We start from the raw sequence: 72,089 nt of genomic DNA, 5'->3' as shown, positions 1-72,089 counted from the left end.
TGTCTTATTCGTTGTGAAACTGTGTTTTCTTAATGGCATGAATCGCACTGAAGGCCTAGACTTAAAATGCATGGGCCGCAGCTGACATGGACACTAGGGGATATTTACACGTGGGGCCCTATAAGAGCGCTAAGTGCAACGCTATGCCATAAGTCATAAGCGCAAAGTCAATGGCATGGCTATGAAGTTTTGGTATTTTCGTGCAAGCAAGAGTCAAGTCTAGGCGCAAGTGGGCTGGGTCAAGTGACATCTTTTTTTGGAGGTTCTTTTCTGGTTATTGCACTGTCTGCGGCCTTTTATATAGTCCATTCACTCAAACACCGGCGATATAAAAAAAGACAGCACATTCATAAGAAATTGGTAGTGTAAATGGACTGTATGCAATGATTTATAGTAATAGAAATATGGTCACACTTCTTTCATATGCTTAGACAATGTTATTCTTGTCAGGATTTGGATATATGCTCCGTTAAATTATCGTAAATATAAGTATTATTAATCATTTTTATCTACTGACACACAAATTATGGCTAGTATTAATAATATTCGATTGTAATGGCACGCACTTCACTTCTATTGGTCGATTTTGATTTATAACAATTAAATTCATTTATTGAAACATGAAAAAAATTAAACCAAAAATATTTCTAAATTCAAATTACACTTTGAACAAAACAAAAATATAATCCAAATAACGAAGTGGTCAAAAAAATCTTAACGAATGCAAACATTTTACTCTCTCCAACTTCTTTTACTGACCCCTTTTGCAGTGACTTAAAAATCAATCTATGACAACAGGTGGAAAAATCCTAATACAAATTAGATCATAAATACAACTGTAAATATTAAAATAATAATTAAAAAATAAACCATGACCAATAGATAGTTTAATACAAATCTCATACATTGTAGTTTCATAAGACAGCTACAACTCTGATCATCAGGGAGATAATTTGATGTTCCACTATATTTTCAGAGTTTGGACATAAACATAATTACCACCTGCTGGTGGAATCTCCAAACTGCAAATGTAGAAACTAAATTGAGACTTTGAGCTGAAAACAGACCTGCTTTTGAAAAATCTTAGCACAATGACCTATTTCTCAGGAACATAGCAAATTGTGATTTGCGCCAGTTCATTAACATACAATACACCCACAGTTTGCACGCATACAGCCACAGATAGCGCTTTGCGCTGGCATGAAAATTGCACTTAGAATTAGCGCTCTCACGAAAATTGGATAAGATGTAGCGCATGGTCGTTGCGTGTAGTGCTTCACTTTGCACACCCACAAAAATAGAGCCCTTAGTCACTTCATGCATTTTTACTGATTGGATTGCTATCCGATTGAATAAGCACATTCCATTTACACTTGGCCACATCAATTTGTCTCTGCCAAACGGATATAAATCCAGTCTTCGATTCCCCCAAATCCGTCTCAAATTAGTCTTGGAGGGCATTTATATGCATGAAGTGACCAAGTGTATATAATCCCAAAGATTACATTTCTATGAATTTGACATGTTTTTTAAACTACATTTTTAAAGATTTATCATTTTTAACACCTCGGACAACATTCTTTGTCAATGACCCCTGAACCTACACTGTATTACACTCTCATTAAAAATTACACACACCATCACCCAGCCACATCTGTCTTTCTGTTCCCTGTTGCCCAGATAAAAAGAAACTAGAGAAAACACTCATCTTCAACCTGCCTCTACCTGCTGCCATAACTTGACTAGTTAGATGGGTGGTATTCATAGATAAAAACCGAACGTGTAGAAGCCATTTGACTGCATGTCTGTTGCAGTTGCCATATGTGAATCCACAGCTGAACTCTTCATTGAGATCTTAAAGAGGCCTGTCAATCTTGGTATTGGTTTTTTGCATTACCATGTTAATCTTAGTGACGATAACCTCAGTTGTTGCCTCACTATTCTGCTCTGCACAATGGGACAATCGCAGGCAAATGATACCCCCTTTAAGACAAATATCCCACCCTTTAAGACAGGTTGTGTAGAGAAAGGAGAATCCCATCAATACACTTCACAATATCGACCCCGTTTCAGGTTGATTTGGGCCAATCCAGGTTGGACGAGCCACTTCTTGCCCCTCATTAGTCATTTGTCCAAATGGCACCACCAGCATGCAACCAACTTGTTGATGGAAAATAGTTGTTGCTCCTCAGTGGGAACATTATGGACAGTGAGGTTATTTACACAGTCAAAGCCCTCATAGAGTTCATACAACTCATCACATCTGAGTTGTAAAATATTGGATTGCCAATGTTGAGTGAACAGCACAACAAAACTGTGTAATCCTGGACTGCCAGACAATCCTATATCATTTCAAAGGGAGAACTGTTGTACAGTATTGTAAACCATCTTGATTGTGTAAATTCAAACATGCTGCCTCAAGATGCATCACACCAGTTTTGCTGTCAATGACGTCAAACATAATTGGTTCTTGTGTGTCTCATAACCAAATGTTGACGTCAAACATAATTGGTTCTTGTGGGTTTCGTGACAAATCGTGGCATCAATCATATATTGTTGTTTAGTGTCTTGTAACCATTTGTTGATGTCAATCATAATTGGTTCTTCAGCGTCTCGTAACCAATCGTTGATGTCAATCATATTTGGTATAATCTTGCACGTTTCATAACCTATCATTGACATCAATCATAATTGGTTCTTGCACTTCTTGTAACCTATTGCTGACATCAGTCATAATTGGTTCAGGCGCATCTTGTAACCCGCCGCTGACGTCAATCATAATTGGTTCTTGTGTGTCTCATAACTGACCGTTGACATTAATCATAATTGGTTCTTGCATGTCTTATAACCGATCGATGATGTCAATCATAATTGGTTCAAGCATCTCTTGAACTGAATTGAATTAAATCAACAATTGTGAATTATCATTGAAGCAGCAGATCCTTGACATAAAACATCAATAAAAAAACGGTTCTTGCCATCCCACAACCGATTGTTGATGTCTATCATAATTGGTTCTTGCACGTCTTGTGAACAACCGTTGATGTCAATCATAATTGGTTCTTGCACATCTTGTGAACAACCGTTGATGTCAATCATAATTGGTTCTTGCATATCCCATGAACAACCATTGACATAAATCATAATTGGTTCTTGTGCGTGTTGTGACTGATTGTTGACATCAAACATCAATCAAAAATGGTTCTTGCCATCCCGTAACATCGTTGACATCAAGGTCAATGACGTGATGGAAGTTTTTTTGTGTCCATATGGTTTAGTTAATTTAAAAGGGTTAAAATGTGAAAATAAATGTACAAATTACTTTCATACATTCTTTTATTGAGAACCAAGTCTTAAAGTTCTGGTTTTAATACATTTTGAGAGAATATTTGGGGGATGATGTAAAAAATGTCAATATGGTGTAACCGTAAAAACGTTGTACCAAATATTTAAACTTGCTTAAAAAAGGTGAAATTCTCAATAAAACACCCTATCAACTACTTTGGCGTAATCTTTCATTAGAACTATTTAATAGTAAATAAAAGTAATGGAAAACCATTGTTCTGAAAATTACAATTAATTTGGGGGATCCTGTCAGTCAAGTCAATTTCCTGAAGCGTCAAGTTGGTGTAACCACCATTCAAGGAGCCATTTTGTTATGTGCAAGAAGACCATGTGACAGGAAATTATATCACAGAGAAAGACCCCTGATGACCCTAACTGCTGCATAAAAAGATTAATAACTCTATCAAAATATTCTAGATAATTTGATATGTTTAAGGTATGGTCAGGTATGCTTGTGTCAAATGTCAAATGGTATGACCCCAGTAAAACATTCATCATAATTTTAAAAATGAGTAGGCTATTTACTTTAAAAATTATGTTTGAAATATTCACATCAAGGCCATGTGCTTGTGTCCATGATAATGCCTGTCAAATTAGATTTTAAATTGAAATGTCAACTGGTGTAACCGATTAAAATATGGCAATTTCACAATTAATACAATATAATAGAGAGCAATTTCATGCAAAAGTCACCCTTACCATGGAAAAAATAAGTTTTGGGTACACCTGGCTTCATCAGCCTGACCTCCTATTCTATTATGAGTCTGATGTGCTGCACATTATCTCTGAGCCAGAACCTTTGAACTCATGTCATTCAAAACTAATGATGGAGGAAACATTTCAAAGCACGCACGGCCCTAATCACACATGATTCTCCCTCTCTCACCCCCTCCCCCCTCTCTCTCTCTCACACACACACAATTTTGCAAAACATGTTTTTACTCTGATTTGTTGTTGTCAGATGTTTTTCCTTCATTGAAATAAAATAAAACACCAAGTTTACTTCACCTTGTTGACTGCCATGCTTGATTTTCAGTGTCAATTTCTTCAACAAACAATGGCCTTTGACTGTAGAAGCAATATGGTCAGGTGGTGTAACTGGTTTGTGTCAATTGGCGTTACCAGTATTTTTCATAAAAATATATATATTTAGAAAACAGAGGTGCTTTCAGCATATGTCCTGCTCAATATTGCAAAAACGCATACAATTACATTTTTGAGAATCCTAATAAAATCTATTTTCATATGATATTTTAAAATGATGTAATTATTTTGAGTACACTTACATACAATCTAGGTGGATAAACTGTGCAATATTTCTCATTCTTTCGTGGTTACACCACTTCAGGCGCATTCAGTGTTACCTTTTGTAAAAAATGGTGCAAATGTCATTTCAAATGACATGAAACCAACACAAATACAAAATGTACATTTGAAAAAACCTTATGCATGCTTTTAAAACAAGTTTTTAAAAGATTTTTGAATTGCTTATCTTGCCAACCCTTATTTGTCACTGACCCATCAACCGTAATTGGTTTTTGCATGTCTTGTGAACAACCATTGACATAAACCATAATTGGTTCTTGCGCATTTCATAACCGATCGTTGAGGTCAGCCATACTTGATTCTTGCGCTTCTCGTAACCAATCTTTGATGGCAATCATAATTTGTTCTTGCGCTTCTCATAACCAGTCTTTGATGGCAAACATATTGGGATCTTATGCATCTCAGAACTGAACATTGACGGCAAACATAATTAGTTCTTCCACGTCTTAAAACCAATCTCAATCTAAGTCAATAAAATTTGTGTTTTTGCGTGCCTTGTAACCGACAATGTCTTCAAAAGATTTGGAATACAGCGCAGGAGTGGGATGGACTGCTTTAAGTAACTTTAAAGCTTGGAAGCCCCAGTCCCCATTTACTTTTATTACATGGAAAAGGGCAGCCTGGACATTCTGCTAAACATCTCTTTTTGTGTTTCACAGAAGAAAAAAAATCATACATGTTCAGAATGACACAAAGTTGGGTAAATTAAATTAATTACTGTATTTTCATTTTCAATTCCTCCAGGAATTAGTGATTTCTTTTAAACTATCTTAAAAGTAATTGAGATACTCTGAGGGAGGTATGTTTGGGAAAATTGTACAATTGTTGCAATACTATTTAACAAACTGAAAACCTGGAGTTCTCCTCCAGACAAAACTTTGAACTGGATTCACAAATGTGTTCAGAAAAGCATGAGCTAAAGAAAAACATATTTAGCCACAGTGTTGAACTCTCTGTGATGAAATGAAAAGAATGGTTTCTCTTCTGTCTACCTTTGTCTTACATGAATCATACACCATAGCAACAAGGCTCTAAATTTAGAATATTGGACATTTCTGTTTCCTTGTAATTGTTTCTTGTTAATAAACCACTGGCCTTCATTTTGCATTCCCCAAGGGCTTGGCATATTGGCTGCAATTGCACTATAGAGTACAAGGTAATGGCTTCAGATTTATTTTTATCCCTCTGTCAGGCACCCATTCGAACTTGATTATCTTAAGATGCATGGTAGGTCATTGACATGACTTGCCAATGTTGTCCTAAGGCACTTTCTGAAACAAAGCCTCGACCCGTTGCCCTCTCACAGAGCACTCTCTCATGGGGCGGGCAACATTTGAAGCCTTTAGTGACCTTTACAGACATGGTCATGTTGCTCAGCATGAGTGATGAACGATGTGTCTGCGTGAAGGGTGAGATAGAGTCATTTAGGGAATGGATGTTCTTCTTGTCAAGAGATGAATGGTGGTTGTAGTGGAGCTGGATGGTGCAGCTCTTTCAAAGAATGCATCAGTAAATGGAAAACGGGACACATAAAGATTTTGGCCCTTTAGTAATGGATTGAAAATAAGTTTGATTCTTAAGAAGCATGTTTTATCTTCTAATTGATTAATAAAATAAGAGAAACAGTGGGGTTCAGAAGTCTGAGGCCACATCGAAAATCTAGGATTCAAAATCTGGCCTACAGTCCACAGCAATCAAATTTGTCAATCGGGTTGTCAGTCTGAGACTTCTGACACACTGAAACATGGGAAATAACTGAGGAATACAAACATATGCAGAAACATTCTCACATTTAAAATGCCCTACAAAGCAAAAGGGTTCGAAACACACAGGCGGGCTTCCTCACTCTTTGTCTCTCTCTCCCATTCTCTCAAACACACTCACGCACTAATGCTTGAAGCCACAAAAACCTACCCACATCTGTTTTGAGCTTCATAAATTTACCATTTAACTATTCGTTTGCATAAAGACCACAGTTAGTTTATAAAGCAGCACGGAAAGAGGCAGGCGGAGACCAGACAGGTTCAATATTATTTCAGATGCCGCTATAGTGATATGACTTAAAGAGAAAATAACAGCTCTGGAGAAAACTGCATGAGGTGTTAAGCACCAGGCAAAGCTCTCTGGATTAAGAAGGCTGTCAATTCATGGATGCCACTTAGATATAGGACGTACCATCAAGCACAAACACATATATGTTTTTGTAGACATTTATGCTTCAGAAATGTAAATATTTGTACATAGCATGCATTTTTATCAATGAGAAGAAAAATAAAGTGAAAAACAAAATAGTGGTGGTTAGACAATAAGAGGTAAAAACTGTAGCAGTAGTCTTGCATTGCCAGACATTTGATTATCGGCTGATTATATGCCGAGAAAATAAATAAATAAATAAATAAATAAATAATATATATATATATATATATATATATATATATATATATATATATATATATGTATATATACATATATATTAGTATAGTAACTTGTAGATGTGCAATTTGTGAATCTAGAGCGCTTTAAATAAAACACGCTCAGTGCAAGCCATCACACCAAACTGAACTCAGAGCACATCTGTCACTCTGGAGACCAGGTAGAAATGTATTCTCTTGAGTCCGATTGCTTCTATTAGTCTGAATCAACATCTGGAAATAGGCATCCATAACAGAAATCAGTATAGACATAAAGAGATTTATACTTTACAAATACAGCTCTGATGTTTGAAGACATTATTTGGACAGCATATGAGAGAGTTAGAACATAGTTAGCTGTTTGTTATGGGAGATTTGCAAATAAAGAATGTGAGATAATACTGCAGAGAAACATTGTCATTTGGGGAAAAGGGGTTTCCCTCCAAAATACAGCTTTAAACATGTGGACTCACAATTTCTCTTGTGCTCTAACTCTCTTTGTCACACGCACATACCATCACCACTATAATCAAGGACTCCAGCTCCATTTTAGGGTTATGGTCTCGTAATTTTCCCCTTTCAACATGCGCTTGGTGCCACAGGACAAGCTACTAAACAGAGTCTATCGCCCACTGAGCCATGAACAGGTGCTTTGTGCTCTGGAAAAACCTGTTTGCCTTCTTGCTCAAAGTGCAAATTGGGATTAATTGAGTCTAATTAAAGCTCGCTTCGACTGCAAGCACTAATGTGGTCAATATCAATCCAGTGAGAGGCTCTCATCAATTATCCTGGCCTCACAATTTTCATCATCATTATAGTGGTCATTTTTGTGCCAGTATTGCAATGTTATCTTTTAAATACTTGTTTCCTGTGAGAAAATAAGTGGAAGAATGTCATCCCTCTATTGGACAGCCCCCAATTCCATATCCTTTTTCTCATTTGTCATTTTCTTGCACTCTTTGTCCCCTCCAACTTTAAGAGAAGGCCTTGTCTTGAAGTGATGGATTGACATAGGCTCCCGGTTATCTCAGGAGTCACAGGTAATCTTTACGGGTACAGGGATACACCAGATGAAGTCCAGGTTTGCCAAAAGAGCCATTGGGAAGGCACACATGCAAACTCACATATGCATGCAAACCAGTGGCGGCCCGTGCATTTTAAATCTTGGCCTTCAGTGCGATTCATGCCATTAAGAAAACACTGTTTCATAATTAATAAGACACCCTATACATATATATGGACATCATACATTACATCGCAGCCAAATAATAATACTTTTCAAAACTTATACTGACACTGAATGCTCCAGCCAGCCTAATTTACAATTAGAAAACTCCTGATGTTGCTATAACAATGCAAAAAGCACTTACCAATCTTCTTGAAGTGAAAATCAGCCCTCCATTCCTGTATACATCTCAGGTTTTTAAATCCATAAGGATCTCTTTCTCAATGTCGATGGCGGCAGTGATGACAGCCGACTCGTCAGCTAGATCTCGTGCTCTTCACTTTCAAATTAAGTACATCACTTAAAGTGTGATAGCATCACTCAAGGCCAGCTAGAAGGCCTGGACTGGGACATATCCTAAAGACCACACCCACCAAGAACAAATAAATCAATCTGATTGGCTGATGAATCTGCCAATTTGACTTTAGATGCCTATTCACTTATACTGTTGAGGGATTCTGTAGAAATTCTGAAGGCTTAACAGGGTGGAGCTCAGACTCATGTGCTGTTTTGGCTAAAGCGTTCAGCTTTGGGCATGCGATTTGTGAACCAGTCATCACGCTTCGCTTGTAAGCATCAAGAAATACATTCTGATTGGATAAACTATGCATTGTTTGCTATTCATTTTTAGATAAATTAGGAGTGGAAAGCAATTGAAAATAAATAGGCAAAAATGTGAATGAGAATGAAAGGATGAAAAAATATTTATTTATTAGACATGTTAGGCCAGCAGAGAAGGCTTTTTGTGAACCAGTCATCGCGCTTCGCTTGTAAGCATCAAGAAATAAATTCTGATTGGATAAACTATTAATTGTTTGCTATTCGTTTTTAGATAAATTAGGAGTGGAAAGCGATTGAAAATAAATAGGCAAAAAGGTGAATGAGAATGAAAGGATGAAAAAATATTTATTTATTAGATATGTTAAGCCAGCAGAGAAGCCTGTTCTGGCCCTGATAATTCACCACTGATTCAAACACAAATATATCCACTGTTGTTTGAACAAAACAAATGCCCCATCACTCAACGTTTTAACTACGATCCTATCTCAAATACTACTCTCAGCCCTTGAGTCCACAATTTGGTCATGTAAACCTTTATGGACAGTAGGGTGGTATTCCACTGTGAAATCCACACCAAACACAATTTTTATTTTAAACACTGACCAAAAATTTAAGTCAAAATACTAGTTATTCTGCAGACTTGGTTTAGGGTTTTTCACAAATCCCTAAACCAAGATCAAAATGATCAATTGTAACTCCTCCTAGAGCTTTAAAACTACATCCACCAAACTCACGTAACCATCTTTGCGTGGCTTCACTAGGACAGATAGCCAAACATCTACTATTTTGTAGAATTCAGAAGAAAACAGTTTATTAAAATAATTAACAGTAGCTTATTTATATTTTGGCAATATTTGCTCTGTTAATAATCCTAACAAAAATTACTTGAGCAGCAACTATTGCTACTGTTGCTTGTTGCTTTTTTACAACTCTGATAAAAACAGCAACTGATAAAAAGATTTACATATAACAAAATTTTGTTTTCTTTTGACATCTTTAAGATAGTTATGCTAAATTCTCTAGTGGTGCCAAAAGACTATTTAGGTTGCGCAAGATTAACCTTTACATATTGTGCCTTGAGAATTACCTTCAGAAATTCCTCTGTACAATGTCTTCAAGCAGATGACCCCCTAAGATTACAGCGACAGTCCCCCTGGGGCAACCTGGGGTGCCTCGCTCAAGGGCGCAATGGCAGTACCTCATGAATCACCACTACTGGGATTTAAACTCACAACATTTGGGTTGCCAGCCCAGCATTTTCTCTGACATTATCTTACGCATCCTAAAACCCCTTAGGAATAATGAATCACCCACGTTCTTGAAGTTGCAAAGACCTTGCCCTCAGCACCACACCTCCTTTAAGACATAGCACTAATCCCCCACAATTGGGCTGAACATGGACCATCTGAGGGAAAATTACAACAAGTAAAGCAAAATACAACCAACAGTGGAGGTGCAGGTCAGCACGTACACCGGCTCCTGTAGAATGGACCATGACATTGGCTAAGAAGACGGATAGATTGAAACCAGAGAGCGAGAACCCCCCCAAGTCTAACTTGGTTTTCGCCACGTCATTGAAAAAGCTTAAGTTTGCTGCCGAAGTTTCCAGAAAAAATATGGCGTGGGCAGTTCTGAGAGTCCGAGCAAACAATTCTTTAATGTCAATGGTTATTTTTTTCTCCTCCAATATGGCCATGGTGGTATGGTTGAGTGATTCAAGGTGATGAGAGAGAATGAAGGAATGAGTCTTAAGTTTTAATGGCTCATTGTATTTTTTATTTTTGTGGCAGATGAAATATGTTTTAATTTGCCGAGCACTGGAGGGGCTGTCGATAACTCTCATTCGAGAGAAGGCAGAAAATGCGGGATCACTTTCTTGTTTGCTTGCTCTCTCTCTCTCTCTCTCTCTCTCTCTCTCTCTCTCTCTCTCTCTCTCTCTCTCTCTCTCAGTCATTCATTCTTCCATCACGTTGGTGCTCCTGCATGTTCCCATGGTAACGTAGCACAGCAGCGAGGCAAGGCGAGCCACATGCCAAAACTGAATGATAGAGTCACCTGGAAAGAGAGAAAAAATAATTCTGTCTCTCTCTCTCTGTCTGTCTATCCAACCAACCTGTATGATATTTGTAGATCACATGCAACACCATGGTCATAAAAAAATTTAGTGTGATAAACAGTCTGAAATGTAAATAACGATATAATGATGAAAAACTGATGAATAACTTTTCAATATAACTGCAAATATTTCTGTGCATGTTAATATGCTCAGGACATTGAATTCTGAAAATCCATCACTAATGATTTGTAATATGGATAGGTCAAGGTGGTCAACAAGGTGTTCAGCAACCGATTAAGGGTTTTACCCTGCTGTTAGCAGTTTGCACTGAAAAACTCTCTAGGAAAAGCTGCATCTTTAAATTTATCCCCCTTAAAACGCTGCCAGAAAAGCCATACACATTTAGACAGATGCCTTAGGGGCCCATTCACACCAAACGTGCCATTCACTTGTGCCATGAATAGAACAGAATGAAGGCATCTCATTCTTTTTAACTTGACACAGCATCTATAAAATGCTGTGCTTCAGTGCAAGATGCGTCGCAACATCCAAAGATCTCCATCTAGCGCATGTTTACATAGAAAAACAACTGAAAAATGCAAAGATATATTTGCTGGGATTGGTCCCCTGGGCCTCTATGTAACATGTTCCTCTGTTTTTTGACCATCCTGCAATAAAATTTGCATTTTAAAGATGGTCTTGCATTTTTAAGTTAAAAGGTGAAAAATGAATCTTGATGGAAAGGTTCATACATTTCTGTGATTTCTCCAGTTGTTTCTGATGGATAAGGATAAAAAAAATCATTTTGATTAAAACCAATTCACAAATTAATCATTCAAACAGATTTGTGAACTAGTTTGAGTGCATTTACATGTACGATCTTACACCGATTAAGCCGACAACGTGCAAGGTCATGTAAATGCCTTAAATGGTTTCCTCTGTCGGAGTAAGTTCATTAACGGTTTAAGCAAAAAACAATTGGCCCATTACCCTGATTTTATGTTGCATGTAAAACCCTTTTAGCAGTATTGTTACCCACTAATTTAACAGTTTTCTTGCATTGTCAGTGTTTTTGAATAAGATTCATTGAAAAGAAGTCACTCAAAAGAACAAATCGGACATCACTATGCCTAAACAACTACTCTGATCTAATCTACTCTACATAAGCTCAACACAGAAGCCAAATCTAGCCAATTAATTATTGTAGAGTAGAGACTGAGTATAGAATTCCCCATGAATTTTATCATTTAATGAATTTCCATGACATTTCTAAGCTTAGAAAACACATTTCAGCTCAAAATTTCCTGATATTTCCAGGTTTTCCATGACAGTGGGAACCCTGCACTTTATTCCATTCAATTGCATTTCGTCCAGCTGTTTCTGAAAGCAAGAACATGTCTTATCTAAATGCCCCCTAAGAAATGCAAGTGACTGGGGTCAGGTGAACCCAAAACCAGCCTAATTATTATTCTAATTATATATTCTGACTACCTTAAGACCAAAATTTAGACTCGAATTTAAAAATACGTAGTTTTGCTCATACCTAATTTGCATCCAATAAAATGGAACATTAGAATCCATTGTACTAAGCTGTAATGGGCAGTGACCCAGTCCAAACCAGACTGTGCACTTTGTCCAGCAGAGGTGAAGGCTCAGATCAGAGGTCCATGACCCAGCGAATATTGGGAAGTTCTAAAGCAGGTTGGAACGTTCCAGATCTCTCTGGCCAAGCAAAGAGATTCTGAGAAAAGCCAGAGTCGGAAAATGAGATGTCAGGTGTGATTAATCTTCACACCGTGAGAGGGAGAGAAATGGGGTGATTCCAGGGTGAAGAAAATGAAAGATTTGGAATAGCAATGAATGAGCTTGAAATTCAGCCACATTCTGAGCTGTGAAGTTCAGAGACCTAAAGAGGATACTGTATATGTGGCATTCAGGCTAGTGCATTTTTTTTTCACTTTCATAGCTGAGCAATGTTTCTTATGTAGAGCTTTTATTGGTTGCAGCCTGAGGCTGTTCTTTTACACTGGGATTCTGGGTCTATGGTTATGAATAGAATTTGGGTTGGAAATATTGTCTCCAGAACAGCATACAAGGAATAGTTCACCCAAAAATAAAATAGCCGTTTACACTTAAATGATCTGTTAATTAAAACAGACTAAAGTTGTGACAGGGAGGACCAACAGGAAACCTGTTTCAAGCTAACATCCGCGCCTAAATTTGACAACACTAACAGCTACTCTGAGAGATAATGTCCCAAATGTCTCCCAATACCACAAAGACTGAAGCACATGATTTGTAATCGAACACAAAAAAAAAAAAAAATAAAATGAAATTTCTTAATATTTTTTTACAAATTAAGCATTTACCATTTGCTTTACATTAGTAAAGCTAGAGTCACTGAACAATCTTCACCTTATTTAAAGGGATAGTTCACCCCAAAATGAAAATTGTCTCAACATTTAGTCATCCTCATGCCATCCCAGATGTGTATGACTTTCTTTCTTCAGCACAAAAGAACACAAAAGAAGATTTTTAGAAAAATATCTCGGCTCTGTAGGTAAATACAATGCAAGTGAATGGTGATCAGACCTTTGTAGCTCCAAAAATCACATAAAGGAAACATAAAAGTAGTCCATATGACTCCAGTGTTTAAATCCATGTCTTCAGAAGCGATATAATAGGTGTGGGTGAGAAACAGATAAATATTTAACTTTCACTTTCAGGTGTGAAAGTAAAACTAAACATGCACCACATGTGACTTTCAGATGTAAAGGTGAAAGTGGAGATTTACAGTAAAAAAAAAAGGACTTAAATATTTATCTGTTTCTCACCCACACCTATTATAAGAAAGTAAGTCATATATATCTGGGATGACATGAGGGTGAGTAAATGATAAGAGAATTTAAATTTTTGGGTGAACTATCCCTTAAGAGGATTTGACATTGGATTTAAATATACACAAATTATTTGTCATTTGAATACACTTAATGTGCTCAAAGTTTGATGTTACAGTGTGATACACTTTTGTCATTTTGCATGTAATTGTCAAATGTTATTTTTGTCGACTAAAATTTATATGCCATTTAAGTCATGACATGATGAAAATATTGACATTGACATTTTCACCAATATAAAAATTCTGACTTAAAAACAAAAATAGAAATTAAAGGTGCTATATTTAATATTTTTACTGTACTTAATCATAAAATGACCATAATATGTCATTAGAGAATTAGGAAACATGCTAATGTAATGGTGGCAAGCTGATAGATAGCTGTGCAATGTGTATAAACCTCACTCTCCTGACCTCAAGAGGTGCACTAGCGACTGATGCTAGAGGCTGTAGCCTTTAGCCTCCTTGTTGGCTCACCCACCTCCCATGCTGGAGACACCAGTTCAAGTCAAATGGAGCGGGTAGAACAGGAGCATCACACTAAGTTGATATACTGGCTTCTCCGATAACAATGCTACAGCCAGTATATTCTACTTCGAAGTTTCCATTCCAGGCTGGAATTTCTGTTTATGTTTTGGCCTGTGTGATCCCACCCACTGCCCACTCACCAATAGTATTTAGACACCACCGGGTTGCCAGATTTGAACAAATTTGCAGGCAAACAACACTGCGTGCTGCAGCCATGGATGCCAGCAAATGAACTGGATCAGAGATAACAGATTCCACCCGACCTAAAAAGCCTCGCCATCCGTCTAAAAACCACCATGTCCAGAGGCATAGTAAAACAAGGATAAATATTGGAGATGCTTTTGGAAGATGGAGATAGCTTAAAGCCCAGAAATCCTTTCATTCTGGCAACCCACATGAGCTTCGATTCTGGGTGACAACTCTCCAGTATTTTGAATTTGGACTGCAGTACCCATTTCAAGCGCTTGTTGTCAATCTTACATATAGCACCTTTAACAGTCTGACATTGATCACTTTCAGTGTATGCAAACAGAGTTCTTCAAAATTTCTCCTTTTGTGTTCCATGTAAGAAAAAAAGAGTCATACAGACTTTGAATAACATGAGACGAGTATTGGTAAATAATACCAACATTTTTATTTACAGGTGAACTATCCCTTTAAGATCCTTTCATTTGAGCTGCTGTTGGCCATTCATCTTTTTCTAGATCGACATGTGTTGTGACATATCAATGTCAAACCTGGTGAATGAGTTGCTGATGGTGATTTCAATATGTCGAGATCAGATTTCATACTGATGTTGTATGTCAGCTGGTTAGTTGGGTTAAAAGCTTTGTCAGCTAGGGGAATTACGGCATGCTAACTGGGGATTCCGTACACACTTTTGAATCAAGATAGTGCCTCTTTCACAAGAAGGCCACAAGCAAAGACCAGATTCTTGACACTTAAGCAAAATGATACTGACAGGTCTGTAAACACATTACTTTTAGTGTCATGGTCCATTAGTGAGCGTTAGGGACTAGAGACCTGGACCTTTAAAGGGATAGTTCACCTAAAAATTACTTTTTGTGGGACACAAAAAGAGGATGTTAATATATTTACAAAATCAGAGTCTGGACTGGCCTTGCCTAAAGATAAAATCCATCTACATTATGTTTTATTTTAAAAAAATTGTTTGTAACGTAGTCATTGGATTTCACTGATGATGTGCTGCTCCCTGGTGGTAAGCAGAGGAAGCAGAGGACATACAAGCTCCATACTGTGATACTGAGTGACTGTTTTGTTTTATGGTGATGGAAACTTCCACCCACCCCTCTCACCATCTGTCTGGGATTTCTCATTTTGTGAAAGTCACCTAAATATTTTTCTGTCCCTCCATTTACCTTCCCCCTCAGCCAGCTATCTATTTTTTCACTCACTATCTGTCATTTTTCACTATTTGCACATGCTCTGCCACATATTAGCGGCTACCAAACAGATAAAAATCATAATTCTGTTTGCAGTTATTGTATAGTGAAAATGTACAATATTGCTTCACTCCTTAGATGATATTAATGGTACAGCAGTTGTGTTTATGTAACAGTCACTCTTGGAAATGTCTTATTTATATTCATATCCATAACATGCCACCACTGCAAACATATTCCAGTTTATGTATGCATGTTTATGCATTTGTGTGCATGTGCAAGAAGATTCGGCATGGGTGTCAGTGATGACATGTTGGTGCATTGGAAGATTATGACAAATTATAATGTGTCAACAACCCCTTGGTCGTTTTGCCATCTGACTGGGGAATTATGAATTAACTATGAATCAACTATGAATTGCTTATGTTGTATTATTTCCTAATTTGTATGGTGCTTTAGATAAAAACGTGTTAGTGAATATGAATTTAAATAAATGACATGACTTCTTTGGCTGTGGTTTTGCCCCTTGAATTCCTCTCCCTTTGCTCTCCTCGTCTGGGGGTTTTCTCTCTATCTTGGTCCTTGTCTGGATAAAATCGCAATGTATCATTCTATTGTTCCTTCTGTCCTCAGAGGGTCCTTTCAATTTGACCCAAACTCTCTGCCTTTTACCTGTAAGATAGGGTATGTTTCATATACAAACCCATGGGACTGAATCACAGTACTGAGCCTAGAGCAACAGGGACATAGACAAGGCCTGACATGGAGAGAGTCATTATGGGTCCTCTTGAAGAGATTGAAGAACATGCACTCTGACAGCCATGTGTTTGTGTCACATTAAAGGGTGATGAACATGCCTTGAAATAGTCTTTCCTTTTGGCAAAACCTGTTTGAAAACAACCATATTTTTCCAATTCCATGTGGAGCCACTAGTAGTGCAAAAATTTCACCTCACCTTAAATTGCTCACCAGACTGCTCACACTGTGAATTAGGCAACAGTCGGTTTTGCTGCTGAAAGTTTTGCTGCTGAAATTTGGTGCTTACAGAAATTAGAATCACAGTGACCCCCAGTGCCCAAGTCTGGAAGTGTTGTTGAACGTGTGGGCACATGAGAGCTCCAGTTTTTGGGTGAAATGTCGGCAAAAGCGTGGTGCCAAAAGCAAAATGTATTTTTAGTTGTAAATTATTTTTAAAAAAAACCTGTTAACAGGAATGCATATTCTAACCCAAACCCCAATCCTAAACCGTACCATCAGTGGAGTTAAAATGCAATTTTAGAGCAAAAATGCAACCTCCGATTACGCTATTTAATTCCTGGTTCCTGCGAGAGCACAACTCGTGTCTCATATGTCTCAGTAGCTATAGAGGGAAATGTGTTCACACTTGAGTTTTGCAAAAATGTCTGATGTAGGATGCTGCTTCTAAGTGATTCATCTGAATGGGGTTGATTTCAGAGTACATGAGCTTTCAGAAGCAACATGTCAGTTTCATGTGTTATCAATTTGAGTTTAAGTGAGCATGTGCAGATTTGCTTGCATCAGAATTGGTCATGCAATTCACTTGAACCAATGGTCAGAAGGTTCGGTAAACAGCTGATGGTCAGTGCTTGGAGAAATCAACACTAGAACTTTTGTCTGTCCTGCGTAAACAGGGGAAGTCCTATATCTGGCAGCTTTCTTTTAGTTGTAGCAGTAGAGTGAAGGTGATTGGCCTGCATTTTACCATCTCTGTGGAGGGCTATCAGATGGAACAGGAGCCATTCTGTTCTCAATAAGAACACAAAAAGCCTTTGGTGGGGTTCAAAGAGTCAGTATGCTCTGGTTTTGTGTTGCACAAAGTCCCAATGCGAGTTTCCCTTTGAGAAATGACCAGATAGTTTCAGAGCAGTAGGATTGTACTACTGTAAGAGCTGTGCTTATCTACAAGGGCACAAAGTTTGAAGGACATGTTTGTGATCTCAGTAACTCTGTTTTTTGGGTCACCCTACCAGTGATTGAACTTGCAACCCAGATTTCTTTATACCACCACTAATTTATGGTGTTGAAACACCGAGTGCATTTACGTGCTTGACTTTAATGTAACGTAAGGTCATGTATGCTGTGTTCTTTTTGTGAGAGGAGGCAATTTACTAAAAACAAATGTTACAGGTTCAACATAAATTAAGCTCAACTTAACAGCATTTGTGGCATAATGTTGATTTCCACAAAAAATAATTTTGACTTTCACTCATTTAATTAAGGAAAAACTGCAGTTACAGTAAGGCACTTACAATGGAAGTGAACTCCTACTTACTGGACATATTGTACATAAATATTAAAACTACTTTTTTTTCAAAAGTGTATTAAATCGAGAATTGATCAGATTAATCTCACAGTGAAACTGGAAACAGTAGGTTGACTTTTCTTTAGCTAAAATCAGTGTGTGCTAACTGAAATTCGAAACACTGCCCTTAGTGGAAAAAGCGGTAAGTTTTGTTGGGCATATGGGCATGTAAGAGCTCCATTTTCTGGGTGAAATGTCCACAGAGGGATGCCAGAAACGAGTTGTGAAGCTAGTTGTTTTCAGCTGTACAGGATGTAATACAGTGAAGAGGAATGCAGATTCTATAAAGTGAACCCCCAAACCTAAACCTAACCATCAGTGGCTTAAAAATTTAATGTTAGAGGGGGAAATGCAACCTCCGAATCACGCTCGTCACACACTTAAGCCGATGCAACAATGTCTGATGGCAAATGGCGCTTTTCAGTGAGTCGGCATAACATGTCAAATCCTAGAGTACTGGAACTCTCGGAAACAACATGCCGACTTCCCATGGAATCATGTTGTACTGATGTGGGATTAAAAATGATGAGGACATTTCCTTGACAGGTTTCGTGAGAATCACCCATATGAAGACAAACATTTTCTTTCTTTTTTTTCTTTAGAATAACTTGCACTGTACACAATAAAACTAGGAACATGTATTAGAATAGTAAATAGGGTCAATTTCGATTTCATATGTTTGAAATTTCACAAAACAAAGCAATTATGACCTCACACTCCATAAACAAAAGACTTCTTTATACATCTAGCATTTGCCATTAGTAAAGAGAAATACAATGAGACAAGGGAAATTTTCCAAGGTTTAGTTAAAAGTCTGAGTCTCTCCCTTTCTGAGTGCTATGGAGAGGAGGGCAGTTTTATGGAGCGTGTCTCCACCCTCCGCATGCTCTCAGAATAAGGGCCACTGCCTCCTCTATTATCAACATCAATTGATGGCCTCTACACCACAAGTGGTCCCTCGGGAAAAGGAGAAAATACTTTTAGTGACCCACCACTGAGAGCTTGTGTCTTCATTGAGATTGTATTGATTTGTCTATCAATTCTCTTGTAGGGGGTTGGTGGGGTTCGTGGCCATAAGTTTATTGTTGGCCTTTGATTCCCAAGAGATGCTGCACTGCACAGCACAGCTTGTGCATGTGAACCGTGACATTGCTAAGGTGCTATCAGTACATCTGGCCTCTACTAGAGGAACCAGACCTTTCTAGATATAGAGTGCAAACACACCCATATGATAAGAAAAATGCCAAATGAGAGTCTAATATTTTCGTTGTTTCTCCTAGACAGCGATGAGATTAAATGGAGAGCACTCCATGCTTGACATTTTTGTTTGTGAAACAGACCCCAAAATTGTCATGTCTCCTTTAGAGTTTCAGAAGAGATCTTAACAATGTCTCAAATTGGGGGCCTGGGTAACTCAGCGAGTATTGACGCTGACTACCACCCCTGGAGTCGCGAGTTCGAATACAGGGTGTGCTGAGTGACTCCAGCCAGGTCTCCTAAGCAACCAAATTGACCCGGTTGTTAGGGAAGGTAGAGTCACATGGGGTAACCTCATCATGGTCACGATTAGTGGTTCTTGCTCTGAATGGTAGGTTGTGCGTGGATCACAGAGAATAACATGAGCCTCCACATGCTGTGATTCTCCGCGGTGTCATGCACAGCGAGCCACATGATAAGTGGATTGATGGTCTCAGAAGTGGAGGCAACTGAGGCTTGTCCTCCGCCACCCGGATTTAGGTGAGTAACTGCGACACCACGAGGACCTAGTAAGCAGTGGGAATTGGGCATGCCAAATTGGGGAGAAAAAGGGGAGAAAAAAAATGTCTGCAATCAAAAATCAGAGAATTCCTTGCGTTGAGTCTAAACATTTTAGCACAAACACTTTTATTATTTATTTTTAAAATATTTTTTAATCAGTGTTTTTCGATACTGAATTAATTTTTATTACTGTAATTTCTCTCGCTTTGTTTGCCTTCTATTCTCTTTTTTTTCACCAAGCTTATCGCAATGCTTTCTCAGATTGCCTTCTTTGCAAAGTATACAAACGATGCAGGATTAGAATTTGGCGAAAACAAGGTATTTTATGGTATCTACCTTTTGAAACTGTCTTTCCGAGTTGTATGTGCCGCGTTCTACGTTTCGCAAGTTTCCTGGTGAAATTATCACTAGAGGTGCAACAACAACTGTCGGTTTTATTCTCTTTTACACAAATCACGAGTACAACAGCTGATTATGACTTTATAAACACATATTTTTCTCTCTGTTACCCACACACTGCTATGTTAAGATATACAACGAAGAAACACTTTTACTATAACATATCTTTTGAAAAATTATACATATTAATGCTGCATTACAGACCCAGCTACATTTACAAACTTATTCCAACATGCTTGCACAGTAGCTCACCTAATAGAGTGTTGGACTTTAGACTTGGAAGACCATGGCTCAAGCCCAGCCAAGCATGCAAGCTGACACGCAAGACAAAAGTGTCATAGATGCGTCACGAAATAACGTGGTTGCTTCAGAAAATATGCCGCATTTGCTTTTAGGATACTATCGGTTAGGTTTAGGTTAAAGTTTTAGGTTAGGGAGGTATGTTTTACTCATCTAACATGCACCTTAAAAACTTGTCTGATTATGACACCATTTCACTTGCTTTTGGCGCCTCTCGCTAAACATTTCAATGAGATCAGGCTGTAAAACAGACCAGGACTAATGGCAATGTGATGCAAAACCGCGTTCTAATTTGCAGGGTCACTACGCAGTGTTCACTGCTCTGTACAGTTTACACTGACATTAGCCCAGCTATATTCTCTCAGCTATTTAGTGTAGCTTTTCCAGTAATGAGCAACATTTTCCTACGAGTAGTGCTGTAGCTATTAGAAAACACTACATTTTTCACGTTATATTGCGTCAGCAGCAGTAGAGCTGGGGGGATTAACACGCTCACCTAAACTGTCCTCTCTCGCTCTTGACTGGATGTAACCATTTTTTGGCAGAAAGCATGATTTTGATAGACGTAACCACATTTTTACAACAGTAATACTGTAGTATCCATATAGTAACCATGGTTTTACTTCAAAAATATTGTAGTAACCATGGTTAAACTATGATTACTGTAGTAAAACCACATTAATTTTCGCAAGGGAATATCTCCCTAATTAAATATACAACTAGCAGTTGATGTTATTAAATTCTGCAAGTGCATAATTAAATAATATCATCTGATTGTGATATATCTAAAATTATTTTCTTCAATGTAGTTATCTTCTTTTTGTTAGTAGCTTGTAGAGTAGCTTACTATTCAAAGAGTACTCCTAAAGGACTGAGGTTTGACTACTTTAAATTATGTGGCTTGGGACGATAGAGTATACAGTTTCAAAGTACCTTTCCCAACACTGTTTTTCAGAGATCCGTTCTATGGCACACCAGAATTGTGTTACTGTTTGTCTTTCCGACTCTAAGAAAAATACAAGTGCGTGTTTATGTTTCGTGTGTGTGTGCAGGCTTGGGGAGTAACAGATTACTTGTAACGGTGTTAGGTAATCAGGATACAAAACATAATAATCCGTAATCCGTTACAGTTACATAAAAAAACATCAATCAGATTAGTTACATTTTCAAAAAATTTGGATTACTGTTAGGATTATACATTTTAATTTCTGACAAAAGAAATAGTGAATTTTCCTGACATAAAGTGATATAGAGGGCTCTTTGTTTAGAGAGATGTTTAGATGCACGTTCTCTTTAGTTATTGAAAAGACACATTAAAAGTTTAAATCTATGTTGATCTATTCTTTATTCATTTATTAAGTAATCAGTCATCTGTAACAGATTACATTAAAAAGTAACCCTCCCAACCCTGTGTGTGTGTGTGTGTGTGTGTGTGTGTCAGACTATCCTCCCTAGCCGTTATTATGGGCACACATATCAGGCAGTTGGTAGATGGCAGAAAATGAGTTTGCAGATCCTCTTCTCTGGTTGGTTTGATTTGGTCAACTGGATGTCCACAGGCAAATGGATACTAAGACTTATGGGGCACCCAATTCTGAATCAACAAAAACTCTGAAAAAGAGTAATTAAAGGCAATACTGGAACTCAAGTATGTTATTGAACTTTCATTATTTTAACAGACATTATGCATTAAATGTACATAATTATTGATCGGTCAAGCCTTATGTATTGTTTGTTCTTGAATTAGTGATACATTTTTATAATAAAGCGTTATCCATGTGGTTATACTTTTCTACCAGCCCACCATAAGCATTCGCACATGGTTTTAATCACATTTGTGCCAAATTAGCTTAACTTTAAATGAAACATTTTAAGAACTTAAATGTAAAGGAAACTATATTTATTTTATATACATTGCTATGTAGTTGCTAGGGTGTTCTTAGTGGTTGCTAGGGCATTGCTATGTGGTTGATAAGGTGTTCCAGATTGTTGCTTACTGGCCCAAGTCAAAAGAGCCCACCCTGAAGTCTCTTTGATACTCTCACAATGATATTATGACATTTTATATTGTTCTCAGAACAATATTTACACAACACAAAAGGGATGCCAACTTGTATGGCACATAACCAAAAGTCCAATAAATTCAGTTCAAAAGCTCATCGGTTTCAGAGATTATAAAACAAAAACAAAAAAAAGTCAATCAACAAATAAGTCCATGCTAAAACTCAAATAATCCATCAAATAAACAATATACCAGCTATGGCTTCAAATTAAAGGTCTGGCTTCTTCACCATACATACATTCCAGACAAAACAAGCATTTCAAAAAATATATGAATTGAATAAAAGTACCAAAAGCAACCAGGCAAACATAATAAAAATAAATAAAACCTATTCCTTTGATATTCCTTTCACTGTCAACAAGACAGGAACTATGCAACTTTTAGTTTGGTTCTGTTTGTTTGTTCACATTTGCCTCCATGTTAATTAATTAATTACCTGATTGGCAGGCTGTCTGAAAGTGGTAGTGCCAAATGGCCTGCCTTAAAGGGGCAGAGCATGTTTATTCCAGTCTGCCACATAAACAAACAGCCAGTCTAATGAATGGCACTTTCTTCAAACACACATCTCCTCACTGACATCATAAATGGGAATTTGGGTACAAACAGAGCTACTTTAACTTTGACTTGAGGCAGTTTCCATAATTTTTTTAATTGTATGACAATTTGGTACTTTATTGTAACTCTGTTCACCCATACAGTATGCATATTATGAAAGAATTAACAGTCTTTTTATATAAAATAATCTTTATTCAAACACTGTTAGGCAACTGTAAATGGCCTTTGGGGCCAAAACATATTTGAGTGAATATTCACTTACCTTAAGTGCTTTACATTATAGTACAATTTTTAATTATACATACAGTACAAATATGTTACAGTAACAAACCAAAATATGTGTACAGTGCATGTACAAGAATACAATAATAATAAGAATTTTCATGACCCTGTTCTGAAATATAATTCAATATGATTTCAAATTGAGATATTCTTTAGCATTTACATAAAAAAAGTTATATTAACCAACATAATATACAGTCATATGCAATATATATATATATATATATATATATATATATATATATATATATATATATATATATATATATTTATAATAGTTTGGCAAATTTAGATTGTTCTTCAAATAAATGCATTGAATTATTGCAACTTTTTTTTATAAAGCCACATTGTTTTTCTTGGCATCTAAATCTGGAATAGAATAAGTTGAAATGGCATGCATTTCGAAAGCAAACAAATTTGACAATGGCGTTAAATGTTTCAAGTTAATACAGCAGTTTTTTTTTTTTTTTGTTTGTTTTTTTCTTTTTCACTTTCACAAATATACAGTGCATTGACAAATATGTGGTACTTTGTTCCTATTACTACATTTGATAAGTACAGTCACTATAATATCTAGCAATCACATAATCATATACATAATCACCAAAATGTGCAATGTGCAGACAGAAGTTACACTTGAAGTATGAAGCGATGGGAATACTATGCAAATATGGTCCAATTTTCAATTTCATCAATAATGGCTCAGTTTTCCCTGTTCACAAGGATTGCTGAACAATTAAACAACTATGCAGTGCATTAAGGCATTAATGTTATTTAAAACAAATTTACTTTAAACAAGCTGATCCAGTAGATACCACAATCATTGCAGCATAGTACAGAAATCTTACAACAGATATCAACAACAGTGTTCCGAGGCTTATAAGAGATATCATGGGAGGAAATGTTCAGTCCATAGGGCTTTCCATTGGGTTTATACCTCAAAGAAAAATGAACTTCAGGTCTAAAGAATCAGTTTAGCCTAGGCAGAGGACTACATGTGGATTTCAATACTTCCTTGCTTCCTTTTACTTCTTTGAGGAAGCTTTCATGTGTAGCAGTGCACCTTTGCAAGTTTGAGTCTTCAAGAAAAAAAAAAAAGCTGTGGGTGATCTTTGAAGGTGGATGGAAGATGTGAAATTGTGTCAGCAAAAATCATAAGTGCTAACTTCACAGCCCACACAAAACAGAAATGCCTTATTGGAATCTTCACGAATTGAATGTCTCACATTATGCATGATTATTCTCCATTCAGCCCATTGCATCACAGGGGAACGCGTTGATTCCATGAGGGGGCGTTTTTAAGAGCAGCTGGGCACCAACTTGTTGCTGGATAAAGAAGACAGTGGACTGTTCGGAATCTGAAAATCCAACAGAGCAACATTGTTGGGTCAACTATCCCTTTAAATGCATCATAATTCAGAGTCTATGATGGATTTTGTAGGATGAAAGTTGTAAAATGAGAAATGCTACAAGCAAAGGATTAGTTTGGATTAGGACTTTGGCTTCAAGCCATGGCTGAAGTTTTGAGTTTACCAAATCTCAAAAACAAGCACATTTATATGATGAGGAACAAGTAAAGCACTTCAGCCTGTTGAGAGTCTGGTGATTAAAATGCCCATAAGCAATGGATGCGTAATGCTAACAAGATGTGTGAGAAGATGCAGAACGAATTTGTTAACCAAATTTGACAAATAAACATACATACATTTGAATGAAATAAGATATTTCAGTAACATTACAACCTTACTTTCATAGTCAAAGATGAGAAAAATGATAATAATAAAAAATTAAAAAACTGATAAAGTGGCATCTTCAACCAGCCTAATGTAGTTAAGATGATCTGGCTGGTTTTAGAGGTAGAATTATATATCGTTTATACGATTAATACTATCCGTTATCTGCGAAAATTATTATGATAGTTTCCAATATTTGTATTCCTCCATGTTCCTCTGTGTCCGCCACTGGATGAATCTACCGTTAAAACGGTTTGGTTCTACAGTATAACAGCGGCCTCTAGAGGTGAAATAAAAACAATCGCTGACATCTCGTGGGGATTTGATGCATCTAAATCGTTTATCATTCACAACACTCATCACTTCAATGCATATTTTGTTACTTTGATCAGATAATCAAGTGTTTTAAATTGAAGCAAGGGCATGAAAAGCTGCGATTATACGTAAATGTCCCCTGTCAGCACATACATACATCTTCATACCTTGTGAATAATAATAAACCTTATTCAGTCTCATCTGGTGAAATCTAAATATGTATATATAGGCTATAAAATGTTTAATTTGGTTAATTCTTAAATATAGAGCATTGTAACGGAGCCAAGTCTTCAAAGACAGAGTCCTTGGTGTGTTTCGGGCTTAGTTATAGATAAAAGTCCATCGTTAGTTATCGTAATGGCAAAGTCTACTATTGGTCTACCTCTATCGGATACCACTTTATTATACCACCTAAGACCATCTTAAACCAGCTAAACGCAGAAAACCATTCTTTGGAATAATGTGCACCAATTAAATAGTGTCGTCAGTTTCATTTTCATCCTTAGATTGCCAAATTGACATGTCTGAAGAAATAATCTTAACATTGATTAAAGGAAGATTCCGTGTTCAATACAAGTTAAGCGAAATTAAAAGCATTTGTGGCATAATGTTGATTTCCACAAAAATGAATAATAATAAATTAATAAAAATTCTTACAGAAAAAAAAAAGCAAAGCAGGTTACTGTGAGGCACTTACAATGGCAGTGAATGTGGCCAGATTTTGCAGGGTTTCAAGGAGGAAATTTGAAGCTTAGAATTTTATAAAGGTAATTACATTCATTCTTCTGTTAAAACTCATTTATTACAGTCATTTTAGGGTTTGTTGACATCACATCGTCATGGCTACAAAGTTGTAAAATTGGCTATGACTTTACACAGAAAAGGTTAGTAAGTGATTTTATCACACTAAAATCATGTTTACAGGCATATTGTTTATGTCTTGTGGCTATACTTTTGAAATTGAGCATTTTAACGTTCAAAAATTGGCCCCATTCACTTCCATTATAAGTGCCTCACTGGAACCCAGATTTTAGCTTTTTTTTACAGAAAAGGAGGGGCAAGTCAAAATAAATTTTTGTTGTAATCAATATTATGCCACAAATGCTGTCGACTGAGCTTAACTTGTATTGAACCTGGAATATTCCATTAAAGATATATATTTAAAAATATATATATATTTTTTGAATGAACACATAAAAAATGTTTCACAACAGCATTATGCATCATCTTGTATATTCGACATTTAGTCACTGTTCTGAACAGAACGACTATGTCCACAGGACCTGTATGTAGGTGTGTGAAGGACTGTGTTTGACTAACCTGGATGGATCCTCATCTTTGGTAAAAACTCCTCTCAGTTCCACACTGTTCATTTTATTTTCAAACCATCCGTAACTTAGAGTCACCTTCAGTTTGAAAGTAAGAGAAACAGAGAGACATCTCACATTATCCATGCAATTAGGGTCAGTTAAAAGGATAGTTCACCAACAAATGAATATCTGTCATCATTTACTCAACCAAACGCATTTACTGTTTTGAACCCATAGTCACCTGTTTTGGAATATCACTAGGGTTAAGTAGAAGGAGGTTTTCCAGGTGAGAGTGAAACATGCTGCTATGGACCATGGAGACACCCAAACGCCTCTCAACTATGAAGCCCACCGTACAGTCATCAGGCAGCATTATCACTGCTGAGGTCTGCTCGAACCTTGGACCACTGCAAATAGATACAGACACATATTCTGAACATGCTTTTCACAACTGTATTTTGTCCATAACTTTATTGGAAGCAAACTCAAAGGACAATTTAATTGCTCAGGGGTTGCTCTTTTATAGCTCAGGACACTTAATTGAGTTCTCAGTTATATTTCATTTAAGTATCTAGTTTGTTTTAGATGTTTCATTTTGCAAAAATGTCGCCACATTCACGTAATTTTCATGACATCAGGTGTATCTCTCATTGCTGTCTAAGAGAAACGGTTGAGATACAATGAGATATCCTTTGGAATTTTTCTAACAGATCGGAATGTACAAGCACTAACATTCACATGAAATGATTTTCAAGATCAAAGACAAAACCCAGGCCTCACCTTGCCCAGGGTGCCATCTTCTCTGCCAACTTCCTGCTCAGGCAGAAACCTGCCCCTCCTGTAGCGAACCAGAAACGAACTTCCCTCTAAAAAAAGAACAGATGAATAGTCAACCAATCAGCTTCAAGATCCTTCCAAAATTGATAGTCACGCAGCCCTTTCATTTGGTTCATGAAAGATCTTTCCATTGTGCAAATTATATGAAAAACAATTCAAGTAACTGAAATGATCTCATGTTTTCATCTTGTATTGTTACAGTTCCTATATCTTTATTCCAGAGTTTGAAGAATCAAGCCCCTAAAACAATGATGATCAGTATGTCGTGTTGAACACAGGCCAGTCAGAAACACCGGTCAGCGTGTGATAGTTCTACAAGCAAAGGCATGCCGAGGTTGTGCGTTCAAGCCTCACCTAAAGCAGGTATTTAAAACTACAAAGCTATTTCCTCACAAAATATGTACCTGTATACAGTATGTGCATTAATGGTTATAATCACTTGTGTAAAATAGTGTTAAGATATTGTATATGTTGTTTAATGCTACGTAATGCTAAGACTTTATTCTCGCAATATTACGACTTTGATCTCGTAATGCTACGACTTTAATCTCAAAATATTACAATGTTATTCGTGTAATGCTATGACTTTATTCTTGTAATTTTTACTTTATTCACATAATATTACGACTCTAATCTTATAATGTTATGACTTTATTGTCGCCATATTACGAACTTAATCTCGTAATGCTACGAATTTAATCTCATAATGCTACAACTTTAATCTCAAAATATTACGACTTTATGTACTTTTGTCTTAATTCTCAAAATAGTACAATGTTATACTTGTAATGTCATGACTTTATTCTCGCAATTTTTACTTTTTTCTCATAATATTATGACCTTATTGTTGCAATATTACAAATTGAATCTTGTAATGCTATGACTTAAATGTCATGCTACGACTTTATTCTCGTAATTTTTACTTTATTCTCTGGATATTTACTTTATTCTCAAAATATTACGACTTTATTCTCAAAATATTACGACTTTAATCTTGTAATGCTACAACTTTTTTCTCTTAATTTTGACTTTATTCCCAAAATATTATGATTTTAATATCGTAATGATATGACTTTAATCTTATAATGCAATGACTTTATTCTCGTAACTTTGACTTTAATTTTTACTTCCAATATACAACTTTATTCTCGTAATTTCATCACTTTATTCTTTCAATATTATGACTTTAATCTAGTAATGCTACAACTGTAATCTCATAGCTAATACTATGACTTTATTCTCGTAATTTGACTTTTCTCAAAATATAACAACTTTATTCTTGTAATGTTATGACTTTAATCGAAATCTTAGTTTTTTAATTTTTATTTTAACATGTCACTAAAACGCTGTTGTATGAATTTTGGCCTAACCCTTACAGTATATAAAAGTGAATGAAGTAGACCAGTTGTTCAAACCAAAGTTATGTAAACCTGACAACAGAGTTTCTCTCCCACTCTAAATCCTCAATGCATATCTACTCTTCATTTATTTTCTTTCCGTATACTCTGAGCAGGTTTCTCCTCCCGAGTGGTTCTGTGGAGCATCATCAGTTGACGGGAGGATAAATCTGAACTGTGACAATCCACTCGTTCCCCATCTGTTTGTCCCTCCAATGTGACTATTACCCTAAAGGTTTCCACACTCCTCTTCTATCCCCTCATCCTTTCCATCTTATTCCACCCCTGTAGGGAGTTGTGGCCTGTCCAGTGAGATGTATAAATATGGACATAAACAACACAGAGGACACACATGGAGATAGATAGTCCTATCTAGTCTGGATTGTGTTTACCAAAACAAAAGCGCACTTTGGATTAATGGTCTTTGAGGCTCCAACTGTGAGACAGCAGTCTGATACTGTATATACAGGGGAAGACATGCAGGGGTGAAACAAAAATAGCATGCAAAATGCATTTTGTAGAAAGCAACAAGAAATGTACCGTTAAAGCTGTGGTGTAGTGGTTAGTGCATGCTTTGGACATGTTGAGCCTTGATGCTCATGTGGGACAACATGATTTCAGGTTTTATTTCACCCCCAAATCATAAGAAGTTATAATTTGCCAGACAAACAGCTGGGTTTTCATCTGTTTCCACACGTGTTTAAGAGAACAAAATTGGTTTTGCAATATTCCGATTTTTCGTATGGATGAAATTTGTAACTGGGATGGAAACATTTTTTTTTTTACACATTTGTTTGAGGGAACAAAATTGTCACTTCTGGGAAAATGCTGCTTTATTTGCAAATTAATTTAGCAATATTCCGATATTTTGCATAAATGAAATTTGTTACTTGGATGGAAACATGACTTATGAAGCCTATTTTTAGAACCATTAATATTTTTTACACTGCGACAGTATTTTCTTGACAATTATAAAAATTTTACTGCAAAATTAATTTCCCTGTAATGTAAACTTATATTTGTTGTACTGCCTTAAATTTATGCTATTTTTTATATAAAAATGCATCACAGCAATTTTCAATGTAATACTGTACAAAGTTAACTTATTACATTACTAGTAATTACTGTAATAAGATAATTATCATTAATAATCATAATAATAATTGACAAAAATATATATATATTGTAATGGAAATAATGTAATGGCCCTAAAAATTCTTCATTGTCTATGCGAAGTATAATTTCTATTTATTTATTTATATATTTATTTATTTTGGATTGATACAGTATTTGATTCAGATATGTTCATGATTGATTTCGAGAATTTCACCCATACAGGTTTCTGTCAAAGACAAATAAACAAACCTTTCGTCCAATACAAAGAAAGAAAACAAATTTGTCATTTCAAAAGACAAGCAACTGGTCTACAGGTGAGTTTAAAATCTACAGACTTTACATTTATGCATTTGGCAGACAATTTTATCCAAAATTACTAACAGTACGTTCAAGGTATACCTGTTTTCTTTTTATTTATATTAGTATGTGTGTTCTTTGGGAATCAAACCCATGACATTAGTACCATATTCTACCAGTTTAGCTATATAGATAAATTGTATTTAATCTCATCTGGTAGTTATAATGAGTGCTTGTCTTCAATCGTATTGAACGGAGGGAAAGTCTAGTAAGGGCAACAGAAATGAAAGGCAGGTTTCATTTTTATTACTCAGGTGTCACTGTGGCCCAAGAGATCACGAGAACAAGACAAAGAGAGAGAGACAGGTCGAAGAAACTTGAATTGAATGGCTCGACTGTTGCTGTAGACCTCACACACACTGACACACTACTGCAGGAGCAGGTCCCCAGAGTGCATGTCAAGGCCAAAGTAATAACCATTGTTGTGTGATGGTAACAGAGAGGGAAAGAGACAGAGAAAAACACTTTGTATGTTAATTTGTTTGTAAGAAAACAAATGGTTAAAGGAACCAAATACTTTTTGGGGCCAGTGTTGATAGCCAAGACACCAAAACATACACTCAGAATGACTGACATTACATATTGTGCCTGACTGGTTGAACTGTAGTTTACTCTGACAGTATTGATTCTTTGCCGTTTATAGTTTTATTTTCCCCAGACGCACAATAAAACATCTGATTGAATTTTCTACATCAATAAGCAATAATATTCTAATCACTGACTGATCCCAGGAGAACCAGTCAATTTTGATACTGGATCACTGTGGAAGAACATTGGTGAAGGTTGGTCAATGGAAAAGAGGGGGAATATAGAATGGAGAGAAGGACAAAGGTCTTTTCAGCCAATAAAAATCAATAGTTATTCTTAGTTTATAAATAAGAGTTAACCAGAACCTGCAAAATAATTTGTGTAGACTGTCTGAAAGAACAACAATGGTTATGAAAATAAGAAATATGGGATATTGACCGTCTTATTCCTTTCCAGCAGCTCCTGCGCTCTCATTGGTCGATCCAGGCTTGGCTTACCCACATAGATATCGCTGTCCACTGGGAAGGCTGAGAGGAGAGAGAGCAGGGCTCCAGAGTTCAAGTAGTTATCATCATCAACATGACACAACCACCTGCAGCAAAAAAAAATGAAGTTTTCAACATATTGATGATATACAGTATGTACTGTGTTTTTTCTCCTCCTTGAAGGTGTTTTTAGGGAGCCACTGGTTAGGCTATAAAAATTATTGTTATGGTTATGCAAATTTTGGTTTGGGGAAAATTTTGGAAAAACTTTGCAAAATTGCAGTGCTGGGTATTTAGGTTTTTGTTTTGTTTTTTACAGTAAGTGACATTTTTGAATTTACAACACAATTCAACACAACTGAACATAAATTATATATTTAATGTTTTATAAAAAAAATTATAATTATTACAAGCAGAAAGGTAAATTCATGAGAAGTTTGACTAAATTTGACTACTTAAAACTAATGAAGACTTTGTTACTGATGATGTGTTGCAGGTATTATCAAATAACAAAACAATACCCAACTCTATGTAATGTAGTATATATAATATACTATATATTTAATATATAACATTCCATATTACATATAATATATAAATTATTAACACGTTAATTAAGTGTGATTAATTATATAAAAAATTATCATGCCCAGTGACTCGTACGTAAATTCCGTACTAAAAGTAAAAATTTTCCTACCACACGACCGAGCTTTAAGTAAAACTGTTTTTACGAGCCGCATCAGGAACAGCGAGCACTGTGAGAAACTGGACACACTGACGAACTCAGTGCAAAACAGATATATAACAATAACAATATATTGATTTCTTAAGCCACTATTTGTATTGTCAAATTCATCTGCCACAATAATGAAATTTATTTCAAACTGAATTTTAATCCATATTATATATTTATTAAAGGCCCTACATATTATATTTATAAATATTTAAATTATCTTTATTTGGGGATTTCGACAAAGAATGATGTATACAATTAATCTACATGTCATGTAATTAATTCGATAAAAAATTTAATCGATTGACAACCCTAATATATATATATATATATATAACATTTTAGTTTTTATTATAATATAATTTATTTATTTTTTTCACACACAAAAAAAAAAACATATTGAGAAAGGTTTGCTTAACAACAGGTTTTTGTTACATGCACGTATAAAAAAAAAACAAGACAAAATCTGTAGCTCCTTCTCAAAATGAATCGCACAGTAAAGTCACAATTTCACAGCTCACAAATTATTAAGTGACTCACTTTTTATCGGAAGCCATGAAGTGATCGTATTCAGCAGCCATCTTACAGGAGAGAGCCTGATGACTGTGTTCAGGGGAGCAGTCGGTGACGACCATATTGAATCCTACAAGATACACGTAATGAGTGAGCAGTCCTGCCACAAAGATTCAAAACTTCAAATCCTGCAGAAGGTGGAATTACTAATGGCATAAGAACAATACCTTCAGAGGAAATTTCTTCATCGTGAGTGTCTGTGAAGATGTACGTCTATAAAAATACAAATAAAAACCGTAGTAAGTAGCCATTGTTCCTCATTTAACATGCCAAGATGTTAAAGTGCTGTCATAACAGAGCCAAACATAACAGAGGTCATATACATATAAAGAATAAGCCCCATGAAATCAAAATTGGAGTTTTGTTGTTTTTAGTTCAAGTCTGTGCTTGGAGGCCATATATATGCCAGTATACACCTAAAATTGACTATTGCAAATATACACGTTTAAAATTTGTAGTCTTTCTCATTTAAAATGACCAAAACATTAGTGACTCACCCTGCACTCATTGCCGTTTCCAAATTTTTGTCTTATCAAATGTGAATCATGGTTCACGGCAAGACTATTGGCCAATTTTTTAGCTTTTGATATGTCCCGCCCCAACTTCCTGTTTCAACAGGAAAAACTTTAACACAGTAAAGAAAACTGTGCTTGTTAAGACACTCTTTGGGATCTTAAAGACTGTTTAAATCTAATAGTCAGAAAGAAGGTGGAAAATGGTCACTTAAACTAAAGCCAAACTATTTAAGGTGCAAGAAGACTTGATTAAAATTATAAGTGGACCTCTGGGGGGGAAATAACTTAAAAATGTAGTATATGGTCAATTAAAATAAATTGAATTGATGAGAAGATTTGTGTACAATGCTACAATGACTCTACTCAATTTAACAATGAAATGATGACAAATAAAAACAAACAAATTAGATTCTTAGAGTGAGATTTAAGGGTTTTCAAACTGTTCGTTATCACTTTGTGCCAGTTCAATTACCTCAGCGGTTGTTTTTAGACACATAAACTCACACAAAAACTTAAATGCTTTCCAGAACAGCAGTTCCAGTCCCACCTTGAGACAACATTGGGTAATTACAAACCAGAGTGCTCTGTAAGGGGAACACTGGCTACACAGATGCTCAGAGGCCTCATGGAGCACCAGCTGTTGTTTTGCAGTGATGGTAGATGGAACTTTGGTTGTAGCCCATCCTTTTGCGCAGAGAAAAGACCACCAGACTCTCATTGCACCATTTCAGCATTAATATGCAGGATTTGCCTTGTGGTACATACACCGAACTTTTCGAGTTGATTATAAGGATAGTTCAATCAAAAATGTAATATTTCCTTTTGTATTTCACTGAAGTCATACGGGACTGGGACAACATGATGGTGAGAAAATGATGAAAGAATTTTCATTTTTGGGTGAACTAACCATTTAGAACTTTAGGTTTGGGGTTTATAAAAATCTCTTGCCCCAAGTACGAATAATCGTAAAGTTTGTCAAGAGTAACTTTGATGTTGCTTGACAAAGCCTTGTCTGACAGATACTGTAGACAGACGGACGGACGGACAGACAGATAGATAGACAGCTTGTGTGGGTTTGTTTACATTTTAAGTTTTCGACAGTTGGAGTTTGAAAAAGTCTTGGCCTGTTTGAACATTCTGTCTAGACCATTTCAAGGATGTAAACAATAACAAAGGAATTAGAACGCTGCTGACCTGGGAGAATTTCCGGTATCATTACCGAATCCTTTAAATAAGGCTCTGAGTTAACATATTTTCTTAAAGAACATCAAACCTTTACCTGAAGTGACTTATACAGACGTGTTGTTGATACTGAGCATCTACGTGTGAGAGGCAATGAAATTGTATCGTAGTTTAGATGCTCACAATTATTTCCTCAGCAGAGAGATTGGGAATATTGGATCGCTTCAATTATAATCAATGAAGCCGTTCAGTGAATCTGTCTGCATGACCTGCGGACAAGGTAAGGATTTCTTTCTTTTTATCTTTTTTTTTTTTTAATTTGTAAGTCATTTTGGTTAAAAGCATCTGCTAAATGACTTATTGTAATAGAAAATGACTTGCGCAGCTTCATTCATTACAATAGAAGCGATTTATAGTCACTTTTAGAACTCTACCTATCAAACTTACATTTAGTTGCCATACATTTTGTTTACCTACCAGAGATAAGATGAGTGCTACTGTTGTTAGTACTGAACGTATCCAGCTGTTTTGCTTCACTGAAGCAGTTCATGCGTCCATTTGCAGTTGCTTTTTCGGAGATCTAAACACTTTAATTTCCATTAGTTCCAGGCTTCCAGAGAACATCCAGCCACCGAACAACATGGTCCACATTTTGATAATGACATTTAATCGTGTTAAAGTCACTATGAATGAAGTGACTCCCGCTGTTGTTTTGAAAAAGTTTGACAACTAGTAGGAAATGTTAAAGGAACAAAGATATCACTTCCTTAAACCGACAAATAGTCCTTGAAATGGTCTATAGGATTTTGGGGATTTTGGATCATCCTCTAAAAGGTGAAATGCTTGGACATTCCATTACTGCATACTTAGGAAAACAATGACTTAAGGAAAATGAAAATGCAGGTTTTAGACTTAAACGGATCCATCCAGTACCAGACGCCTGTTTTCCCGTATTTAAAAGAGGAAGCGCTCAAGGGGGACCCCACAATCACCCCTGTTAGAAGGTGAAACATACAGAATTGAAATGTCCTGTATTCGCATGGTGAAAAGTTGGCGACCCTAGTTAGATACAGAACTTTTAAAAACTAGTTACTAAAAATAGTGGGGCCTAAGCAAGCACCAGTATTTCATTAAGGGTTTCAGTGTAATTTGTAACCACCAAGCCATAGTGTGCTCCTTTAAACAGTCCCTCAAATAAATCAAGAGGAACAGATTAGATTTAGGAGTCATTTCCTGCCAGAATGGGACACATCCTAAATGTGGTCAGCCACTGCCATATCTCTCTCTCTCTCTCTCTCTCTCTCTCTCTCTCTCTCTCTCATCCACATGCACAAAAAACACACAAACACACACACACCACACCCTGTGTTGGGTGGATGGTACACAGATGGCCCTGTAGGTGGCTGGTTTTGCCATCCAGGCCAGGCAAACAGAACAAAAGGGCACACAGGGATGGAGAGACTGACTAAGTCTTTAATTCTCAGAGGGAGAGCGTAAGACAGAGAGAGAGAGAGAGAGAATGGTGCCAGCACTGATGTGAACACTGGCTTTTTTGGTCTCTTTGGATTACAACAATAAAAAAAGATATATTGGAAAGGAGCAATGTAGTGGAGGTGTTGGAAATTATGTCTGAATAATAGGGTCATGTTGGTGCGCAAAAATCAAACGCAAGTCCAAAATGAAAAAGACGTCAGATCTTCAAACTGCAATATTTCACTTAGAACTGTCACCAGGATATGTTATGTTTTGGATGCTGGTTACCACCAAGGGATAATGGTGTGCCAACTAGGCTTCTTAAAAAGTTGTAGATTATTAGGTTAATTAAAAAAGTAAACTAGACCTTGTAGAAGGAATACACAGCAGTACCACATACTGAAGCTGTGGTCCTAACGATAAAGCGTCAAAAAAGTAAATCTCTTAGCAACTATTTCTGTCTTTTCGTACTAGGTAGCCCCACCCACAGTGCAATCTCATTGGTCCAAAACCCCTCTTCACATAGTTGTATATAGAGCGCAGAAGTCTATCTTTTTCCATAAGGTAACTGATTATTAATCATAACATATAAACTCTAAAGACCTACCTACCATGAGCTCTGAGGTTGATGATACTGTATATGCTTCATCAGTCATCAGTCCTCATTATTTTTTTCAACTTTAATTTTTTTTTTATCATGTTTAATATCAGAATTCCTGTTGATCCTGTAGAGAAAAGATCCACCAACCAGAGAATCATGGCAAACAAACAGCGGCAAAAGAGCTCTGCAGCGACAACCCACTTCCATGACACACTGAGAATGATGCAATTGATTCAGTCTCCCTAAACTCTCAAACTACTTATATATTTGTATACTGTATATCTGAATATATGGCAATATATTTTAAAAATAGTGATTTTATCCTTATAATCAATAACTTTAATCAATAGCTTTAAAATGTTTCATGGTTTTTAATTTGATTACCTCATTCACAATGCTTTGTAGGATTGTGGTCATCATTAAAGATGTTAAGTTCACAGTCTTGTACCTTTGTCTGATTTTCAAATACTTTTTTGTTTCAAATCAAAGTTTCTGATGTTGTGATTCACCTTAGAGCTGGTTGGTTTGGTTCATGGATCTTAGGTTACGATTCTTTTATGAAGAATTGTAGTGTACAACAATACAAAAACAATACAAAAACAGCAGCAAGACATAGATAATAATAAAAAAATAATAATAAAAAAAAAACATTATACACATACATACAGACACACACATACATATACACAGACATACACATGGGTAGTGCAAATCTAATACAATCTGTTATGTACAGTGTAAATACAAATCTGTTATCTACAGTGCAAATGTTTTGTTTTTTTGTTTGTTTTTTTTTCTCAGAGGAATGAAATGGCAGAAGAGGTTGGATGTGTTGGATAAATATAAGAAAGACTAAACTGTGTGTTGCACATAGTTATTGCTCAATGGGGCAATTTAACTGTTCATGAGATGGATAGCCTGAGGGAAAAAACTGTTCCTGTGCCTGATGGTTCTGGTGCTCAGAGCTCTGAAGCGTCGGCCAGAAGGCAGCAGTTCAAAAAGGTAGTGGGCAGGGTAAGTGGGGTCCAGGGTGATTTTTCCAGCCTTTTTCCTCACTCTGGAAGTGTATAGTTCTTGAAGGGGGGGCAGGGGGCAACCAATGATCCTCTCAGCAGTCCTAACTGTCCTTTGTAGTCTTCTGATGTCTGATTTCGTAGCTGAACCAAACCAGACAGTTATTGAAGTGCAGAGGACCAACTCAATGAATGCTGAGTAAAACTGTATCAGCAACGCCTGTGGCAGGTTGAATTTCCTCAGCTGGCGAAGGAAGTACAACCTCTGCTGGGCCTTTTTCACAATGAATGAGTCAATGTGGGTCTCCCACTTCAGGTCCTGTGAGATGGTGGTGCCCAGGAACCTGAATGACTCCACTGCTGCCACAGTGCTGTTTAGAATGGTGAGGGGGGTCAGTGTTGAGGTGTTTCTCCTAAAGTCCACTATGATCTCCATTGTTTTGAGCGTTTTCAGCTCAAGGTTGTTTTGACTGCACCAGACAGCCAGCTGTTCAACCTCCCTTCTGTATGCAGACTCATTGTCATCTCGGATGAGGCCAATGACATTGGTGTCATCTGCAAACTTCAGGAGCTTGACAGAGGGGTCTTTGGCGATGCCATCATTGGTGTAGAGGGAGAAGAGTAGTGGGGAGAGCACACATCCCTGGGGGGCACCAGTGCTGATTGTACAGGTGCTAGAAGTGAGTTTCCCCTGTCTCACAAGCTGCTGCCTGTCCATCAGAAAGCTGGTAATCCACTGACAGATAAACATGGGAACAGAGAGTTGTTGTAATTTATTCTGGAGTATAGCTTGGATAATGGTGTTGAAAGCTGAACTGAAGTCCACAAAAAGGATCCTTGCATATGTCCCTGGTCTGTCCAGATGTTGCAGGATATGATGCAATCCTATGTTGACTGCATCATCCACAGACCTCTTTGCTCGATAAGCAAATTGAAGGGGATCTAGAAAGGGTCCAGTGATGTTCTTCAGGTGGGCCAACACCAGTTTCTCAAATGATTTCATGACCACAGACATCAGGGTGACAGGTCTGTAGTCATTAAGTCTTGTGATTTTTGGTTTCTTTGGGACAGGAATAATGATTGAGCGTTTGAAGCAGCATGGGACTTCAAACTGCTCCAGTGATCTATTGAAGATCTGTGTGAAGATGGGATCCAGCTGGTTAGCACAGGATCGAAGACACGCTGGTGAGACGCCATCTGGGCCTGAAGCCTTCCTCATCTTTTGTTTCGAAAACGCCCCACAGCGCTGTGTTTAAACACGCGTTTGGCGCGATATACACACTCACGAGAATAAACGAGCAAAACTCCCGCGGTGAGTAGAAAGGCTAACAGTTAATAAAAAGCGCTTCCAAATTAGGACAGCACATCCTCTTTAACGTTGTTACATCAATACACCAACTTTCATTGATATAAAAGCATGTTCCACCGCCTCTCGTTTTCCCGTTAGCTCTGAACAGCTGGAAGCCCAGCAGATGTAACATGCTGTCCGGAATGGCTTCACTCAGCCAGGTCTCTGTGAAGCACAAGGCAGCAGAGGTTGAAAAGTCCTTGTTTGCGTGTGAGGAGATGTAGTTTGTCCGTTTTGTTAGGAAGAGAGTGGAGATTCGCTAAGTGAGTACTCGGCAGCGCTGTTCGAAATCCGTGCCGACGGAGTTTGACCAGCGCACCGGCTCATCTCCCTCGCCTGCGCCTCTTGAACAGCAGAGCTGCGCCTCCAACTAAAATGTCTAGCAAAACGTCTGAATATTCGAAAACCGTGAAAAGATTGTCTGGTACATGCTGTCGAATGTTCATCAGATCATCTCTGTTAAAACTGACTGGAAAAAGATTACTAAACACAGGACAAACAAACAAAAACAACAAAAGAACTGAGGAGCTCCACACCGAGGCAGCCATCCGCGGCGCCATCATGATTTTGCCTGAGATGTCTGAAAGAATGGTCAGGAACTGTTTGCACTATTTAAAATACAATCTGAATGGCTGTGATTTTGTTATGTCATGTAGCATTTTGCTTTCAGTGTGGAAAGAAAATCGCATATGTGTAGGACAAGGCGTCTACTCAGATGCTTACTCATAGAGAAAGTTCTGATGGAGCGTTTGACAGATAGGAATGAGTAATATGCATTTTGAGAGTATGGAAAAAAAACAAGTGTCTTTTAAATAAAGCGAGAGTATAGCGAACTGGATTTCCAAAAGTACAACTGGACCTGTATGTCTGAAATTCTCATTGGTTAACGGATGCCTACGTAACAGTGCACTGCAGCAAAAGTAAAAATTTACTCAACTTTTGGTCACACGAGGGAACGTCTGTTTCACAAACCCTTGCTTTTTTCCTCTACAATTTTCCTCTACAGCGTCATTACACATTACGCAGTGAAAACTCTCATGTAAGGGCACTTACATGCTATAAAAAGCTCTGATTTGCACTTAAAAGATTGGTTCAACCTGGTCTCTTGACAAGTCTTATTAGTACGAGATGGCGAAATTATAAGAAACTAATTGTTGGCTTGTACAAAAACATAAAATTTATACTCCTTTGACGTACATTACTCATTTGTAATATGTAAGTAAATGTGGAATGAGAAATGGAATTCGTTCACTGACGTTTCCTTTCTCAAAATAAAAGGTTGGCTAGAAAGCGAGCTAAAATTTGATGCCTGTTTTGAATCCACTTGAAATCGGTTGGTCTCAGTTGGAATAAAACTCATACTTTTTCATACGAGTGAAAAGTTGTACGATGTCTTATGATTTCACCATCTCATACTAATTATTATTGTCTTGTATGACTTGTCATGCGACTATGATATAATGGTCAATGGTCAATAGATGCTAATGTCAGAGTAATTTGCAGCAAAAGTTTAAATGTTCTCAAAGTTTAGTCACATTACAGAGCATCACATTCACAAACACTGTTCTTCTAACGCAGCTTCGATGGATTAACGTAAACTCTAGTGTGTACACCCTAAGCGCTATTAGCCAAAGCAAGAAACTTTTAATGTTCCCAATGATGCTGTGGAGGTGTCGCTCTCTGAGTTAACTTCATTACAACATTTCAGCACTTGGACAGCTGAGTTCGCAGCTCAACATGACTCCTCTGTGGTAGTCCTTGAGTACAGGTGGAATAATCTAACTCAAAGATCAATGTAGCAGTCATCAAAGCCAATGGGCCAGAGCGAGTGGAAACAGCCCACTCACACCCTGAGCTCCTTCATAAATCATAGGGCCGAGTCTTTAGCGCTCATTTTGGCTGGACAGCAGAGTTAAAGTGAGGCAAAAGATGACAGCAGTTTATACAGGACCGTCTGCAGATACACAAAGAGTGAAACCACAGCAGAAGTGCCCATTAGTGGCATAATGAAGTGAAGGAGGAGGAACCTCCATTTTGTCTCCTTAACTCATGAGAAAAGGAAATAGGCTCAAATGGGATGAATGGAATTGGGAAAACTTAAGACAAAGGGTTGGAGAGAGAACGAGAGAGAGGTTAGACCTCACAATATGATGGACGATAAAAGCAGAAAAAAACAGCCTGGTCTCATTAAATTTACATGAGCATTGCTACAATTTTGCAAAACTGAAATAACGTGCTTCATTACAAGTTTGGCTGCAGTTTTCAAGTGAAATGTCCATCGCGGGGCACCAAAACCGAGCGAAATGAGGTTGTAATCAGACAAAGTTTTTAAGGTAAATTTTAGATGTAGGTTTTAATAAGTCAAACGTACCTCCCTAACCTAAAACTTTACCCTAAACCTAACCAATAGTGTTCGAAAAGATAAATGAGAGTTTAACAAAACAGACATCCTTGCCTTTAACCTATACCTAACGCTAACCGATAGTGTTTTAAAATGCAAAGAAAAAGAAAATAAAAAGAAAACACACATTTACTGAAGCAAACATGTCATTTTGTGACACTTCTATGCCACTTTCACATGTCTTTGGCTGGATTCAAACTGCAGTCATAGAGCTCAAAGTCCAATGCTCTATCAAGTGAGCTACCAAGCAAGCTAATGACATAGGAATAAGTGTGTATATGTAGGTGGGTCTGTAATACAAGTGTTAAAATGTTTTGTTTTTCAAATCATGCGTTAAAGTAAAAGTGTTTTGATATCATAACATAGCGGGGGATGAGTAATAGAGTGAAAAATATGCATTTATAAGATCAAAATCAGCAACTGTACTCATGATTTGTGTGACAGTGATTAAACCACACAGTTGTTGTAGTGCCTCTAGTGTTCATTTCACCAGGAAACTGCAGCGAAACGTAGAAAGCAGCATGTACAAGTCAGTTTGCAAAAATCTATATAGATTAACATTCATTCTATGAGACCAGGTTGAAAAAACACTAAACAAGCTCTTAAGATTATAATTTCCAATGAGGTCTACAACACTGACCTATTCTTTAGCATTGTCATTCATTGCTTGCCTAGTGCAAGACCATCCAGAAGTAAGGATGCACCGATACCACTTTTTCTCTTCCGATCCGATTCCGATATCGGAAATCTCAGTATCGGCCGATACCGATCCCAAGCTGATACCAGTGTTGTTGTTGTTTTTTTTTTTTTTTTTTTTTTTGGCATAATCAGTTTATTTAATCAGTGGAACTAATTGGAACACAAACCTCTAACTACACATTATTTCAATATAAATGTATAGCTTATAAAGAAACTCTTTTTTTATTAACTAGTATACTGGATAATGTAGCAGCAAAATTAACAGTAATTCCAGTCTTCAAGTCTTCAGTAGAAGACTTCAGTTTTTTTTATGTTTCAACTTGCATCTGGACTTTAAAGGATTCAGATCTCTTTTTTGTTCAATTTAGTTGTAAGACATCAGTCCACTTTTCATTCACACAGTTATTTTTTGGAACCCATTCAACTTAAATATTGTTATAAATTGTAAACAAATACTAATGATAACAATAATAATAATAATAATAATAATAATAATAATAATAATAATAAATTGTTATTAATATTATTATTATTGACTTTTAATTTTAAACACAACAGTAATATATTTAAATCGTGCACTTTTTAAATCCTCACGCTTTTATTTTGACATTCTAAACTCTCCAGGAAGTCCTGTATGTGTGTGTTTGTAGGCAAGTTCACAGTAGTTTAATTCGCTTTTAATTCAAATTCTGGTAAAATGCATCTCTGGTACCGTTCTAAATGCATATTATACTGTAAGTGATCCGAACTATTGAGCATCTACATCTGAGATGCTGTTCTTGAGTAGCGCTCAAATATTGCGCACCGCTGTGAAGGCTAAAAATAGCCGCGAGTGCATCACCAGCCTGTGTGTGAGTTTGTGTCAACAGAGCAGCACCATTCACTAACACACTGGCGCTGCGCATACTATATATTTACTTATTAAACACAGCCTTCTGTGATTCACAGAGCTATCGCACGTCTTCAAGTGGCTTTGAATAAAATGCACGAGTCATATGAACTACTTTAATGGTGTTTTTATGGTTCTTTTATGTCATTTTTGGAGCTTGACAGTAACGAACATAACTAACACACAGTATCGGGCTCATCAGACCGATACCCGATCCGTCTAAAATCTTCAGTATCGGAGCCAATACCGATCCAGGTATCGGATCAGTGCATCCCTACCCAGAAGTACATGATTTGAATTGTGTTCTGAAATATTTTGTTAGACTACATGGCTAATTTTGAATGCCATTCAATGGAGAAAGACGCTTTTTCCCCCACTGGGTGTAGTTAAGGCATGCTCACCCATCAAATCTTCTACTTGATTATATCTGCTGTTCGAAACTTTTAGTCAAATATCACTGCAACACCCTACCAACTACACATTTAAAATAGGGCTGTCGATTTAATGCGTTATCTTAGTGCGACTCATTACATAATTAACAAAATAACACGTTCAATTTTTTACGCAATTAATCATGCCCCGATCTATACATAAGTTCTGTGATAAGGAATGCTCCTACCATCTGACCAATTTAAGCAAATTTTATGAATTTGTGGCAGTAGGGGGCAGTCAGTGCTCCAGCTGCTAAGGCAAAACACCACGTCAAACCAACGAGCAGGAAGAAGGCAATATTGATATGCTGTTAATTAGGATTAAAATCTGTAATCGATTGACAGCCCTAATAATTAAAAAAAAAAACCACAATGTTCTTTTTTGAGACAGTGCTCAATTCTCAGACTAATCAAAAGCAGCGACAAAAACTAAACAGCTAAAGACTTTGCTCGGATGTCCAGAGGGTGTTTTTTTCTTTGCAAAGGGTGTTGGTTAGTCTTTGACTTTGTAAAAAATGTGTAGGTTGTTGTTTCACACTCTGTTTCTGTTTCTTCAGCTCAAGACTTCCTCTTTCTCAGATAGACTTCCGTTTTGTCATTGTTTCAAAACTCAGTCTGCGGCCGTCGCTCCCACTTATAGGCACTGAGGCAAAGGGCACACACACATTATATACCCTCAAAAACATAAATTCAACATCCTGTGCTTCTACAACATACTGAAGTGGCCAGTAACTGCCTTACAGCTTTAAAATCCACTTAATTAGTGGAATTAATTAACCCTAAGTATTACACTTTAGCACATAACTCCATGAATGATACCACAAATCATGTGGCTTGTTTAGGAGAAGCAATCAGACTTACAATTTTGGCCTCAGTGAACAATAAAATGAACAATAAAATCCCATAAACTTAGACCATGTCCACATTAATCGATTTAAGTTTGAAACCTTAAAACCTCCGTTTTCATTTTCCTAACACCATCATTTTCCAAAATATGCAGTTATTGAGAGGGTTTTCATTGTTTCTTCGTGGAGGAAATCGCCATTTCAGAGTGGATAAGAGCCATAAACATAGAAAAATCAATGTGTTTTTAAACGAAAATGGATTAGTGTGGGCGTGGCCTCACACTGAACAAGGGACCGAATTCAAATTTAGGGACGAGAATATCATAGAGACTTGGGTTCTTTTGATTTGGGCCAATAAGGAACGCCCTAGCAACCACCCAAAGCCGCACAGGAATGCACTAAAACCGCCCGAACACCCTAGTGACCACATAACAAAACCATGGCAACCACCCACAACACCCTAGCATCATGGTGTTGAGTTTTGCATAGGCAAGAAAATGTACAACTCTTACAGTTATAGCTAAAATTCGTTATTGAAAGAAAACTGTATTTTCAATTGCCAGTAACAACTACAACTTTGAGGACAACAAACACTTCCTTGCCACAGTCACCCTATACTCATATTTAAAACCATGTGCCATTTTTGGACAAAAAGCAGAAGCAGGGAATCTTTGAAACCTGTTGCGTCTACAAGAGCCAATATTCAAGACAGAACTTTAACATCAAAGTCAAGTTTCATGCAAGTTTCAGTCTTGCTCAAATTGGGAAACTGCTGAACAAGTTGGCAGTCATTTGTTCCCCACAAAAACAGCTTATTAGTATGTGAAACAAGGCGAAACCTAGCCCCTAGCATTTGTTTTTAATCGTACAAGTATTTGGATCAGCAGCACCACTGTTTCGCACTTGTCATCTTACATTTAGAGAGACGGCTGCTCCTTTGAAAGTGTTGCATTCTGAGTCGCATGCTGGGAATTTGCTTTGACAAGTCACTCAGAGATAACACTTGGCAAGCCCAATCACTGGCATCTTCCCGAAGTGCTGGTGCTGTTAGTGCCTGCCAAAGCATGAGTTTGTATGAGTGTGAGTGTGTGCATAATATAAGCATGTGTTAGTACGTCAGTCTGGCTTTGTTCTGCTTCTTAATGTCATGTCACAGCAGGTCAGAGGCAATTTTCAAATGTAATTTTTTGAGTTTAAATGGACGCCCATTAAAGGGAACATTCAGTGTTTTTAACTTGTATTTTCCATGCATCTTTGCAAGTTGATTTCAGCTGTTTTGACTTTCTTTAGCCTCAATCACCATTCACTTGCAGTGTTTGTAAAAAAAAAAAAAAAACATGCAATGATTTCAAAGATCATGGCTGTGAGTTCTGATACTTCTGCCAAAAAAGAGGAACTAAACATTCATCTCTACCCCTCGTGACAGGGCGACTATTGCTGAGTTAGAGAACACACACAGGAAGTGCTCAGTCTATAAATGACCGCAGGGCAGGCGAAACAGGAAATGGGGCAGAATGCTGTGTTTTATGTGCTAATTCGTGGGTCAATCTTGGTGGCATGGTGCCAACATTAATAAAAATCACTCCAGTGGCTCATCAAATGTGAAATATGAATTGACCTGACATTTTTTTTAATCAAAAATACCACAAATCCAACTTGGTGTCACTTTGGTGAGTTACTGCAAAAGCACAGTTATAACAAACCTGTCTGGTTTTGACAACGGGTAAGTCTGAGGTTTTGCACCTGTGCTTTTACCAGTAAGTTTGCACACAACACAACTTGCTGATGCCACAGGATGTGTGTTCGTCTGCCAACTATGAGTGAACATCCTGTGACATCAACAGAAGTTGTTGACAGAGACTGCAGCTCGGATTGTGATGTAAAAAGAACCATGTCCCATATAATGATGAAGAACAGGGCCATAATCACCATAGACACTGGAGGAGATGCGCCCCCTCCTAATATTTAGAATATTAGTCCATCAATATGTGTGGTCATATTCTTAAACTTTAACATTTGGTGCCCCCATATCTTGAATATTTGGTAGCATCCTTCAAGAAACACTCACATGGTCTTTAGTCCTGGAGATCCAGGTCTCCAAAAGAAGAGCAAGGCGGGTATTGTGGAACCTGCCAGTGGTTTTCACCGCAATGAAGATATCAGTGAGTTCTAATGGTGACTTTGGCTTTGTCTCCCTCCATTTGTCCTTGGTCCTTGATTTAGATGGTACCTCACTTCGTATCCCTTCGTGCGCAAGATGCGCAATGGGTTTTTGGTCACTCCGGGTGCGCAGTTGCAAATCCAGTAAAACCAGGATGAAGAGGGTCAGAGCAAAGAAAGGAAGAGCATGAAATAGTCTCCTCAGGACCATCTTCTAAAATCTTTGAGTGACTTTTGGCCACATATTAAACTAAATCAAGTATAGCACGCGTCATTTAGTCTCAGATCTGGGCGTCTTCAGTTTTCACAGTGCGTTCACAGCATCACTCACAAGAAGGTGCGATTGTCAAATACATAATAATAAAACACAACAAAAACGGGCTGGAATATACAGTACAAATCCATTGTTACTCATTATTTTCTAAGCATGTCGGTACTCGTACTTACTAACTTGAGAGAAAGAAAAAATCCAAGGTCCTGATTTTTCTTTTTTTCTTTTTTTTAAAACGCGCATGAAGAACAAAAACCGTTGTCAGAAACGAGAACTTTGCGCACGGTTATGGACTCATCAAAAGTTTATATATTGTAATCCACCGCGGACTCCATCTAATGCCCCATGCGTTCTGTCAAAGCGCAGGACGAGGGAACTGTCACCCAATTACTTTGCAAACTTTTACTCCCCGCCCACTTTCCATAGTGAAAAGCCGATGGTAACTGATAAGAGCGTGGCGGTTCATTGCTGCAGTGTGCAAATATGAACCAATATCCTGATGAAAACTTAAACTTCAGCTTTGACATTAATTTAAAACAATTCAAGATTAAGTAGTTTAGGCTATTGCAGTTTCTCTCTTGCATGGTAGGAAAAGAAAGGAATGACAGTGTCTCCACTGTATGTGAGTATAAAGGTACTGGCTTAATACACTAATTACAAAAAGTACAAATACCTACTAAACACTGATCGTTCCCATAATGTTAATGTATGGTTCTCATTTTGTTATTATTTTTTTATTTAATTTATTAATATTATTTATGTATTTTTGGAACCAATTCCTAATGATCTAGGAATGTTCTTTTTAGCTTTTTATGTAAATATGGAAATCATCAGGGGCGGATTTAGGCATGGGCGGCATGGGCAGCCGACCAGGGCGGCATCTCGCCAGTGGTGGCACGGGGCGCCCGCACCAACAAGTGGGCACCCTGAAGTCCACCAGCCATCTCATCCCCAACCACCCACCCACATCCACCCACAACCCACACTGCTATGTTATGATATTGAAACACTTTTACTGTAATGCATCATTTGAAAAACTATACTTTTTAATGCTTGTTTTACAGACCACATACATTTACACACTTATTCCAACATGATTAGCTTCCACGGTAGCTCACCTGATAGAGTGTTGTACTTTAGACTCAAAAGCCTGAGGTTGGAGCCCAGCCAAACACACAAGCTGACATGTTAGACAAAAGTGTCATAGAAGTGACACAAAATGACGTGGTTACTTCAGAATATGTGCTTTTCATGTCGCATTTGCTTTTAGGACACTATAGGTTAGGTTTAGGTGTTGGTTAAGAGTAAGGATGTTTTGTTTGCCTCTTGTTTGCTTTTATGACACTATCGATTAGGTTTAGGTTAAAGTTTTAGTTTAGGGAGGTATGTTTTACTCATTAAAACCTCCATCTAATATTTTCATTAAAAATCTTGTCTGCTTACGACACCATTTCACTCACTTTTGGCACCCCCTGCTGGACATCTCATTAGGAAACTGCAGCAAAACGTGTAATGAAGCACGCAATTTAATTTAGCAAAAATGTTGCCATGGTCACGTAATGTTTATGAGATCAGGCTGTGTATAGCCTACTTTAAAGTACCATGTAAATATGGAAATCATTCAGTGCCTTGGAATATATCAGAACGCCATATGGACACACTACTTGTAAGGGCATGTTGAAACCTTCAAATATTTGCCATGGTAACCTTAGTTTCCGCTAAAATACCCTAGTTACTACAGTTAATGTAAATGTAATAAACATAATACAATTTTTTTGATGATAGTGGTGGCCAGTATGAAGTTACCGCAGTTTTATTGCTGTTAGAATTTTGGCAATAAATTGAGATGTACTGTAGCTATGGGATTATACAGTATGTAGAAATCGATGTGTTTAACATGGCAAAAATATATAAAGTATAAAGTATCATAAAATAGGTGACATGTATATATAACACATAACATGTAGTTTACAATAGTGCAACGAAGAATCAAATAATACTTATGACTCATAATTTCTTTAGACAATATTTTTGCTTGTTTACGTGAGATGAGTTGGCAAAATTTTATTTTTGATTCATCTCTGGTGCTTCTTTGCTATGAAAATTATTCTAGAAACATGTTGGTATCTGTCCCGAATGACTTTATGTTTTTACTTTTAACTTGTGCCAGAGATCTGCGGGTTATCCTAAGCACAGCTTGTCAAGTAGTCAAGTGTCCATATAGTTGGAGTGTTTGGTGTCTTTGAACATTTTTATGGTTTAATAGCTATAATAATAGCTTATATTTTACCTTAGGTCAAGGTTTTTGAGGATGACACAATCAGCACTTAAACCTTCACAACCGACACGATAACCTTCATCAGTACCTTTGTTTGCAAATTCTCAGCCTTCTCATCTTTCATCTATTCATTCTTTGCTTCCAGTAACCAGCTGCCTTTTTTCTCTCTGACCCCCCTCCCTCTGTGGCCCCATGCATGGGTGTCTGGTCTCTTAGGTAAAGCAGAGATGCCCAGGCACACCCTGGCCAGGCAAGGCCCAGGATCAGTTTACGGCCTACCTGAAAAGATCCTTTTAATATGGCAAGTACATTGCTCCCTACTTTGAACAATGGCAGACCCTTTTAGACTCTTTATGAGTCAGCCCAGCCTCTGAGAAGCCTTTACATGCCTCTTGACTAGCTGTCCTGAATCTAAGGCTCATTGTAGATACAGTATTTTGTGCAGACAACAGAGTGTTAGACAGAGGAGACAAAACAGATAGGGTAAAGCACACATAAAGTTAAAAAGCCTCAGATCCTTATGACCAAAGTTTACAAACAAACACCTCTGTCTGCAAACTGCAGGTGTGTCAGTTACCATCAAAAATTTGAGTGAACCAATCAGGTTTCTCTGTGTAGAAGAGACTTATATCTTTGATATTCTCGTTGTTCACGAGGCAACAGTTCTGGCAAACATGCTGTAAACTTGCCGCAAATCCACCACTCATTATTTTCACATGCAAATGATCTTTTTGCAAACTCTTCATTGTCGCCAAAGGTTTTCTGCAGGTTCACCACTACCGGTGAAGAACTGCAAACTTCTGGCAAACATTCTGCGAATTGCAAGCTCATTAGCATGTGAAAACAATGAGTGGAAAAATTTGCGTCAAGTTTATCAGAACTCTAGATCATTTTGTAAGCTATACAGTTTAAAAAAACACACATTGAATATTCCACCTTGTTAAATTGCCCTTAGTTTTATTTATAAAAAATTTAAACCCATTTTAATTTTACATATAAAAAAATGAGTAGTTGACAAATAACCAACATGGTCACACGGTAATTAACATGTTGCTTTCGAAAGTTCATGTATCCAGAAATCAACCTGATTCTGTCCAATATCTGACAAGCACCATCCCCCATCACACATTTTTGCATTGATTTAATCAAAAACACATTTCCCTCTAGCGCTACTGATACAAATGGCCAAAGCAGCCTTTCAAGACACGGGCTGTGGTCCATTGGGAATCAGGAAGTAATTGCGTTCATATAAACAATGGTAAGCGTGATTCAGAGGTTGCATTTTTGCTCAAAAATTTAATTTTTATTCAACTGATGGTTAGGTTTAGGGTGGGTGGTTGGTTGGGTTAGGAGGTAGAGTTAATAAAATATGAATTCCTGTTAACTGTATTATCACTATATCGTATTATCACAATATTATGTACTAAAAATACAAATCGCTTTTGGCAAAACTCCATAGACATTTTACCCAAAAACTGGAGCTCACACGTTCTTATACGATTAATTCCAGCTTCAACCATTGTGGTTAGTGATTTGAATTTTGGTAAGCACAGACCGATTTCAGCTGAAGAACTTTCGACCTACAGTAGCCGAATTCACAGTGTGATCAATCTAACGTGGGCATAAACGTTTTTAAACATTGAGATTTTAGGCTACATTTTTTATTATTTTTTAAATAAACATCTCCACTGGAAAGTCTATAATGTTAGGCCACATCTACATTAATCCGGAAACATTTGAAAATGGCGTTTTCGTTTTCGAAACACTCTCCATCTACACTGCCGTTTTCAAGCGTTTTCCAAAAGTTGCTCGTCCACACTGAAACACATGAAAATGCTTAAATCCCCTTACTGCGTTTGTGAAAAATCGCAGTTGCATGTACGGTCTGAAACCCAATTGTCCTTGTGTTCCGTCGCCGGACACCAATTCCGAGTAAACTTTGTGTCGCCTTTGAAGGAATGCAATGTGAATGTTGTACAAAGTAACATTTATCTATAACAACCCTATCAAAGTGAATATCAGGCACAACAGCACTGCTATAACACAGTCCGCCATCTTTATTGTTTTGGTTGAATGGATCACATGACTGCATCACATGACAACAAATACATCATCGTTTTCCATCGTCTCCATTTTCCCAGTCTACACTACAACGTGAAGACAGCGTTTTCAAATGTATCCACTTGAGAGAGCGTTTTCAAAAAGCTCAGTTTTCGCTGACAAAAACATCATCTCAGTGTGGACGGAAGGTCAAAACGTAGAGAAAAAGATGCATTTTCAAACGAAAACATATTAGTGTTGATGTGGCCTTAGGCTACGTCCGCACTAATATATTTTCGCATTCATTTAGCTACATTTATGCATCTCATCCACACTAGAACGGCATTTTCCTACACCAAAAACAGAAATTTTCGGAAAGCCTCTCCATATTTGCAAACTTGAAAACGTTGATGTTAGGAAACCGCAAAAAGGACCATTCAAACTGTGGATGTGGCCTTAGATACTGTAACTTCGTCAGCATCTCTTTTACATTTTTCACTATTTTCACTTTTTTTGTAGTTCACTTGGATTAAATGGTTTGTGTGTGTGTGTGTGGTGACAAATATTTTTATTTCTAAAAACGATAGCGCACCTCTCCTCAATCACGCCACACAATTTGTTGTATCATTCTGAAGCATAAATGCATGAGACGATTAACGTGCCAAAGTTTCATAGGGTTAAGCCAGAGTTTTCTTTTAAATCCCTAATCTTAATTATGAGCAATCTTAAAATTTTTTCTTGCCTTAGCAAGCACTAAGAATTAATACGTAAAACATTTTTTACGTAAATACTTTCTCAAATATTGTTCTTAAATAAAATCCTTTAATTTAGTTCTACAGACTCTGAAGTGTAGAACTCAGTAGAATGTGGATTTGATATGCCTTGGCAAACACCACTTAACAATAATCAACAAATGGAAAATACGTTCGTTCTGCAATTCTCAACACATTAGTCTACTCAAATGCAGCTCTACAGACTCTGTTGTTGAGTACACAGAGAATACAGGATAGATTTGTTATGTCAGTCTGTAGATCACAATCTAAGATCAGATCTGCAGTTGCTTTAGCTAGTCATGTTGAAGATCACAATAATCCCTCAGTCCTTCTGCATGTGTGTGTTCGGCTCTCCAAAGGAGGGATAAGGTGGCCTGTGTGTTGGAAAATGATTTGTGGAGAGCTATATTTATTTAAACTAGGGACTAAAACGAAATGTTTTTAATTTCGGTTCATTCTGAGCAAAAACAGTATTTTTTCGTTCCGGTTCAGAAGTTCCACAGCCTCCTTTCCAAAAGGTTACCGGTTAGAACAAAATAAAAGAACGGTTAATAACGTTCTTTTTAAAATGACAGTACTCTGCGCTAATGGGTGGGTGAAATACCAATTGCATTGTTGCCAGATCTCAAAAGAGAAATAAGCATCCTGGTCTGGAAAAACAAGCCCAAAATTAGCCACATGCCTCACCAAAATAAGCGAAAATAATCAGTTAGTTTTTTCCCTGTGTGGTGGATTTATCGGCATAGAAATCATAACAAGCAGTTAATTAACAGTTAAGTTTAATTTTAATTACTGATCTGCTTCTCTGTCAAAGCCTGGCAGCATCAAATCTGTATTAATGCATCATATCTAACAATAATTCAGTGAAGACTTGGAAACAACTGAGAAATGTACTTTTAACTTCTAATAATGTTTTCCTTGTATCTGGATTAGCCGTGCATGTATACTGTATGTAGTATTTATACATAGTTGTTAAAAAGGTCTTCATTCAGAGAATGCAACATCCACAACAGGCAGTTAGGCAAAGAACTATGTGTAGCAGCAGTTTCCTTCATGATCAAAGCACACGTTTAATTTTTTTGGGCAACATAAAGTGGTGTAGTTTCATACATTTTTTTTGAAACTCTTTGGCCTTTGGTTTCATGAAAAAATTATTGGAACAAAATTAACCGGTTAGAACCAGTTACCAAGATTAAAAATGACGTTTCACTCTGAAACAACTGAAAATAATATGGTGTAGGTGAGGCCCTTCTAAAATCTCTGAGATGCTTCAGTTCCCCATATTGACCAGTAGATGTCAGCAAACATCATGCAGTTCAAGTCACTTTCCTTTGTAAAATTTTTTATTTTTTTTGTATGTATATATATAAAATCAAAACAAATAAAATCCCATATCACAAACTGCTTATGTAAAATGACTCACTTATGAAAAATGAGGGGGTGCTCGAGTGGGTATTGCCCTCCTAGATTTGCCTTGTGCTCCCCGAGTCAGATGGCGATACAACTAACTGCGACCATAAATATGTAATTTATTAACTCATTAATAAATATAGAATTAATTTTGTTTTAATGGTGGTTAACCTGGGTAACAGCCCTATAGTTAAAGAGTAAAATTCAGATAACATTTTTTGGAAACTGCCTTCATCTCCCAATTCATGACTATTTATGACTATTGCATGACTTTTAACAGTGTGGTTTTCCAGTGTTGGTTAGGCTGAATTTAAAGGGATCATTCACCCAAAAATGAAAATTCTTCCATTATTTACTCACCCTAATCTTGTGCAAAATCTGTATGAATTTCTTTCTTCTGTGAAACACAAAAGGAATTGTTAAATCTTTATTCCATACAATGAAAGTGAATGGTGACTGAGGCTAAAATTCTGCCTAACATCTCCTTTTGTGTGGAATAAAGAACAGTTTTGAGTGAACTATCCATTTAAGTTTTCCTCTCAGGGGAAGGGTGATCTTTTAGAGTATATAGCATTTGAATTACAATGGTCATATTGTATTGCAAAAAAAGTGTGCAGAATACAATATCAATTATCACTTCTGTTAAACATGAACAGTATCATGTTTAATGATCATAATCATTAAAACTAATAGATTTTTAACTTTGTTCCCTTTGTTATATGAAGGTTACTTTAAAACTGACTTGGAAACTTTTTACCAGGCCTTCAGGCATTTATTTTTGTTACTTTTCAAATGCCATTTATGTATAGATTTAATTGTTTAAGCCTTGTCCAGACCCAGACTTTCAACATTAAACGATGAAAATCCATTCTAAAAATACAAATTAATACATGATCAAAAGTGTCAATAAAGAGCATACTTGAGATAAAATATGAGACAAGTGATGTTTGAAGAAAACAAATAAAATTCAATGTAAATATCACTTGTGACTATTTTTATTGGCTGTCATTTCCAATCAAGCCCAATTATGGAAAAAAGTGTGAAAATATTATTTGTGTGTATTTAGGAAGCATAAAATGTTATGAACTTAGCCTCAGCAAGACAAAGGAGTTGGCCATTTTATTTAAAAAAATATTAAAAATGTCATTTCCATCAGCATCATTTCTACTGCAATACAGAATTTGAGATGTGCTGGAAAAGACACTGTGGTGGGAATTTTCATGACTTTTTGAAAAATTACATAAATAGTTTAGTCAAATATAACATTAACTTTGCACTCATTATGTGCTTGTTGGCCATGTCTTCTGAACTATACTATTACATTTCTTATTACATTACTCATTGCATTCTTACATTGAAGAGTAAAATCTTAATTTGACTGATGAGAAGAGAGAAATATTCAAGTCAGTATACTGAGTACAAAGGTTATCTTAAAACTTTTTTTTTTTAATCCAGAGTGTATAAATCTGCATGGATTAAACCAGGTTCCCTCTATAATTTACAGTGTTTGGGCAGGAGAGAAAGTAAGAGTGTTGATTTGGTTCGAAACAGACATGGCTCAGCAGGAATACAAGAAGCTTAGTGACAACCTGTTGACATACAAAGGAATGGTCTTTCCAGTGGGTGGCAAGCAATATCTTACTAAAGACTATATTGATAGTTTAGAGGAATTTGAAATAAGGGATGATGATGTCTTTGTCATTACCTTTCCGAAAACAGGTAAGTGAGATGCTGATATACTGTATGAGAAGGCAAAACATTTTTATTTGGACTTTATTTGAACATTGCTATAGAAAATCGAATGGAATGGAAAAATCGCAAATCACATGTTTTTAGTATATGATATTTCTTAGCTAAGAGATTAAATGGAGAACAACTTGAGACTTTTGGTTAAGTACAATTTACATGATCTGCAAGTTTGTTCAGTGATGGCAAGCCATTGTAAACTTGTAGGGTGTACAGTTCCATTGAATTTTCTGTTTCAGGTACAGTATGGACCCAATGGATAATGACTTTACTGTATGAGGAAGATTTACATGAAAAAGCAGACACAACCACGCGTGAGCAGATGCCCTGGTTAGAGTTACCGCAAAGGGGGAAAGATTACAAGTCACGCCCGTCCCCAAGACTTTTCTGTTCCCATTTACACGAGCACATGGTGCCAAAGGGGCTACAGGGAAAAGGAAAAGTGTGTATTCATTAATTAATTATTCAGTGATCTTGCTTTTCCATTACTTAAATTGCATTGTAATATGTCACCTATATGCTCCCAGATCATCTACATCATGAGAAACCCCAAAGACGTCATGGTGTCATATTTCCATTTTTCCAGAGATATGAAGATACTGGATTCTTCCGAGAGCTACGAGGAGATGCTGGAGAAGTTCTTCTCAGGGTGGAGTAAGAACTTTACAGATCTTCATCAAACTTAATCTCTTTTCTGCAATTCTGCATACAATTTCTGTATTGACAGAAACCTTCAAATCTTAAAAAAATTACAGTACATCATACAAAGCACATGTGAAAACGTAACCCGACCTGACATTATTAAAAAAATATGTCCATACAACACAATTGAAGTTTCCAGTAAACATTTACCTTCATCACATAACTGACACTTGCCTAAATGTTCCCCAATGAGGTTTTATTTGGTTCACCTCTTTATAAAAGAGCTGTTTGTAATGGAATAAGCTTGGAAGGTCTTAAACCAGCAAGAACATCTGACATTAATGACATGATGGTGTGTTTGTAGTGTTTGGTGGCTGTTGGTTTGACCAAGTCAAAGGATGGATCACAAATAAAGACAAATACGACATCCTGTTCCTCACTTATGAAGAGATGATCAAGGTGAGAATCGTTAATCTTCATGGTTTCTTTATGACAATCCATTTTCCATCAAGATGGAATTCTTATTCTAAATTTTACTCATTTCTGTTTCTGGAGAGCCACTTCATTTCCAACCCTGCATCAACTCAACGAGCTGTAATATTCAAGTAAACCAAAAGAATTTGATTAAATGGTTTGGGTACATTTAATCAGAGTTAAAGCAAAATGCAGGAAAGTAGCTTTCCAGGAGTAGAAATTCCCTTACAAAAAATAACTGCAGTACAAGTGTGGTAATTTGGATGTAGTATTACTGCAGTCCCAGAGACTATTTAGCAGAGACAGAGCACTTCTTTTTAAATAAATAGGTGAAACTGGAAAACCTAACAGTCAATAGATGTTGAAAAGGAAGTCCCGCCTCATAGGTAAAAGAGCCAATCAGCTTCTGAATAGAGGGATCACCTGTCGATAAATGTATGTCATTAGCCTAACCTGCCTGAAAAATAGCATTTTTTAGTGTGATCCGAGCAAAAGAAGCACAATTAATGATACCACTGTTGTCAGATTATACTGCTGATTTGATATATTGTCTTAATCATAATATTGACCAACCATCTTGGAGATTTTAGTCTTTTACCACTGAAGTAGATAAGAGCTGCACTTTCAAAGATAGTCACCAAGTGGACTGACTTTCCTTGAAAATGTATAGTGTTTGTATAATTAAAATTAATTGGAGTGTTCACCCGGTTCCCGCTTCCTCCTTTAAGAGGGTTAAAGAACCTGCTACAAATACGTTGTCCAAATTACCACACTTGTACTGCAGTTATTTTTTGTAAGGGAAGAAGTGACATGGAGATAGGTGGAGACTGGGGTTCAATGAGCCACTTTTTTTGTTACAATGTTTTGTTGAGTCTCATATTTTTTGGCATTGTGCATCTTTGGCAATCGAATATGTTAAATAGTTTAATAGATATGCAGTGTTGGGGAAAATGTTTCTCTTTTGGCACACCTTACCCCAAGCCTGGGGGTAAGATGAGCCAGGCTGAGTCATTTCCTTTATCTGTTGAATTGGTGATAATAATAAAAAACATAGCTCATATTACTATCTCACTTGTTTTTCTGTTTGAAAATCCTTAAAGAAAAAACCTACAGACAACACAACAACGACTGCATTTCAATGCATCTGAATGCTTTTAATTTAGAACTTGTAGTGATCATAAGCAACCGAGAAGACATCTGCTTAAATCTATTAAATTCCATGGGTCATATGACAACTCATGATATTTTGTACAAGATGGCGTCTAATGCTTACATCTTTGATCAGGACTTTAGATCGGTCATTCTGAAAATCTGTGAGTTTGTGGGGAAGAACCTGTCAGATGCAGCGATTGATAAAGTGGTGGAAACAGCCACTTTCAAACACATGAAGAAAGAACCCAAAGCCAACTATGAATTCCTTTCAGAGGATATTACCGACTGTCCAAAAGGACTATTTCTACGCAAAGGTCAGAAAAAAGTGAATAATCAAGAGGTTTTATTGTAGAATCTGTCTGAAGAACAAATAATCAAATTGGTATAATCCATCAGTGGCAGTGGCAAATGTCGGTTAACTTAGATTAACTTTGTCTTTTTAACCTGCTGTGTTACAGGAACGGTTGGCGACTGGAAGAACGCATTAACTATGGCTCAGAGTGAACGATTTGACCAGGTCTACCAAGAAAGAATGAAGGGTCTTCCACTTAGCTTCCACTGGGACATATCAGAGTTACATGGTTGAAAAACACATTGTGGTTATGATATGTAATTACATAACATAAATCAATTAGTCCTCCAAACGAAAAGAGTTTGTAGAGGTGTCTGAAAAGTTTATATTAATACTGAATAGCAGTTTTGATTTGTTTGTCACTACATAATACCTGTAATTTCCATGGTTATATCTAATAGCAGTAAAAGCATGCAAAGAGCTTAGCAGTAGTAATTGTCATTTCTATTCACTGATTTTAAAGCCCAGATTGCAGGCCATATTTCTTATTTGAACAGTACAAAGACTGATAAGAAAAATAGAAAGATTATATTATATATTAAGTCCAACGTTTGGTCATGAAATAAATAAAAATATATAACACTTGAACTATTTACATAACTGCAAAGGTAAGACCCCTTTTGTCAATGAAATCTGACCCGTATGACTTTGCCTGGGTAAAACAAGGTCCTCTCCGTAATTTAGTATTGGCAGCAGGGACAGTAAGAGTGTCTCTTTGGTTCAGAAACAACTCAAACATGGCTCAGCAGGAATACAAGGAAATAAGGAACGATGATCTCTTTGTTGTTACCTTTCCAAAATCTGGTAAGTTGAGATATGAGAAGGCAACAAAGTTTAATTAAAGTTGCTGTGCGTTGAACATGCATTACACGGACGCCATAGTTCCATTTTGCCAAGAACATGAAGAATTTGGATTCTTCCGAGAGCTACAATGAGATGCTGGAGAATTTCTTCACCGGTGGAGTAAGTGAGCTTTACCAATCTAATAATTCAAGCTTTATCCAACTATATTCAGCTGTTGTGGCAATGACTTGATGTTGTGTCTGGTTTGCAGTGTTCCGGGGCTGTTGGTTTGACCACATCAAAGGATGAATCACAAATAAAGACAAATACGACATCCTGTTCCTCACTTACGAAGAGATGATCAAGGTAATTGTTTGGGGATGGCTGAACAAACTTTTATTACTGTACCCATTACATAAAGATTTATTCTGCCTTTCTCTTAGGTTTAGAATATATATTTAAGATTGGCCAATTAAATCCAATACTGCTTTCGTCTTTGATCAGGACCTCAGGACCTCATTCTGAAAATTTGTGAGTTTGTGTGATTTGTGTTGAGTGGTGGAGACTGCCACTTTTAAACACATGAAGAAAGACCCCAAAGCCAAGTATGAATTCTTTCTGCACAAAAGTAAGAAATAAAAAGTGTTGCAGAATCATAGTCATCCATGGTAATTTGAGCCACATCGTTTCTGACATCAAACTGATAGTCATCATAAATTAATTGGACATGAAACATTTAAAGTTATAAACGAAACTTCTGAGAGCATTACCATTATCTTTTTCTGATCTTCCACGTCATGATAGAATAATGAAACTCATTTATTAGAATTTTGCATGGATGTCTTACTGATATCTGTGGCCAGTTTTGTCATTAGTAATGCAATATGTGTTCCAGGTTTTCCACAAGACTTAGTGGTGCTTGCTAATGCAAGTGTCACTATTATATTGTTCATATTTGGGGCTAAGGATATTGGGCTTAATGTGTTTTAACCTGCTGTGTTTCAGGAACAGGGGACTGGAAGAACTCGTTAACTGTGGCTCAGAATGAACAATTTGACCAGGTCTACCAAGAAAGAACAAAGGGTCTTTCTCTTGACTTTAACTGGGCATCTCTGAGTTATTTGGCTGAAAAGTAACACATTGAGATTATGTTATGGAATGTCATGAATCTACAGTACAGCCCATGGTACATAAATAACAGAGTTTCTGAATGTGAATGAAGGGACAAAATGACTGAAAAGTTTCTATCAATGTTTATCAATATCTATTCACTGGTGATAGAGGAATGCTAATAAAGATATAATGATATTAATATTATTAAAAGAATGGCATAATATGTGACTGGTCATGTTGGCAATTTATGGTTATTTTGATTGAAAATATTACAAGATAACTGGTCTTTATCTAGAAGAGGTGGAATGGTCTGTAAAGTTTTGTGAACGCTATGCAACAATCTGTCATTATTCAGTCAATATTGCCATTTTTACACTTTTATGTTGTTAATGTAGAAAAATGCTTGCACTTATACCTCTTCAATAAATTGTTGACTATTTTTGTGAAATGAGTGTAATTATAGGAAAACTAACTAGACAAAAAAAAAAAAAAAGAATGACAAAACAAACCAACAAATACATAAATACATCCAGACTGCACATACTCTGACAGCTTCAAAACTCTTCATTACACAATTTTAGATGGAGTCTTACAAAAGCATATTTTTAAATTTGAGACCTTTATTTTGACAGGAAATTTCTGAGGGGACTTTTATTTTGACATGAATACTGTTAAACGCATGCTCTGTTCTCAATCCTTATTCATTCCACGTGTGTACGGGTTGTTTTCCTACTAAATAATCGTCTTCAGTGGGTCTTGGACAATAAATGTGACATATTCTTATAGTCTTCAATGTGAAAATCAATTTTCTTTTACGTTGAAATTCATCTGTTCCACTCCAAAGCACAGACGTCTGCATGAAAACAACAAGGTATGTGTGAACATTTCAAAATAGTAGTAATAAACTAAATTGCCATTAATACATTTTTATTTAAATTTTTTTGACGAATGACCATAAAACAGTCACATTCTTAAAATGAATTCATAACTGCTTCCTTCCTCCGTCCTGCCTGTATTACAGTAACTTTAAATGTTGTCTGACTTCACATCCTATTTTTCAGATCACTGCCTTGATAATCTTGTAAACATGCAATCTTGCTACATACATCTTGCTTAAACGTCTGTTATTTGCATGGTTTCTGTTTTTCTCCATATTTTATTTAACGTTTTCTCAAGTTTCATGAATATGTTATTGGTTTATGGAACATGTTCATGTCATGCCCATGAACATTTAATCAGCATCAATATTAAAACTGTAATTAAAAAAAAAAAAAAAATATATATATATATATATATATATATATATATATATATATATATATATATATATATATATATAATATTATTTTTTTAAATTTTTTTTTAATTTTTATTTTAATTTTTTTAAATTTTTATTTAATTTTTTTTTTGGCATTTTGAATCACTTTTTGCCTTCATTACTTCTTTTAAATTCTTCTGCGTGACAAATGATATTTCTTTTTTATTTTATTTTATTTTTTAAACTATAAATAATCCATGTTATCTCTTAGTTTCTAACTAGGAGGTCACAACTGCATGCATATAAATTATAAAAATATGAAGAAAAAAAATGTACATGAATGTTTTAGTAAAGTATGCTCTTAGGTGTTGAATCTGGTTAATTTTCTCTTCATAGTTTTTAACTAGTTCATTTTAAATAGCCAGCACTGGCTCAGATACAATTTTAAAAGTACAATTATTCCATGTAGTCTCTCAGTTAATATGAGGTCACTTTTGCATGCATAATAATTAAAAAAGAATTTGCTAAATGTTGTTTAAAATATTTTAAGATGGAATCTAGCGTGTCAAATTGCAGGACATGTGAACTTCCCTAAAGTATTTAATGTCAATTATACTAATTCATCATTACTGCAGGTAATAATGGCTTCCATAATCAAACAAGTCAAACAAAGTCAGAGTACTTCAGCCCAAATCATAAAGAAGGACAAACTAAATAAAATGCTGGCCCGTGCAAAGAGACCAACTAAGATGGAAGATCAAAGCTCTGATGATGATGAAGATGCTTTAGAAATGGAGCAAAACTTTGCTTTACTCAGGAAAAGGAGTGCTTTCCAAATAACTGAAGAGGATGAAGAGGGTTATTATGATGAGGAAATGAGAGTGGAAAATGGATCTGCAGAGGATGATGAAGCACCTGAAGAGCATGAAGGTGATGAAGATGATACTGTGGATGATGAAGGTGACTCAGGATGTGATGAAGATGTGTCTGAGTCAGATAGTGACCCTGAGGAAGCTGTCGGAGGCAGCAGCACAGCCAAATCACACACGGAATACAACATCAAAAAAGGTAGTAGATAATCAGATCTTTGTGCAACCTTGACAACAGATTTTGTTTAATATTATTTAAAGGGATAGTTCAGGTTAAAAAAAAAAAGAAGAAAATTCTGTCATTTACTAACCCACATGTAATTTGAAACCTATATGGCTTTCTAAAGGCCCTGGTATACTTTTTTTTTCTGTGTTCCGTGACGTCCCACACATGGCCAAGCGCTCAGCCTTTCAAAGTAAACTCTTTTGAACGTGTTGGACGCATGCGTACTACAGCTGCTTTGTGATACTCTTTTAGTGCAGTCAATGGCATGCGCCAACAACAGACGACTCCGCATGTCAGAAAAATCTTTGTGTGCTGGTGATGATATTTGCATAATGTATACTGTACTTTGACCTTAAACTCTAAAAGAAGTTATTTAGCAAAATATCCAGGCTGTACTTTTTCATACAACAAAAGTAAAAAGGGAAGAGACAAGATCAAAAAATGGACAAAAAAAATTATTTAATTATAAATTTTGCTTAAAAGTGAAGTGTGTAATTTTTCTATTTTAAATTTTCCCTGAAAACACTCCCCCTGTCTGCTATTAGTCGAAAAACAGATAATCCCGCTCTAAACTCTCACTATAGAGTACAACGGTGCCTGCCCACTTTTTTTTTAGTCGTCTTCGTTCCAGAATTATTTTCCCCATTTTCTTTTTTTTTTTTTATCTTTTCCATAGCGATTTTATAAAATCCTTCATAAAAGCCTTCTAAGCCATAAATCAAACCAAACTGCTCTGAGGTGAATCACAACATTACAACATTTGATTAAAGCAAAAAGTATTTGAAAATCAGACGGAAAGACAGAGGTACTGTATGTGGACTGTGTACTTAATATCTTTACTGAGGGAATGAACTACGTTCCCATGAAGCATTGAATGACGCAACAAATTAAAAACAATGTAACAATATAAAACTATTGATTTAGAGTTGTTGATTAGAAGTATAGAATTAATATATTTTAATTTCAGTGTAAAATATACAGATATTTCAAATAAACAAGTAGTTTGCGGTTGCCACAGAGCTCTTTTGGTGCGCTTTGTTTGCCGCAATTCTCTGATTGGTGGATTTTCCCCCTCAGGATCATGGGTAATGTAGTTCTTTACCAGGAATTCTGCTATTTACCACAATCTCTTAAAAATGAAGTTGAATTAACGCAGTTTGATGGCTTTAATGGAAGCATATACCATTGTTATAGTCACCTACGGCCTGCTCAATGGGGGCCTAAAGACTATAATTTTTAAGGCAGGCTTTTTAATATTCTTATAATTGCACAATGACGACTTTAATAGCATCATTTTGTTTTTACAGCATCATTTTTTTGTAAATCTGCTTTGAAACTATGTGTGTTGTGAAAAGCGCTGTACAAATAAATTTGACTTGACCATTGATTAACAGCTTTAGATCTCTTGGTAGGTCTGTCTTTAAAAGTGGTAAAGTATTGGTTGAGTCAAATTTAGTGACCTATACAGCTCTGATATACCGGTATTTCTGATGATGCTGTCATGTAGAGAGCTCATCAGAAGCAAGAGCAGGAAAGAGAGAAGGGACTTCATTTCAAGAGGAAACAGAGAAAGCTGGTTGGCCAGGGACACAAACCCTTCTACCTGAAGAAATGTAAATTTAGCTGTCTTTCATTTCAGCCTATTCATCTGTTCATCTCATTGAATTAAAGAGTCAACATTAAAGAGCAGTATTAAACCCTGTATTTAATTTTGTCTTATTTGCTTTGAATGGTTATTATTTAGAAATATCTCATTTTGAATGAATTTATCGTTTTCCGGAGAGCCGCATAATGATAAGATACAGTATATATCCGATGTTACAAATGAAACCGCAAAATTCTGGTCAGGGGCATTTGTTTTGCCCCTCCGTTTTCGGTGGCACTTTTGCCTTCCCATTAATTTCTGACCCTTTGTAGAAGTTTTGTTGGTTACTATCAGGCAAAGTTTCTGTCTTTTCATTAATGTTGCAACATTTAACAAAGAAACATCAAATAAAAAATTGTATTTGGTAGTTTATCTACTTAATGTGTTTATTAATCTAAATTTTGTTTGCAGCTGATAAGCAAAAGCTGGAACTGGCATATAAATACAGTGAGTTGAAAAAGAGCAGAAAACTGGAGAACTTCCTAAGTAAGAAGAGGAAACGCAACGCCACCAAAGACAGCAAGAAGCTGCCCAATCACACTGAATACGGACCAATCACAGCTCCTCTGATGCACCTTTTGTGGATTATTATCTTAGTGTGATGATGATGCAAAAGAACATATGCTTAAAATTTGAAATTATTTTTTTTGTCGTCTTCAGGACTATATGTTAAAGTGGACTTTTGGGATTTCAATTTTACTCTGTTGCACAGAACTGGATAAATTATTTTTTTTGTTTTGTTTTTTTTTTTAACATAGTTTTAAACAGTAACCATAGCAATTGCTTAATTAAAATGTTATGTCTAATATTTTGGATTTTTTTTCTTTAGATAAAATAAGTTGTGACTCAGGACAGCGTGGATGAATTTATTCTGACATTTCACCTCTAGATGGAGCCACTGATTCTTTGAAAAATTCTGCACAAACCTCTTAATTTAAAACCCATGGAATTTAACATGCAGAAAAATCTAAACTGCCACTGGATGACGTTGATCCATTTTGTGACCTCAAGGGCACTAGACATAAACCCATTTCATACACAGACATCTGTCTGTTGGATGAGTCAACTCACGTTCTTATCTCCCCTCTCAAAATCCCACAATATTTCACTTTCGTCTAGATCATAACCCGTTTAAACATGGTGTTTGGGCCGAGGATTTTTGTGGTAAATCCAAAAAGTTTTGCACTCTTGTATCATGAAATTGCCTTGATAATTAAAGGCATAGTGCATAAGTTTGTCATTTTAAACCTTTAGTTTCCCCTATCTCGTGGATTAACCCACTTTATTTAAAGTAAATCTTGCTGTCTTGGCACAAACACCCCTTGGTAATTCAAGCCACATGAGGGTAAAGGCCTCAATTAATCATTTAATTACATTCTTCTGTAATGGATGGAACGAGCACTGCTATATATCTTCCTAACCTGATGTTCCTTGTGCAACTAGAGTCCATCACTTTCCCTGGAGGGGTGGGGGGACTTAATGCTTAATGCAAATTTAAAGAAGCAGGACACTCCAACAAAATCTTTGTACACGTTTCATGTTTGGAAGCATCCATCTTGAATACAGAACGGTGGATTAGAAGCCTTCGTTAACCTCAGGCTTTTTGTCCGAGTCATTCCTCTGCAGTTAATCCCTCTCTTTGGGTCACCCAAGGCTTGTGCAATTCTTGGGTTGGAAATCTAAAGCGAGCAATCCCTTCTCTTTTATCCTGAATCTGCCCTGTTAAGATGAGGTGGTTGTATTTTTCAGGATCAGTGACTCTAAAGCTTTGGCTAAAAGGACAGTTGTAGCATTTCACATACTCTCTATAGCCACTGGGACAGGTGTGATTGCTGTAATGGAGAGGAGATACCATCAGGGAATTCTTAACTGCAAAGACTATTGCAATCAAAGTTTTCCATCAGCGCAAGTTTGAGGTGGCTCTTGGTTAGCCTTCATGATACACAGGAAAGTAATCCAAGGCAATCTCACCAATCAAGATTGCTTTTAACAACAATGACTTTTGCAACAGGTTATAGTTGAGAAGTTGGATTTATTTTCACAAATCTGTTTGATTCGATTAAGTGAACTGTTTAAAACAATTCAACTCATTTGCTTCATCGTTCAAAATGTTCTGAGAAGTCCTGGTCTTACAACTTAAGTTTTCTTTTTTGTAGTGTATAAATGTTGAGTGAAATTCTGCCAATAAGTTTTGTACCGGTAACACTTTATATTAAGGTTGAATCCGTTAACATTAGTTAGTAAGCATTAGGTATCAAAAATGTACAATGAAAAATGATTTTTATTACAGCATGTATTAATTTGGTTAATTTATCAAAATACCATTGTTCTTTGTTTGTTCATGTTAGTTCATATTGAATTGACTGACATATACATGTTACTATTGTAAAGCGTCTTTGAGCTCTGGAAAGGTGCTATATAAATTAAACATATTATTATTAATAATAATATTAAAACAAAATTATTAGTATATGTAGATATTAGCTAACCAATATTAATTAATGCTGTAAATGTATTGTTCATTGTTAGTTCATGCTAACTATTGCATTAACTAATGCCAAGATCTTGTAAAAAAATATTTTCAAACGCTTTGCAAATCGGTTTGTCTGGATCTTTAAAAGGAAATGGCTTTAAAAAAAAATAATTTTTGTTGCAAATTGTAAATCACTACAATGGGCACAGAAAATAGATTTGTACATTATTACTATTTTGCCATGATGATTTTTATTTTATTTTATAGCTTATGTTTATTTCAATTATGGGCATTACTCAACATCGATTATTGATACATGTAAGAGTACATCTATTGTTTCTCCATGCTTTTCCATCTCATGTACTGTCAAGCACTCAGCCTTTCAAACTACACTCACAGAGCACATTATTAGAAACACTATGTTCCTAATTAAGTGTCTGACATGCTCTTTTGCTGTTGTAGCCCTTCCGCCTCATGGTTCGACGTGTTGTGCATTCTGAGATGCTATTCTGCTCTCTGCAATTGTACAGCGAGGTTACAGTTGAGTTACTGCCGCCTTTCTGTCAGCTCAAACCACTCTTTTTCACTATAAATATGGCATTTTGCACATGCATCAAACAAAAGTAAGTGTAATTGAGCTTCAAAACATATTTGTGTCTAGGAGACTCCACTTCTCTCCACATAATTATTGCACATTTGCAAGTGATAGTCCCCTTGGATCAACCCCAAGGACTTAATGTAGTTCATGGAGTGACCCTTTCAGGGTTAAAAACTTCAGCATTTCAGTTACCACCCTAGATCAAATACTTCTTCAAATATACAATCATGGTAAAACCTTAAGAATCACAAGAATGCTATAGAGTCCTCTAGAATTGTGTTTTCTCATTTTTTAAGCTCTGCAAGACTTGATAAGAGAACGTGGCTTGCCTTGCCAAGATCCAACAATCATTTCAGGGGTGGCCTGCTGGGAAATCTACTGCTAAATGAGGAGGGAGCTGTCTGCCTTACTGTCGCTGACTGTGCAACAACTCCATGATGTCCCCTGACACATAACGACAATCCTGTCCATAATGGCATTAGCTGACTGAGTGCTGAGAACTAAACTGCCATTTGAATTGAATTATAGTGTTGCTCTTTTTCTCTACCATCAGATTACCCATCTGATGTGTCGGGCCCAGTGGTGTAGTAGTGTTTGAAGAGGTGGGCATACTGTTGAACCACCACCACAATAAAAAACATGCACCTGGTCTCTAAAATTCATATATTTATGTTTATATACAGTACATATGTAAAATGTGTAAAATATTTTTTGGCTGTTGTAATTATAGTCCCACATGGATTTACAAAATCCTATATATATTTACTGTATATCATGGTAAGTTTCTTGCTGGCATGATGTATAAAAAACAACCAATCATGGTGTGGTAACTTGATGTTAAATATTTACATTTATTGGTCTTATTAATGTTCCTTTCATTAGGCTACTATGAAAATTACTCTAATAAACTAATACATAATATGCAATAAACTGTTATGCATTGTACAGCTTATATGAGTGTGTTCACATTAACACGTTGTCTTGTATTACCATATATTGCCTACGTAAGAAATAATGGTTATTTGTTTTATTTGTGTACTATAATGCGCTTTTCTGTGTAGAGTTAAATTGTTTTCCTTCTTTGAAATACAAGTTGAAATGATTTGATATCACGAGAAAAAGGCACACACAAAAATGACATTTGATATAATTACAGGACACAGTTGTCCAGCATCTGCAAAGAGCATGCTGGTTGTGATTGTGCATCAGCATTAGGCACTGGAAATGTCCTGCCCCTTACTGTAACGCAAAATATGATTGGTTAGCAAATATCCAATCACGTCTGAAATGAATCCAAAGAGAGGGAGAGAATCTCTGTACACTTTTTATAATAAGAATAATAAAAATAAAACAATTCACACAAAGGTGCTGCGGCATCGTGTTATTAGATTGAAAAAGTTCTGGGTTAAAAGTCTATTCGTTGTGCTGGCAGCCATACATATCATCACTTATTTTAGGTTGGCATACGCAAAATCCTTAGAAAGATAGGTGGGCATATGGCGAACAGCTTATGCCTGCGTATGACCTAGACTACTGGTCGGGCCTGACCATGGGCAGGAAATTGGATTTTCAAGATGCTGCACCCAAGTTTCACATGTCTGCTCTCCAAGTCTGGGGATTTGTGTATGATCATGGATGTACAGATTTTACAAATGAGGTGACAAAAAAATAAAGGACACATTTAGGGACTGAACATAGTTCAAATGCTATTAATGTTTTCTCAAGATAGCGTTAAAGGAATAGTTCAAACTCATGTTGTCGCAAGACTCTTTCACGGAACACAAAAGATGCTCGAAAGTATATTAGGGACTAACAGCCTCAGTCAACGTTCACTTACATTGCATGTTTTTCCATACAATGAAAGTGAATGGTGACTGAGACTAAACATTCTGCCTAATTTATTTTGTGTTCCGCAAAAGAAAGAATGTCATACGGTGAATTAAGGGTTAGTAAAGTACGACAGAATTTAAAACTAAATCAATAAATGGGGATTTAAGCTCAATTGTATCACATCACAAAAGCAGGCATGTAGGTTACCATATAGGAAGAATAGAAGAGTTATTTCAAGCTAAAACACTTGAAGATTTAATTGCAGTTTCCTAGCCGAAAGCCATTTTAAATGGGCTTTAAAAGGTCTATATTTGCATAGCATTTATTTTTCTTAGACCATGCAACAGAAAACTAAGAATGGAAATTGTTAAAGGCTTTCCATTCAAGCTGGACACCAAGGGTGGGGCTATGGAAAGCACAGCCCTGCTAGATTTTCCTTATGTACCCTCAGAAACTTTGAAGAGGGGGTTTGCCTAGGGCGCCATACAAGCTAGAACTGCCACAGAGAATGATGATAGGAAAGTCTTACTTTGGGCAGATGTATGAATGGCTTTCGCTGCAGAATACACATTAGAAGCATATCAAACTATAGACAAATGGTCACTTAAGAATTTTTGAGTAGATTTGATTCCTTTTGTAGACTAATTAAACAAAACAAAAACAAAAATCACATGACATGTTCTTGGAAAATGTCTCTACACAAACGGTCGTACAGATGTAGGTAAATTTGCACCAGCTCGCTTGTAACTTATATCATGTTGACTGATCATGACTGAATAAAGAACGTTATCTGAATTACAGTGCTGTGATTTCTGTAATTTATCCTGATTTCTTCTATTTTTTTGTATTTTTCATACTAAATTGTTTTAGTTCTTCAAACGAGAAATAACATAAAACCAAGGCAACCTGAGTAAACACAAATACAATTTTCAAATATATATATATATATATATATATATATATATATATATATATATATTTACTGAAGATGAAAAATTATCCAACACCTATATCACCCATGTGAAAAACTAACTGCCCCCTTAAACTTTATAGCTGGTTCTTCCATTGACCTTTAGCAGCAACAACTGCAACCAAACACTTACAATAACTGGAGGTCAGTCTTTTACAACACTGTGGTAGATGAATCAAAGTCATTATAAATGTTACAGTTTCATTTTCTGTGAAAGCATGATTTTCTGTAAAGCTGCTTTGAAAAGATGTGTGATGTGAAAAGCGCTATACATATATAAAATGACTTGAATTGACTTGACTTGGTGGAATTTTGGCCCACTCTTCTTTGCAGAACTGCTTTAGTTCAGCCACACTGGAGGGTTTTTCTTCTGAGCATGAACTGCCCATTTAAGGTCCTGCCACAGCATCTCAATCGGGCTCAAGTCAGGACTTTGACTAGGCCACTCAAAAACTTTAATTTAGCTTCTTTTGAGCCATTCTGAGGTGGACTTGCTGCATAATCCAGTTGCACTTGAGCTTCAACTCACGGACTGATGACCGGACGTTCTCCTTTTGGATTTTCTGGTAGAGAGCAGAATTCATGTTTCCCTCAATTATTGCAAGTCTCCCTGGCACTGAAGCAGCAAAGCATCCCCACACCATCACACAACCACCACCATGCTTGACCGTAGGTATGATCTTTTTGTGAAATTCTGTGTTTGATTTATGCCAGATGTAACGGAACACTGTCTTCAAAACATTTCCACTTTTGACTCATCAGTCCACAGAACATTCTCCCAAAAGCTTTGAGGATTATCAGGGTGTGTTTTGGCAAAATTCAGATGAGCCTTAATGTTCTTCTGGGTTAGCAGTGGTTTTTGCCTCGCCACTCTCCACGGATGGCATTTTTGGCCAGTGTCTTTCTGATAGTGGAGTCATGAGCAGTGACCTTTATTGATGCGAGAGAGACCTGCAGTTCCTTGGATGTTGTCCTTGGCTTTTTTGTGACTTCCTGGATCAGTTGTCACTGTGCTCTTGGAGACATCTTGGAAGATTGGCCACTTCTGGGAAGGTTCACTACTGTGCCAAGTTTTCTCCATTTGGAGATAATGGCTCTCACTATAGTTTGGAGTCCCAGAGCCTTTGAAATAGCTTTGTAACCCTTCCCAGACTGATGTATTTCAATCACCTTTTTTCTCATCATTTCTGGAATTTCTTTCGACCTTGGCATAGTGTGCTACTGGGTAAGACATTTTAGCCAAATTCATGCTGCTGAAAAAGTTCTATTTAGGTTTTGATTTGATTTAACAGGGCTGGCAGTAATCAGGCCTGGGTGTGTCTAGTCCAGCTTAACCCCATTATGAATGCAGTTTCATAGATTTGGGGATTTATTTACAAAGGGGGAAAATACTTCTTCACACAGGCCCAGTTGGTATTGTATAACTTTTTTGCTTCAATAAATAACATTATAATTTAAAAACTTTATTTTGTGTTTACTCAAATTGCCTTTGTTTTATGTCAGATTTAGTTTCAATTTTTGAAACAATTTAGTATGAGATATACACAAAAACAGAAGAAATCAGGATGGGGCAAATACTTTTTCACAGCACTACAGTTGTTGGCCTCAAAGTCACACCTACCAATGACATGAACCAATGGCAGTAAGAAGGTGGTTAACAGCCGGTTCAAAGTTTTCCTAAAAGTTCACCCTGGTGAGCTTTTACAAACCAACAAAACAAACTCAAAAACACCTTTTTTTGTTCAGATTTTGTTCTAAATTACATCACACCTGTTCGTTCTTTGATTTCCTATGAAGTGTGCCGGGGCCTAAGAATGGTAATGATAATGCAAAGGCTGGACACGCAAAAACTAACCTCAAAGAAAGCACATAATTTAGGTTAGCATATTCTTATTGCTAAATTCTTCTAATAAATTCTTAAAATCTTATTGAATCTTGAACCAAAATTGGTTATTGTCAGATATCAGAATTTTCTTTCACACCTTAAAAAGTAAACCATTTCTCTGAGATTTGTTTGATGAACACAAGCAAATGTGTGAAATTGAATTTTATAGTTCTAGCGTTTGAACAAAGACATGTTGCCTGGTGTTCTTTGGGATATGACACAAATTAATTTCCTGCATCAGTCAAACCACAGGGAAAGTCATGGCAATGTCAGCATATTACAGTATGTGAATATTGAAACGCTTAATTACTTTTGACATAGATCCATGAAACATTTTCTGTCTGTCTGCACTCTCACAGTTCAAAGTCTCTGAACTAATTTAACATTTATCATGCATTTGAATAACAGACAGCTCCACTTTCACCTTAGACTAGAGCAACAAACAAATAACGGACATCTTTTATTTCACCACAGGGCTTTTCCAATCACCTCAGATGTCATTGCCTGGTTTGCCTACCTTGTAAAAATCCAGAAAAAGGGTGAAAAAATTTTCTCATATTTTTGTTAAAGGACTTAAACATAATACAGTATAAATAAATTTACGGACATAAATTATTCCGGAAAAACTTGTATTATTTGACCTGTAAAGTTGTTTAAATTGTCATTTTCGCGGTGGGACTACTGTTCTAGGTGTATGAACTTCTAGTTTTTGTCACTGACATATGTCTTGTGAGTGGCACCAGAACATCAACTAAATGTGTCGTCACACACCAGCTGTCAGGTAAATACATTACATTTTACTTTATTTGAGACTTTATTTGTTTTCAGCTGTTGTTCATCACAGGACATCATGAGCTTATAAAAACAACAGGAAGGAGACAAGTTTTGCTCACCTCACTTTTTGATATCCTTGAGCATATGTGTGAAAGT

The 72,089-nt window shown here is 36.5% G+C and overlaps 3 protein-coding genes across 3 annotated transcripts; 2 read left to right on the top strand and 1 right to left on the bottom strand.

Moving 5' to 3' along the window:
- Window positions 1–24,508: 24,508 nt before the first annotated feature.
- On the bottom strand, window positions 24,509–47,023 carry LOC127439033 (beta-1,3-N-acetylglucosaminyltransferase manic fringe-like). The gene is made up of 8 exons (XM_051695048.1): window positions 46,280–47,023; window positions 32,982–33,027; window positions 32,782–32,884; window positions 31,462–31,615; window positions 27,569–27,654; window positions 27,030–27,195; window positions 26,799–26,884; window positions 24,509–24,788 (listed from the first exon to the last, which is right to left on the bottom strand). Exons 1-8 carry the CDS (start codon window positions 46,580–46,582, stop codon window positions 24,692–24,694), a joined length of 1,041 nt encoding a protein of 346 aa, XP_051551008.1. The 5' UTR covers window positions 46,583–47,023; the 3' UTR covers window positions 24,509–24,691.
- Window positions 47,024–54,696: 7,673 nt separating this feature from the next.
- On the top strand, window positions 54,697–57,743 carry LOC127439052 (amine sulfotransferase-like). Its single transcript, XM_051695076.1, has 6 exons — window positions 54,697–54,862; window positions 55,129–55,331; window positions 55,417–55,543; window positions 55,896–55,990; window positions 57,291–57,471; window positions 57,616–57,743. The coding sequence occupies exons 1-6, from the start codon at window positions 54,697–54,699 to the stop codon at window positions 57,741–57,743; spliced, it is 900 nt and encodes a 299-aa protein (XP_051551036.1).
- A 3,624-nt stretch (window positions 57,744–61,367) lies between these two features.
- LOC127439098 (nucleoplasmin-like protein ANO39) lies at window positions 61,368–64,101 on the top strand. Its single transcript, XM_051695147.1, has 2 exons — window positions 61,368–61,731; window positions 63,815–64,101. The coding sequence occupies exons 1-2, from the start codon at window positions 61,383–61,385 to the stop codon at window positions 64,003–64,005; spliced, it is 540 nt and encodes a 179-aa protein (XP_051551107.1). The 5' UTR covers window positions 61,368–61,382; the 3' UTR covers window positions 64,006–64,101.
- The last annotated feature ends 7,988 nt before the right edge of the window (window positions 64,102–72,089 follow it).

Source organism: Myxocyprinus asiaticus, chromosome 50 (assembly GCF_019703515.2).
Source record: "Myxocyprinus asiaticus isolate MX2 ecotype Aquarium Trade chromosome 50, UBuf_Myxa_2, whole genome shotgun sequence".
In the NCBI taxonomy this organism is placed as follows: Eukaryota; Metazoa; Chordata; class Actinopteri; order Cypriniformes; family Catostomidae; genus Myxocyprinus; species Myxocyprinus asiaticus.
Note: the sequence above shows the minus strand (reverse complement) of the source record. Positions and strands in the feature narration are given on the sequence as shown.

Coding starts and splice junctions, on each gene's coding strand:
- LOC127439033 (XM_051695048.1), bottom strand. CDS start 46,582: ATGGTCCTGAGGAGACTATTTCATGCTCTTCCTTTCTTTGCTCTGACC. Junction 33,028..46,279: donor TCTCCAGGACTAAAGACCAT/GTGAGTGTTTCT, acceptor GTATTTTTATAG/ACGTACATCTTCACAGACAC. Junction 31,616..32,781: donor TTCATGGCTTCCGATAAAAA/GTGAGTCACTTA, acceptor TTTTTGCTGCAG/GTGGTTGTGTCATGTTGATG.
- LOC127439052 (XM_051695076.1), top strand. CDS start 54,697: ATGGCTCAGCAGGAATACAAGAAGCTTAGTGACAACCTGTTGACATAC. Junction 55,332..55,416: donor GGCTACAGGGAAAAGGAAAA/GTGTGTATTCAT, acceptor ATATGCTCCCAG/ATCATCTACATCATGAGAAA. Junction 57,472..57,615: donor AGGACTATTTCTACGCAAAG/GTCAGAAAAAAG, acceptor GCTGTGTTACAG/GAACGGTTGGCGACTGGAAG.
- LOC127439098 (XM_051695147.1), top strand. CDS start 61,383: ATGCTGGCCCGTGCAAAGAGACCAACTAAGATGGAAGATCAAAGCTCT. Junction 61,732..63,814: donor GGAATACAACATCAAAAAAG/GTAGTAGATAAT, acceptor TTTTGTTTGCAG/CTGATAAGCAAAAGCTGGAA.